Below are 71,129 nucleotides of genomic sequence, written 5' to 3'. Positions count from 1 at the left end.
GGGGGGGCCACTGACTTACCTAACCAAACACAGAAACAGCAACTTTCCTGACGGAGAGATGATCCACCTCAGCTGTCCTGAGAGATGCGCCAGCCAAGGCCTCACAGGTCCCCCAGCTGTGGGGCGGGATGGAAATGGGGAAATGAAGATTCTGTGCAGAACAGGGTTAACGCCAGTCAACCCCAAGTGCCCTAAGGACGTGCCTGGAATCAAAGGAGCTGTGGCGGTGACACCAGCTGTGGTGACGGATGCTGATTCTACTTTCTCTCCACCTCCTCTCGGGTGCCCCTCGCCCTCCTCGTGCTCCCTGCTGTCCTTGCCAGTGATGTGGACCCTCCTGCCCCTGGGCTGGCCCAGCCCCTCGCGTCCCAGGGCCAGGAGGTGACACGGGCCGGTCTGGCTTCCTCTCGGCTGTTTCCAGGCCACTCCTCCACCTGCTGGGCTGGTTACCATCCTTCCGCAGCCCTGCCCTCGGCCCCAGAGGCTGACCCGAGGTGGACGCTCACTCAGCAGGCGCCCTCGCCCGGGCGGCCAGTGCTGCACTGGTGAAGCTTTAACAAAGGCTCTCCAGACGCAGCAGGGGCCCTGCATCTGCTGAGCTCCACGCTGTACCCTCTCCCACCACAGCCGACTGACTGCAGGCCGCCGACACGACATCACTGAGTGCCTGGCCACAGAGAGACGCTCCCGTTTGGCTGTCGCCAGCAGGTCCAAGGTGGCCCAGCACACCCCCAGGGCCGCACCGTGCATCCCAGCACACACGGACACTCTGCTAGTACTCACACGGAAACCGCGTCGCTGTGACTCACAGGAAGGGCACCCAGAAGTGGACTTCCATCTTGCTTTGCCCCCCGCATCGCACGTGAGGGCAACTAGCTGGTCACGCCTGGACCTCGCCCAGGACGCTAGTTCCAAAGGGGGCTGGGGAAACGCAGCTCTTATTTCTCCAGCGTGTGCGGTAGAAGAGGCCTCACCGGACCGAGGTTGGAGTACATGGCGAGCGGCCAAGCCACGGAACCCACCAGAGTCCTCCCTCTGGCTACTCGACATCTAGACCTGTGCTTTCTTTTTTAAGTTTTTTTTTCTGTTAGTTTGTTTATTTCTTTATTTATTTATTGGCTGCGTTGGGTCTTCGTTGCTGCGCGCGGGGTCAGTAGTTGTGGCTCGCGGGCTCTAGCACGCAGGCTCAGTAGTTGTGGCGCACGGGCTTAGTTGCTCCGCGGCATGTGGGACTTAGTTGCAGCATGCAGACTCCTTAGTTGTGGCATACGAACTCCTCAGTTGTGGCATGTGGGATCCAGTTCCCCGAACAGGGATGGAACTGCATTGGGAACTCAGAGTCTTACCCACTGGACCACCAGGGAAGTACCCCCAATCAGTTAGTTTTTGTTGTTTTTTTTTTAATGTATTTATTTATTTATTTGGTTGTGCTGGGTCTTAGTTGTGGCTTGCGGGTTCCTTGACTGCAGCAGGTGGGCTCCATAGTTGTGGCACGTGGGCTCCTTAGTTGTGGCAGGCAGGCTCCTTAGTTACAGCTCACAGGCTTCTTAGTTGTGGCATGCGAACTGTTAGTTGTGGCATGCACATGGGATCTTGTTCCCTGACCAGGGATCGAACCCAGGCCCCCTGCATTGGGAGGATGGAGTCTTAACCACTGCACCACCAGGGAAGTCCCCCAATCAGTTTTATCAGTAATAAAGCTGGTATTTAGGTTAAAAAACATGCCAAGGGAGATGTGTCAAAGGCTGCAGATGGTAAACTAGACCTATTTGAAAGGAGTGGAAAAGGACAGGCAGGAGGCGGGAGTGGATGGTGTCAGTGAACTCCTTGCAGAGGAAATGATTCGTGTGGTCCAATTTGTAAAGCCACATACTTTTTTCGGGAGAAAGCAGAGGGTACAGAAGTGATTACAATTCAGGCCAGACTAACATATAAACACGAGGAAAGGAGAGCAGGCCATCTTCTCTGAATAATGGGCAGTAGGGAGCTGGACTAGGGAGGCCGAGCTGTGGTCTTGTACGAAAGCCAGGTGGGAATTAAAGCCTCACAGTCACGGAAGACTCAATGAGCTCTGTGTCCCAGGTTCCCCTGTGGGAGTTGCAAAGGGGGAGCCGTGAGCAGACATTCTTATAGTTTTTTAGTTTTAGGTTTAGCAAAGAGGTTTGAATCATCATCACTAGGGAAAAAAAAAAAACATCAGTGCAGACTCGGACTCACACGGGTAGGTAGTGAGTAGGCGTGGCCACTGGTTGGACATGTGCGGGAAAAGCCCAGAGAATGTACTGAGCAAGGGTCTAGCATGTTGGCTTCTGCTGTCGTCCACATCACAAGAGGAGACTCATGAATTAACCAGACCCACCTGAGGGTCTGAAATAAGGTTAGAAGGAGGGTCAGTGGGACGTCTAGGGGGCTCTGACTCCCACCTCTGTGAAAAGTACCTGATGGACATCCTCATACATACCCATTAAGGGGACCAGTGGCAAGTTCCCAGGAGCAGAATTGCTGGGCTTTAGGGATGGGAAGACGTCATTGGATTCAGTCGCGCCATGCTGCTCTCTGCTATGGCTGTACCCGTCTCCACTCCTACTATATCCTTGCGGCTTTTGGGGGTTTCCTTTTCTGTAACTAGCCTATTCATATCCTTCGCTCATTTCCAAAAAAATTGGAATTGCTGTTATCTTCTTGATGACCAGCAGGATATTTTAAAAATATATTCTTTTTTTAAAATTAATTAATTTATTTATTTTTGGCTGCGTTGGGTCTTCGTTGCTGCGCACGGGCTTTCTCTAGTTGTGGCGAGCGGGGGCTACTCTTCGTTGTGGTGCACGGGCTTCTCATTGCGGTGGTTTCTCCTGTTGCGGAGCACGGGCTCTAGGCGCAAGGGCTTCAGTAGTTGTGGCTCGCGGGCTTCAGTAGTTGTGACACGGAGGCTCAGTAGTTGTGGCGCACGGGCTTAGTTGCTCCACGGCACGTGGGATCTTCCCAGACCAGGGCTCAAACCCGTGTCCCCTGCATTGGCTGGCGGATTCTTAACCACTGCGCCACCAGGGAAGCCCCCCAAATTTCTTCTTAATACTTGCGTCTTCGTTCCTTTGTGGTATCCTTTTCCTAATATATACTCATACTTCCTGGGCCTGGGTTTAATATTTCTGATCCTTCATCCTCATATATATCTGAGGATGTCAGATAACACCCAGTAACTGATACTGTGGGGCACCTTGGAAAGATTGAATATGGAATTATTTCTGTCCACTGTGGGAGGAGAAGGAGACAAAGCTGTAGATGCTGTGTTACAGGATGTCCGGTATCACATGCAATAGATGTATGTTTCTTTTCAAATGTATTGAAAATTGTTTGCCAAAAAGAATTACATCGATTCACCCTGTCACCAATATAGTATACCCATTGACTACAACCTAGTCAGCACTGGCTGTTAATTTTAGTACATTTAATTTACTAGTTATAAATTGGTATTCACTTGCTATTTTAATTATCATTTTATAAGTAACTTGTGGGATTGAATATTTTGCCATATGTATGTACTACTTTTCTTTCCTCTGCTAACAAATTTTCTATTTGTTTACTTTCCTAATTTTTGTCTATGTGTAATCTTGCTTTGTGATGGAAATCTTCAAACGCTAAATTTTTGTGACTAAAAAAAAAAAATACTGGGTCTTCCAATCCATGAACGTGATACATTTCTCCATTACTATAGGTCTTAAGTTCTCTTATTAATAGGTTTTAATTTTCACTGTAAATGTTTTACACGTATTTTATTAAATGCATCACTAAGTATTTCATGTTTTGGGATACTATTATAAATTATAGTGATTTTTAAATCTCACGTTTCTGTCTTTGTAGATTGCTTAGGATTTTCTACATACACAAACATTTCATCTCTGAATAAAGATAATTCTATTTTTTCCAATCCATATAACTTATATTTTTCTTTCTTGTCTAGTGCACTGCCTAGGATTTCCAGGACAATACTTAATAAAAGTGGTGAACATCCATGCCTTATTCTCAAATTCAGGGGTGGGGAATTATATTTTCCTCCATTATCATTTTAGCTGTAGGATTTTTGTAGATTGCCTCTATCAGATTAAGAAAGTTTCTTTCTAGTCCTAGTTTTCTGAGAGTTTTTATCATAGTGGTTGTTGAATGTTGTCAAATGCTTTTTCTGCATCTATTGAAATGATCACATGGTTTTTCTCCTTTATTTTGTTAATATGATGAATAACTCTGATTTTTCAATGCAAAACCAATCTTTCATTCTTGGGATAAATCTCATTTGGTTGTAATGTCTTGTCCTCTTTATGTATTGCTGGATTAAACTTGCTAATATTTAAGTTTTTTGTGTGTAAGGTAATGAAGGATATTGGCTTTCTTTTCTTGCAATGTCTTCATCTGGTTTGGGTATTTTGTAATGCTGGCCTCATAAAATGATTTGAGAAGTGTTTCCCCTCCTCTACTTTCTGAAAGAGTTTGTATAGGATTGGTAATATTTCTTCTCTAAGTATTTCATAGTATCCACTAGTAAAGTCATATGGGCCTGGAGTTTTCTGTTCCATTTCTTTCATAGATTTAGGGATATTCAGGTTTTCCACTTCTTGAGTTAGTTTTGGTGATTTGCGTCATTCAAGGAATTTGTCCATCTCATCTAAATTGGAAAATTTATTCACAAACATTTTTCCTAACATTCCGTGGTTACAGTTTTTATCAGTTTTATTGGTATTTTTAAAAGCTTTCAGTTTCATGGATTTTTCTCTATCATTTATTTGCTCATTTTACATTTTATTCATGTCTGCTCTTATCGTCATTATTTCTTTCCTACTGCTTATTTAGGTTAAATTTAAAATTAAAATTTGCTCTTCTATGTCTGATTTTCTGCAATATCGTTCTGTTACTTAAGATAAGTTTCCTCTTGATTGCTACTTTACTTCTTTCGTTTCTGTGAGTTTTGTTTCATACATTTTGAAGCTTTGTTATTATGACTTCTTCATGAAATAACCCCTTTATCATTAGCAAATGTCCTCCATCCCATCATATTCCTTATCGTAAAGTCTACTCTGCCTGCTATTAATATAGCTACTCAAACTTTCTTATTACTCGAGTTTGCATGGTATGTCTTCATCCATCTTTTTACTGTTACCAGACTTATATCTTTATGTTTTAAAGTGGGTTTCTTATGCTTAGCATATGTTTTGTTTTGCCCTTTTATCCACTTTGACAATCTCTGCTTTTTAACTGAAGCATTTTTTTTAACTGAAGACCATTTACCATTAATGTAATTAGTGATATGGCTCAGTTTAAATCTACCATCCTGTACTTTATTTTCTGTTTGTCCCATGTGTTCTATGTTCCTCGTTCTATCTTTTCATGACTTCTTTTAGATTGAATAAGTTTTAGAATTCCATTTTATCCTCACTATATCTTTTTTTAGATCTAGGGTTTCTAATAGGCATTTTACCTTATTATTGACTACCTTCAAATGGTTGAAAATCATTCCACATATCATGTAAGAACATTACAACAATATACTTCCAATTACCCACTCATGTCGTTTGTACTATTGTTGTCATACATTTTATTTCTACATTGGTTATAAACCGCACACTATGCTGTTAATATTTTTGCTTAAACAGTTTGCTATCATTGAAAGAGATACTAAAATGAGAAAAATTTATGTTTACCTACATATTTTCCATTTCTGGAACTCGTCATTCATTCACATAAATCCAAAATTCCATCTGGTGTCATCCTTCCTTGAGGAGAACTGTCTTTCACATTTCTTGTAGTGCAGGTTTTCTGCTGACAATAATTCAGCTTTTATATGTCTGAAGAAAGTCTTTAATTTGCTTTCTTCTCTATTGTGGCAAAATTGACATACCATAAAATAAAGCATTTTAAAGTAAACAACTGAGTGGCCTTTAGTACATTCACATGTAAAAGGATTGCCAAGTACTGAGATGAAGAGCAGCTGGAGAAGTTAGCCTTGGATAGAAGGGCAGAGCCCTCTTCCTCCAAGGCAGGAAATAGGCAAGGATGTTTGCTGCTGTAGGTAGGTCTGAAGATGTGACATGGGACAAGATGCTGACGAAACTCTTGTCTGATGACCAGAGAGGAAAGGAGAGGGCATATCACAGAGGGTCTGCTAGCCCACGAGGAGGACTTTGGCTTTGACTCTGAGTGAGATGGGAGGCACTGAAAGGTTCAGCGCAAGAGAAGGAGGGACCTGATCTCATCACTGATCCTGAGTAGGGGTTCTGTTGGGTTGGTGATGGGACAATTTCAGGTAATTACAAGGTGCAGGGCCACTTACTCAGGTAGAAGTTTCTGAGGGACTGCCTTTGATATTCTCATAGGATGTGCATGTACTGTGACTTCAAGGTCTGTGCACCTCCTCTTGGTGTGAGGACTGATGGGGTTTCCATTCTGCTGGCCTCTCCTTTACTGCCGGTCTCCTGAGCCTAACTGCATTCTTCCAATTCTGAGTTTTATTCCCTTAAGCCTGAAACCAACCTTCTTTGTCTCTTCCCTCACCACCACTCCCTTTTGTAAATTGAAACTCCAAACTTAAACCCTCATGTGACTCTGAGTTGGACTCCACAGGTGCGAGTTTCCGTGCGTGGTTCCACCCAGCTGGGGAATGGGACACAGGAGTTGAGGCTTTGCTCTTCGCCAGCTTTCTGCTGCTCTACATAGTGGCTGCGGCTGGGAACTTCTGACTCCACATTCCCATGTATTTCTTCCTGGCCAACCTCTCGCTGCTGGATACTGCCTATATCTCCACCACGGTGCCCCAGATTCTAGTACATCTGCTGGCACCAGTGCGGGTCATGCCCCGTCATGCTTGTCTCACCCAGATATTCTTTCTCCACTTCCTGGCTCCCTGGGAGTGCTGCCTGTGCACAGCCACGGCCTATGACCACTACGCAGCCATCTGCCAGCCACTGCGCTACCTAGTCCTCATGGGCCAAAGGACCCAGACAGGACTGGCTTCAATCTCCTGCCTGCTTGCTTTGACCAGTGCCCTCACCCACACCATCCTTGCGGCTCTCCTCAAGTTCTGTGGACCCCGCCTTATCACCCACTTCTCTTGTGACCTCCCTCCACTGCTCAAACTCTCTTGCTCCACCACGTGGGCCAATGAACTTGCCCTGCTCTTCTTCGGTTTTCTGGTGGCTCTTGCACCCTGTGCCCTGGTTGTGAGCTCCTATATACATGTTGTCGCTGCGGTTTTCAGGACTCACTCTGCCGAGGGCCGAAGAAAAGCCTTTTCTACCCGTGGCGCTCACATCACCATGGTCTGTATTTTCTACATCACTTCAGTCCTCCACTGCATCCTTCCCAGCTCTTCACACTCTGGCTTGAGAGACCGGGTTCTTTCTGTGCTATATGTGGGCCTCGCTCCCATGCTCGACCCCATCGTCTACGGCACATGCGAAGCAAGGCCACACTCCTCCACAGTGCGGCTGGCACATACCTGATGCTTTGGGAGTTAATCCAACTACATAGGAGTCTCAAATTTAGTGTAGATGGTCCATCTGGTGAATCTTATTTTGTGTGCCAGGTTTTCCTCCATTCTAGCAAAGATCAAATATCTCTGTTGCATTTTTTTATTCTAAAACATTGTTTTTTGTATTGATAGAAATAAAACATTGTCACTGAATAAGTTGTGCAGTTACAGAAGTTCATGAAATGACAAAAAAAATACCCTTCACAATCTCACCACCTACAGAGAACCACTGTGAACATTTTCATGGTTTCCTTCAGGTGTATTTTTGAACAGCAAATGTATGTGCATGTGTATTTAAAGCAGGGAAACAAAACTGGAATCACTGTGTATTTACAGTTCTGGATGCTTAGAGATTTTGTATTTTTTTCAACTACAATATATGCTTATTATAAAATCATTTAGGTAGACATTTCTCCAAAGAAGACATGCAGATGGCCAACAGGCACATGAAAAGATGCTCAATATCGCTAATTACTAGAGAAATGCAAATCAAAACGACAATGAGGTATCACCTCACAGCGGTCAGAATGTCCATCATTAAAAAGTCTACAAATAATAGGGACTTCCCCAGGGGCGCAGTGGTTGAGAATCCGTCTGCCAATGCAGGGGACACAGGTTCAATCACTGGTCCGGAAAGATCCCACGTGCCACAGAGCAACCAAGCCCGTGAACCACAACTACTGAGCCCGCATGCCACAACTACTGAAGCCTGTGTGCCAAGAGCCCATGCTCTGCAACAAGAGAAGCCACCGCAATGAGAAGCGCGCGCAGTGCAACGAAGAGTAGCCCCCGACAGCCGCAACTAGAGAAAGCCCACGCACAGCAATGGAGACCCAATGCAGCAAAAAAAAAAAAATGTCTACAAATAATAAATGCTGGAGAGGGTGTGGAGAAAAAGGAAGCCTCCTACACTGTTGGTGGGCATGTAAATTGGTGCAGCCACTATGGAGAACAGTATGGAGGTTCCTTAAAAAACTAAACATCGAACTACCATATGATCCAGCAATCCCACTCCTGGGCATATGTCCAGGCAAAACTATGATTCAATAAGATACACGCACCCCTATGTTCAGAGCAGCGCTGTTCACAGTAGCCAAGACATGGAAACAACCTAAATGCCCACTGACAGATAAACAGATAAAGAAGATGTGGGAATAGATACGATGGAATATTACTCAGCCATAAAAAACTGAAACAATGCCATTTGCAGCAACATGGATGGACCTACAGATTAGCATACTAAGTGAAGTAACACAGAGAAAGACAAATATCATATGATATCACTTATATGTGGAGTCTTTAAAAAAATGATATAAATGAACTTATTTAGAAAACAGAAATGGACTCACAGCCATAAAAAACAAACTTACGGTTACCAAAGAGGATAGCAGAGGGAGAGGGGGAGAGATAAATTAGGGGTTTGGGATTAACATATACACACTACTATACATAAAATAGATAAACAACAAGGACCTACTCTATAGCACAGGGAACTATATTCAATATCTTGTAATAAAGTATAGTGGAAAAGAATGTGAAAAAGAATATATATATAAAACAATATGTGTGTGTGTGTGTAATGGAATCACTTTGCTATACACCTGAAACTAACACAACACTGTAAACGAACTATACTTCAATTTTATAAATGGTTAAAAAAATTTTAATGAAATAAATAAAATCATTTATGCTTTACATAAAGGTGCATTATTAGAAAGTTAAAATTTCTCATAGGGGGCTTCCCTGGTGACACAGTGGTTGAGAGTCCGCCTGCCAATGCAGGGGACACGGGTTCGAGTCCTGGTATGGGAAGATCCCACATGCCGCGGAACAACTAAGCCCGTGTGCCACAACTGCTGAGCCTGCGCTCTAGAGCCCACGAGCCACAAGTACTGAGCCCACGCACCTAGAGCCCATGCTCTGCAACAAGAGAAGCCACCGCAATAAGCCCATGCACTGCAACGAAGAGTGGTCCCTGCTTGCGCAAAGTGCAGCAACAAAGACCAAAGGCAGCCAAAAATAAATAAATAAATAAATAAATAAAATTTTTTTCTCATAATGTCTCTGCACTAACCCCTATGAGCAGTTTTATGTGTATTCGTCCAGATTTTTTCCTAGGATATGCTAACCTGCATTTACAATGTTTTTTTACATAAATAAGATCACATCAAGTACCAATTCGGCTGTTTATAATTCTTATTCCATGAATGCCATGTTCTTGTCATTTGTACAATTCCCTATTGGATTGTTTGTCTTTTATGTACTGATTTCTAAGAGTTTTTTGGGTTTTTTTCACATTTTAAAGATATTTTCTTTAGTTTGCTATTTGTGTCACTGATTTTTTCCTAACTCGTTTGTCTTTTCATCTTATTTATGGTGTTTTGTTCATAACAGAGTTTAACATTTTTGTATAATTAGACATTGATTTTATTTTATTTTTTTGCCTTCTGCACTTTGTATCCTGCCTTTTTTTAAGTTTTTTTTTTCTTCTTTTTTTTAAGATGCTGGGTGTAGGAGTTTATTAATTAATTAATTTTATTTTTTTGCTGTGTTGGGTCTTCGTTTCTGTGCGAGGGCTTTCTCTAGTTGTGGCAAGCGGGGGCCACTCTTCATCGCAGTGCGCGGGCCTCTCACTATCACGGCCTCCCTTGCTGCGGAGCACAAGCTCCAGACGCACAGGCTCAGTAGTTGTGGCTCACGGGCCTAGTTGCTCCGCGGCATGTGGGATCTTCCCGGACCAGGGCTCGAACCTGTGTCCCCTGCATCGGCAGGTGGACTCTCAACCGCTGCGCCACCAGGGAAGCCCTCCTGCATTTTTTACTATCTGGTTTATAAAGAATCATCCCAATTGATTCCCAATTTGATGCTTTCACGGTGTTTTCTGCCATAAATACGTTTCACATTTCTTTGTGTTCGGACATTGATTCATATTTACTCATGCATGGCTTCTGGGTTTTGTATCATGCATAAATGTCTTCATCAATGTTTTCTCCTTTCATTTTTATGGTTTCATATTTTCTATTTAATTGTATGCTTTCATTTATTCCCATTTCAAGTTTAATTCTTTTGGAAATTAATGTTTCTGTAAAAAGTAAAATCTAGACCAGCTTTCTTCTGACTTGTGTAATCCAAGTAATTTCACCATTGCTCTTTATGTACTCTTTCAATTTCGGTTTCACTCTGACTGCTGACTTAATTTTACATTTTCTCTCCAGTCACATCTCTGGCTTGGTCCCTTAGACACAACTGCTGGCATCCTGGCTGATAAACCCTACCTTCCGTGAGAATATGGGACTTGTTTTTTATTTTGGACGTCAATTTTGCAGACACATATCTTGGCCTTTCTCCACCTATCCTTCACCCTACTACATGGTAGAGTAATGTTCCCTCATTCCCTAACCAGGTAATATGCTATAATTACAGAGACCTGCATAAATATGTCATGTGGGAATGCATAGTTCTTGCAAAATTATGAACTCCACCTGAAAACTCTCTCATCACTAAACCTCGGACTCTGTATATTTACACATGTGTGTATGCAACCCTTTTAAACAAAATATTCACAACACCATTATTTATAATAGTAAAAAACAGAAAAACTCAAATGTTCAAGTATCCCCAACTCAACAGTCCTCTAATCCATTGATGCTTTAATCTCCTCTCTCTCATCCCCTTCTTGTCCTCACGTTATTCCCTGAATTCTTGGGAAGGCAACTTAAGCTGAACCAATCAAATGTCTGTCTGTCTTTCTCTGTCTCTTTCTTCTCCCTCCCCAATCCCAACTTTCTGTACTGAATCCTTCAGGTCACTTTCTCAGAGAGGCCATCCCAGATCACTCAACCCGAATTAGCTAGAAGAACAAATTGCAAGAATAAACAAAGGTGGGGGTTAAACTTTGGTGACGATGACATTTCAACTCGGTCGAGAAATACGGATTATAAACGTTATAAATAAATAACGTTCCAGGGCTTCCCTGGTGCCGCAGTGGTTGAGAGTCCGCCCGCCGATGCAGGGGACACGGGTTCGTGCCCCGGTCCGGGAAGATCCCACATGCCGCGGAGCGGCTGGGCCCGCGAGCCATGGCCGCTGAGCCTGGGCGACCGGAGCCTGTGCTCCGCAACGGAGGAGGCCACAGCAGTGAGAGGCCCGCGTACTGCAAAAACTAAAAATAAATAAATAAATAACGTTCCAACACCTGACTAACCTTTGGGGGCAAAACAAAATTAGGTCAATGTCATTTTTTGCACCCAAATAAATTCCTAGTGGATTAAAATTTTAAAGTACTAGAAGACGTTATGAGTGACAAATTTTACAGTTTTACAGTAGTGGGTAAGGCTTTCTATTGGACATAAACTACAGAAATCATAATGAAAAGATCGGTGACTTAAATACATTTTAAAAGTTTTTAAAAACCTTCTATATAGAAAAGAAGTATGACCAAAGTTAAAATGAAGCAATGAGGAAGGAAAGCGTTTTCAAATTACAGCAAAGATTTGATATCTTTAACATATAAAGAGCACTCTCAAATCAATAAGTGAAATATGACTATTACAATTAAAAAATAGAAAAAAAGGATATGAAAAGACAGTTCTCAGAAGAGGAGTTACCAGTGGCCAGGTGTCATATGAATATTGTTACACCAGTTTAGAAATCAAAAGAAAGTGAAACAATATTGAGATATGATTTTGGTTACTATATGGGCAAAGATTTAAAAGATTGAAAATGTCCTGCTTGGTGTGCATTATGGGCTGAATTGTATCCCCCCTTAATTCGTATGTTGAAATCCTATTGTCTAATGTGACAGTATTTGGCGATAGGGACTTTAAAGAGGTAATTAAGGTTATATTTATCAGGTCATAAGTGTGGGTACCTAATCCAATAGGTCTGGTGTCCTTATAAGAAGAGGAACAAGACACCAAAGAGCTCTCTCTTTCTCTCCCTACACACACACACACACACACACACACACACACAAGGACATGTGAGGACACAGCGAGAAGGTGTCTGTCTGTAACTCAAGGAGGAGGCCTCACCAGAAACCAACCTGCTGGCACCTTGATCTTGGACTTCAAGTCTCCAGAACTATGAGAAAATAAATTTCTGCTGTTTAAGACACCTAGTCTGTGGTATTTTATTATTATTTTATTATGGCGGGCTAAGCTGCCAAATAGAGGGTAGGAAGTAAGAAAATGGACACTTTCATACACAGTTGGTTGGAGTTAAATTGATGCAAACGTTTTGGAGGGCAACTTGGTAATACATATCAAACACTTTAAAAAGAGATTACTCTTTGACCCAACAAGCCTCCTTCTAAAATCCTATTGTACATAATGTGCTACACAAAAACAAATGTACCAGGGTATTAATTTCAGCATGGTTCATAATACTGAAAAATTATAAGTAGCCTAAAGGCCTATGTACAAGAGATTGGTTAAAATAACTATGGTATACACATTCTGTGGAATATTATACAGCTATTGAAAACAATGTGGAAGGCACAGGCTTCTCCAAATCCACTATATGGCCCACTTCTGGGCCAATTTTCGGTGCCCTGTCTGGAAAGGGAAGGTCCTTCTCCTTGTCCCTTTCCTCCAGCTGCCCCTTGCAGTGCCTCCCCTCCTTTGACTCATTTGTCTCCTTTTCTACCACAATATGAGTTGATCAGCAAGGAGCTAATCCCTTAACAAGAAAAGAGGCCTATTTCTCCCTTGAAGTAATAAAGGAGGGCCAAGTCCTCAGACCACAGTAGTTAAATAAATAAAATTATGATTCCCTCAATTCATTAATAGTCAGGACTTTGCTATTGCAAGTGAAAAAAAGTAGAACAGAAACAATCAAAAATATTCCCTCAATTATAAATAAATATGATTATAATTATGAAAATAAATAAATTTATGATTAAATAAAATTATGATTCCCTCAATTCATTAATACTCAAGACTTTGCTATTGCAAGTGAAAAAAAGTAGAACAGAAACAATCAAAAATATTCCCATTACCTTAAGCCAAAGGGAGAACTTCTGGGTCTGTATAACCGAAAGGTACAGAGGTAGTTCCTGTCTTCAGGCATGGCTGGATCCAGGACTCGGTTCTCTGAGATGTGTCTTCTTCTTGCTCTAGCTTCCCCTCTGTCCATTACCAGTCTGCCCTCCTGCAGCCCCAAAAGTGTCACTGGTTGGATGGGATCACCACGGCCGGAGGAAAGCAGTGCTCCGATTGGCCAGGCCTGAGCCACATGCCCACCCCTGGAATCAGAGGTGACGTCAACTCTATCAGAACCATAGTGGCCGAGAGAAAAGGAAAGGGGAGATTTTCTAGCGTGACATGACGATACCGGTACCAAGAGAAGGGACACGGATGCTGGGTGACAAAACCCATAGATGTCCTCTACAGTGGTGCAGACTTTTCATCAAATTCAAAATCAATGTCCAATGTTTTAAAGGAACAAGACTAGGAAAGATTATTCCTTAATCTAACAGAACAGTATTTGTACTTTCCCAAAATAAAACTACTTATGTCAGAAGGAATACATACGTGATGAAAATATTTAAACAGTACGTACGTGTGAAATTTACCAGGTGGGAGTTTCTTCCGCTAATGCTAATGTCTGGAGATGAGCATTCCTGAGAGTGGAGGTGGCTCACTCTAGGTAGTTACTATGCATATCCCCACACATTCACATGGTGGCAGCACAGTGTGAGAACAGAACATACCATACAGAGAACATAGCATATACCACGCAGGGATTCTCAACTTGTTTTAATCTTTCTTAGTACCCAGCTATCTACCTTGCTCTTTCTCTAACTGCCACACGGTTTTCCACTAGGATGGGCTTACTGTAATTTACTGAATCTTTACTCAGTTGAAGCTTTTTTACTCAATGCTATAATTAACATTCTGGTTAATTCTGCCTTGTTTGCATATGCAAGAGTTTCTCTCTGAAAGATTCCCAAAGGTAGGCCAAAGGGTAAGAACAGCTTAAACTTCAATGTAAAATGCCAAATAAATGTCCCGATAGCTTTACTAACACTCCAACTGATAAAGTATAAAAGTCTCTGTTTCTAACAAATATTGGAGGTTGTTAATTAGTTAAATTATTCCTACACTAAAACCTGCCCTGTTCTCACCAAAAGGAAGACTTGAAAGGCTCAAATTGTTTCCAAGTAACTTAACAGAGTCCCAGAAAAAAAGCTCAAGAATATGTTTGGGAACACCAATATCCAGCATCCAAGGTAAAATTTCACAATGTCTGGCGTCCAATATAAAATCACCACGCACGAAAAGCAGCAGGAAAATCCAGTCCCATTAGGAGAGAAATCAATCACAAAGAGGCATCCCAAGTGGAACGGAAAAAGTAAAACTACCTTATCTGCAGACCACCTGACCATGTATGTAGAAAATATGATGTAATTCACAGAAGAGCTACTAAAACTATAAGGGAATTTAGCGAGGTTGCAGGAAACACTATACATTAGAGGGGGCTAACTCCTCCCCCAAAGACTTAACTAATTGTCCCAAAACTTTTCTTCACTCGTCTGAAACAAGGTCAGTAGACCACAAAGTTCCAGTTCCAGTGTTTCTGGGTTGTTTGATCTTCTGCAAACTAAGCTTTTTATTTTGGCAGGAATCAGACCTACTGGTACAAGGTGGTGGGCAAACTAGAATTCTGGTGGGAGGGCACACTTTCTGAGCAGCAACCATGTACTGTACACCAACAGCCTTAAAAAATCAATAGAAAAGTGAATTTTTACCTCAGCAATTCTACCCTTTGGAATCTACCTTGAGGACATAACCAGTCAGGCAAATACTTACACAGAAGAATTCCACTGACTCGTTTCTTATAATAGGGAAAACTGGAAACGTATTAAATGTTAACGCTTATAGTACCTCTTTTATGCAACCAAGCACGTGTTTTTGAAGAAATTTCAGGGGAGAAAAGCTCATATGTTAAATGAAAATAATTCAGGAAAAAACTTAACCATGAACTTGCAAAAATCACATTATCTTCTTGCTATATATAAATGAAAGTACAAAACTAAGAAAATATTCCAAAATACTGATAGTAGTTAACGCTGAATGACACGACATAATGCATTTTACTTTTCTTCCATCTCCTACACCGTCTTCAATTACCTTGTACTACTAGAATACCTGAAGCCCAGAACCTTCCCTTGAAACCAAGGACAAAGCAAGAAACCGTGGAGGCGCAGTACCTGAAAATATACTCAGACACGGAGTAGTAGTTCAGTTTTATTTTCTGCCGTAACAAACGTTTCAGCACCTCCTCCTCCAGCAACAGGGAAACAACTGGGCCAAGCGGGCGCAAGACCAATGCAAGCAAACAATTAGGGCCCCAGAATAAAGTGGCAACTAGTGTGGGAATCAACGCACCGGGGAGGGACGCCCTGCCTAGGAAGAGGCGCTAGGTTAGTCCTACGCCCCCTTTCCTGGCCCGGGCTTAGTGAAAACATGGAGCACAAAGTGCTGCATGGTCCGCAGCAACAGAGAAGGCTGGTTGAGACCGGAGGCGATGGAAATCTGGAGTCAGCCCGGGTCCTCAGCACTCACTGGGCTAAAAGGGAGAGCAAGAGAAAACCCAGTGAAATGTGGTAACTGTGCGCCTAATGCTCTGCCCGCTCAGCGCGCGGCAGGCTCGGCGCGCAGGTCTACGGCCTCAGACCCCGCCTCTGGGGGCCTCCAATTCACGCTTAGAGCCAGCCCGGCCACCTGCCACCGCCCCCCACCGGGGCCCCTCGGAGAACTGGCACGGCTAGGGTGCTGCCGCACACTGCGAGCTCCTTCCACACCGCCCCTCGGCGGCGCTGGCCATGTGGCGCCGGGGGCTGGCAGGCCCTCTCTGCCTCCACGGGCCATCGGAGGGGCACCGGGAAGGAGCCGGTGCGGCACGGCCAAGGAACCGCTCCCGACCTGGCCCGTGCCGCAGGCCTGCGTGCTCTCAGGCCGCTCTCACTTGTCTCGGCCCCTCCAGGTCTGCTCCGCCCCCTTCTGGCCCCTCAGGCCGTCTCCCCCCGCGCCCCCACCTCTCCCCGCCCCCGCTGACCCCGCCCCCACGAGGCCAGCGCCTCCAACGGTCTTGCTCCCCCTTCCCCCACCCCTCCACATCCCCGGGCTGACCCCCTTCTCCCCCTTCCACTGGCTCCCGAAGGCGCATCCCTCGGCCTCTCCTCAAACAGAATATAACTGGAGCGTTGGCTTCCGGATCCTCTGCCCACGGGCCCGACAAACCCACCCAGCCCCGAGGCGGTGTGTGCACCAGTCCCCGGCGCGGCGTGTCCACCTGGTCCGTAGGCGGCGTCTCCACCTGGTCCCGGCGCGGCGCGTCCACCTGGTCCCTGCGCGGCGTCTCCACCTGGTCCCGGCGCGGCGTGTCCACCTGGTCCCTGCGCGGCGTCTCCACCTGGTCCCGGCGCGGCGCGTCCACCTGGGTGCGGTGCGGGTTGGCCACCAGGCCGTGGGACGGCGTGGCCACGGAGACGCCATATTCGGCGTCTGCCCGCCCCGGGGAAACCATCTCCTCTCGGCCCAGGAGCAGGCGGCAGCTGCAAGGCCTGTGGACCTCCAACGTCTTGTGCGACACCTCTGGCTCCATCTGGCTCGCCCTGGCCTTCACCACCTCTCGCCACGCCGCCGCCATCGCCTCGGGCTGCGGCCTCCATGCTGCCACAGGCTTCGCTTGTGCCCTCCACGCCCAGCACGAGCTTCTGAGGGAACGAGGCCCCCACAGGAAGCTCCGCCCCTCGGCAGCTGACGTCACTGGGGCTCCCAGGGCGCCTGCGCAAACAGGCCCCGCCGCCATTCCCGGGATGTCACGCTTGCGAGGCCTCTGGGCACGTGACTGCTTCCCAGCAAACCGGCAAACCGCAGGCGAGCCCCGTGCACCTCAAAGTCTGAGCTGGGGCCAGCTAAGCCACCCTCACGTGTGACCAGCCTGCTGAACGCAGGTCCCTGTCATCGAGTTCTGGAAGGGAGTCGGGCACCTCTGGGCCAGGCCCCGCCAGCCCTCTGGTCTCCCACACGTAGCTCGAGCCTGCATGTGTGTGCGTGGGCACGAGTGCGTGTGTCGGGGCCCGGCCCTGGGGGGATGATGCCAGGGATGCGTAGTGGGTGGTGCCTGCCCGCCTGGGGAGGGAAGCGGGGGGCTGCTGCTGGGTCCGCTGGGGACGGCGTGGGGCCGGGCCGACAGGGGCTCCAAGGCTCCGGGGACACAGACTGCAGCGACTCCAGGCTGCAGGCTTGGCCCGGGCCGGCCAGGTGCATGGGGGAGACCGGCTGGACGCAAGGGCTGCGGCAGCGGGGGCGGCGGGCGGAGGGCCCCACCCCAGGGACACCCCCAGTCTCCTGGCCGTTTGGTGGCACAGACCTCATGGGCTTTCCCTCCCCCAGGAACAAAGTCTTGCGGCTCTCCGGGGGCCTGGAGTTTCCGGGGGCCCTCAACTGGGAGGTGACCCTGTGTCTGCTGGCCTGCTGGGTGCTGGTCTACTTCTGTGTCTGGAAGGGGGTCAAGTCAACAGGAAAGGTACAGCCAGGGTGACGCCAGGGCTGGGGGCAGCACTGCCTGGGGGGGTGTGGGTGTCTGCCAGCGACCACTGCTGCCACGGGAGGAGACTGCACCAGGGCCAGAGCCCGAGGAGGGGCAGGGACTTCAGTCCGGGCCACTTGATCCCTACCCCCTGGCTGGAGAGTCCTCCCAACCCTGCGCCTCCAGGCCCGGCAACCTTCTCTGCCGAGTGGAGGTGGAGTGGCCCCGGCAGCGGCTGCCCCTTCCCTGGGGTGGGGGGCATCCCTGGCTCGCCTTCCTTCCCTTCCAGTTCCTCTTGGTTCTGGCTCTGAGTCAGCTTTTGACCTTCTCGGTCTGTCTCTCTCACCTGCCTGTCTGCCCTCGGGGACCCAGCGGGGAGCCTGGACACATCCCTCGCTCAGGGACTCCCTGTCAGTTTGTGGGGACAACTGTGTGAACAGACACACAATAAGACAGCGTGCCGGCGGGAGGGAGGGAGACACAAGAGGGAAGAGATATGGGAACATATGTATATGTATAACTGGTTCACTTTGTTATACAGCAGAAACTAACACACCATTGTAAAGCAATTATACTACAGTAAGATGTAAAAAAAAAAAAAAAAGCAAGGGGAAAGGGAAAGGGGAAGGGGAAGGGGAAGGGGAAGGGGAAGGGGAAGGGGAAGGGACGAAGCCAGAGAGGATACAGGCTGGATCACGTAGGACTTTTCAGGCCACCGTAAGGCTTTGTTTTCAACTTTGACAGGGAGCCCCTTGGAGGGTTTGGAACCGAGTAGAACAGAAACAATCAAAAATATCCACATTGGCTTAAGCCAAAGGGAGAATATATGGTTCTGTGTAACTGAAATGTACAGAGGTAGTTTCTGTCTTCGAGCATGGCTGGATCCAGGATTTGGTTTTGAACTCTAACAGGGAGCCGAGTAGAACAGAAACAATCAAAAATATTCCCATTGGCTTAAGCGAAAGGCAGAATTTCTGGGTCTGTATAACCGAAAGGTACAGAGGTAGTTCCTGTCTTCGGGCATGGCTGGATCCAGGACTCGGTTCTCTGAGATGTGTCTTCTTGCTCTAGCTTCCCCTCTGTCCATTGCCAGCCTGCCTCCCCTGCAGCCCCAAAAGTGTCACTGGTTGGATGGGATCACCGCGGCCGGAGGAAAGCAGTGCTCCGATTGGCCAGGCCTGAGCCACATGCCCACCCCTGGAATCAGAGGTGACGTCAACTCTATCAGAACCATAGTGGCCGAGAGAAAAGGAAAGGGGAGAATTTCTAGCGTGACATGACGATACCAGTACCAAGAGAAGGGACACGGATGCTGGGTGACAAAACCCATAGATGTCCTCTAAGGGGTGCAGACTTTTCATCAAAATGAAAATCCATTTCTAATGGTTTTTTTAAAAAACCAAGACTAGGAAAGATGCTTCTCATAATAGAGCATGTGCCCTGTTACTGGCCCTCCCATCAGCTCCCATCCCCTGACTCTGGGCTTCCACATCCACTTCAGGGGGATGTCCTCTGCCTAATCCTCCCACACAGACCTTTGCTGAATTAACGTTTGTTAAGTAAGTGGTTTTAAAGGGAAAAGAATGGAGCAGACTATTGTTTTCCACAGGAAAATCATTTCAAAACTAATAATTCCTTATGAAAATATTTAAACAACATGGAAGTTTAAAATCTAAATAGTGAAAGGTTTCCTCCCTAAAGCCCAGTGATGACATTGAAAGCAGGGTGGCTCATTCCAGGTGGTGACTCTGCCTTTCCCCACATGGTCATATGGTCGGAATGTATTCAAAAACAGGAATATGCCATACCCAGAATTCTGCAATTTGCTTTCATCTCTTTCCATATTAGTTCCCAGCTATCTACTGTGCTCTGACTGCCGTATGGTACTCCACCAGGACGGACTTGCTGTGATTTACTGAACGTTTCCCCTGTTGATGTACATTCTACCGATTTTTCACAATGACAAACACTGTAATTAACACTGTGGTCAGTGCTGCCTTGTTCACATACACAAGAGTTTTTCTGTGATAGTTTCCCAAAGCTGGGTCAAAGGATATGCATATCTTAATATTTCAGAGGAAATGCCAATCAAGTGTCCAGACAGATTTTACCACCACTCTGAGAGTGCATGAGCCTTTGTTTCTAACTATAGCCTTCTCAAACACAGAAGATTTCAGTTAATTAAATTAATCCAAAGATGTGGCACATATATACAATGGAATATTGTGCAGCCATGAAAAGAAACGAAACTCAGTTATTTGTAGTGAGGTGGACGGACCTAGACTCTGTGATACAGAGTGAAGCAAGTCAGAAAGAGAAAAACAAACACGGTATGCTAACACATATATATGGAATCTAAGAAAAAAAAAGGTCATGAAGAACTTAGGGGTAAGACAGGAATAAAGACACAGACCTACTAGAGAATGGACTTGAGGATATGGGGAGGGGGAAGGATAAGCTGTGACAAAGTGAGAGAGTGGCATGCACGTATATACACTACCAAACGAAAAACAGATACCTAGTGGGAAGCAGCCGCATAGCACAGGGAGATCAGTTCCGTGCTTTGTGACCACCTAGAGGGGAGGGATAGGGAGGGAGGGAGACGCAAGAGGGAAGAGATATGGGAACATATGTATATGTATAACTGATTCACTTTGTTATAAAGCAGAAACTAACACAACATTGTAAAGCAAATAAACTCCAAAAAAGATGTTAAAAAAATTAATCCTACACTGAGATCTGCTCTGGTCCCAAAAACCAAATCTTAAAAAATTAAGACACAGGGGCTTCCCTGGTGGCACAATGGTTGAGAGTCCGCCTGCCGAGGCAAGGGACACGGGTTCAGGCCCCGGTCCGGGAGGATCCCACATGCCGCAGAGCGGCTAGCCCTGTGAGCCATGGCCGCTGAGCCTGCGCGTCTGGAGCCTGTTCTCCACAACGGGAGAGGCCACAACAGTGAGAGGCCCGCGTAACGCAAAAAAACAAACAAAGAAAGAAACAAAAAACTAAGACTCAAGAGGTTCAAACTGTTTACAAGTCACTTAATAGGATCCCAGAAGAAAGCTTAAGAATAAGTTCAGGAATAGAAACGCATCCAGCACCCAAGGGAAATCTTATAATGCCTAGCATCCAATCTAAACTTACCGGGCATGCAAAGAGGCAGGAACATCCAAACCGTTATGACAGATATCAGTTAAAATGCATCGATTGGAAAGGAAGAAGTAAATGTGCCTTTATTTACAGACAAAATGACTGTATATGTAGAAAGGCCCATGGGATTTATAAAAAGACCTATTACTATCAACTAGTGAGTTTAGCAAGGTTGCAGAACACAAGCTGTTTTAGAGGGAGCTTATCACCTCACCCCAAACACTTAACCAACTGCCCCAGCACTTTTCTTTGCAGACCTGAAACAAGGTCGGTAAGGCACAAACTCTTACTTAGTATTCTGGCGTTATACGTTAATATAAACATGTAACTATAGAACTAAGAAAATATTCCAATATTAACACTGAACGGGAGGACACAATTTTCTTTTTGTTCCACTTCTGACATTGTCTTCAATTAGGTGTGCTACCGGAATAGCTGAATCCCAGACCTCCCCTCCAACCTGAGCACAAATGCAAGAATATTAGGAGGTGCAGAAGCTAAAACTAAACTCAGACACAGAACAGCAGCTCAGCTGTATTTTCTGCAGTTAACATTTAATCACCAAACAGAATACGTGGACCCTGAGCGCCCAAGGGCCAGTACAGGCAAAAGACGAGGCCGCAACAAGAGGTGACCACGGAAGAAAGCAATGCCCTACGGAAGGCCGCCAAGGACACGACACATAAGTTAGGGTTAGCGCCCTGGGGCCTGCTGACGCTAAACGTAAAAGCGGGTAAAATTGTATCGCAAGATGTGAACCACCGAAGAAAGCTGGTCCACACAGAAGATGATGGAACTTCGGAGTTGGCCAAAGTCTTCAGCAGTGAATCGGCTAAGAGGGAGGGAAAAATAAAATTCAAGTTTGGGGAGGCACACGTCCCTCCCTGTCCCCCCACACCGACAATCCCAGAGCAGCACACTTCTTCTTTAGGCTTAACCCTCCCTTACAGCTCCACCTGGCCTGAGCCTGGCTCTGGCCACCTGCCACCAGCCGCTCCCCAGACCCCTGTAGAACCCACATGACCAGGACGCGGCCCTCCACATTGAGCTCCCTCTGAATGGGCTCTGGGTCTGGAAAGTATACACTCAGCAACTGGTGGGCGACCTCCGCGTCCATGGGCGATGGGAAATGCACAGTAAGGGTGCTGGAGGAGATATGGTTAAGGCACCACCCACACTAGTGATTTCGCCTGTGCCTCAGGCTTCCTCCTCACTGAGACTCGCCTTCACCCCCCCACCCCGCGGCTTCCCCGCCAGAGCACCCCTTAGGCCGTCCACAACCTCCCACCCTATACACTGAGGCCACCCTGGACATCACCACCCCTACCCTCTGGTTTCCCTCAGGTTGGTTTGCCCCACCACCGCCCGTCAGCCCAGACCACCCTTGGCCCATACCCTCCAGCCGCCCAGAGTTCCCTCCTTCTACACTTCAGGCCCCACCGCCTGCAGCCCCTCCCCACAAACCACCTCCAGCCCAGCCCCTGGACGCCCGGCCCACTGGGGCTCCTGCAAAAGGATACCACTGCAGCGCCTGCGGACCCGCATCTCCGGCCCCGGGTCCCGCGTCTCTACGTGGCCCTGCTGCGTGGGCTGCCCACTGGATCTGCACAAGGCCACCGGCTGCGCCACCTGCCTCTCCTGCGACGCCAGGGTTGCCAGAGTCTCCAGGGTCGCCAGGATCGACCGGGTCACCGGGGTCACCCTGGCCACCACATGCTGCTCCCACTGCAACGGCCGCGGCACCTGCGCCTTCGTCTGCTGCCCTCATGGCTCCTTCACCATCTGCCTCAGACTCCATCTACAACCGCTTCCACCCTCCCTACGAGCGGGGGAAGAAAAAAACGGTCCCTCACAAAACCAACCGTCTAACGGCCCCTCACGTGGGGATTCCCAGAGCGCCTGCGCAAACACACCCCTGGTAACGGCTCCTGACTCGTGATTGGCTCCCACCGACAGAGCCTGCAGGCTCTCCAGCCAATGGTCGCCCCCTTACGAAGCTCCACACCGCAGAGCGCTGTGTAACCCCAATGAGCCTGCGCAAACAGACACCCACATCTTCCGGTCCCTCTAACCGGCCTACCTCGCTCGGGCCCAGGCTCCCCGTAAGCGCCTTAGCCATGAGGCCTCCAGGTAAGGCTCCTCCACTTAGTGTGGCTGGAGCTCCCCAGTGCGCATGTGCAAACAGAGCCCCGCCCCCACCTCCTAAGGCCTCCGGGCACGTAAGTTTCCCTGCCAAGCCTGCAAACCCCAGGCGAGCCCCGTGCACTTCGAAGTCTGTGTCAGAGGCAGCCTGGCCAACTTCACGTGTGACCAGCCTGCTGAGCGCAGGTCCCTGTCATCGAGTTCTGCAAGGGAGTCGGGCACCTCTGGGCCAGGCCCGGCCAGCCCTCTGGTCTCCCACACGTAGCTCGAGTCTGCATGTGTGTTCGTGTGCACGCATGCGTGTGTCGGGGCCCGGCCCTGCGGGGATGAGGCCAGGGATGCAGAGCGGGCGGTGCCTGCCCGCCTGGGGAGGGAAGCAGGGGGCTGCTGCTGGACCCCCTGGGGACGGTGTGGGGCCGGGCCGCTAGGGGCTCCAAGGCTCCGGGGACACAGACTGCAGCGACTACAGGCTGCAGGCTTGGCCCTGGCTTGCCAGGTGCATGGGGGAGACCGGCTGGCCGGAAGGGCTGTGGCGGCAGGGCGTGGGGTGGGGGTAGGGACGGGGGGCCCCACCCCAGGACCACCCCCAGTCTCCTGGCCATTTGGTGGCACAGACCTCATGGGCTTTCTCTCCCCCAGGAACAAAGTCTTGAGGCTCTTCGGGAGCCTGGAGGTTCCGGGGACCCTCAGCTTGGAGGTGACCCTGTGTCTGCTGGGTGCTGGTCTACTCTGTCTCTGGAAGGGGGTCAAGTCAACAGAAAAGGTACAGCCGGGGTGACGGCAGGCCTGGGAGCAGCACTGCCTCAGGGGGTGTGGGTGTCTGCCAGCGACCACTGCTGCCACGGGAGGAGACTGCACCAGGGCCAGAGCCCGAGGAGGGGCAGGGACTTCAGTCCGGACCACTTGATCCCCATCCCCTGGCTGGAGGGTCCTCTCCACCCTGCGCCTCCAGGCCCGGCATCCTTCCCTCCCGAGTGGAGGTGGAGTGGTCCCGGCAGCTGCTTCCCCTTCCCTGGGGTGGGGGGCATCCCTGGCCCGCCTTCCCTGGCTCGCCTTTCCTCCCTCGGTGTCCCTCGCCCTGCCCAGGCTCTCCCGGCCCTTACCATGCACACCAGCAGGGTGAAGAAAGACCAGCACCATTTCATCCAGGGGCAAGGTCGGTACCCGATCATGCAGGCCACGTCATCCATGAACCGGTCGGCTCCTGGGGTCACGTGAGGCCGGAGGGCCAGAGCTAGAGAGGCACCACCCCTGACCGTGCCGCACCCCCAGCTTGCCTGTCGGCCCAGACCTACCGTACACCCAGGCGATGACCACGCACTCCCAGAAGGCCAAGAGCACCGGGGTGCCACTGGCTGAGAAGTAGTCAAACAACTGGAAGACATACATCCCACCCTGGGGATGGATCCAGGTCAGGGAAGGTGGCAGCCGGCAGCCTGAGGCCAGGGGCATCCCTCACCCTGCCCCCACTCACATCGGTCACCACGGAGAGATCAATGACAAAGCAGAGGGCGCAGCAGAGGGCCACGGAGATCTCTCTTTGGAAACGGAAGTAGTAGGAGGCCGGGAGGAGGTCCAGCAGGCCGGTGATGAAGACTTCCACACCTACAAACTGTGGCCGGGCAACTCAGGCCGTGCCCCTGCCCACCCACCTGCCATCTCCCGTCGCCCAGTGTGGCCTCTGCTCGCCAGCCCCCCTGCCCCCATCTCCCAGCCCCCTCTCTTGCGTCCCCCCTCTCAAACCTGGCTGTCAAGGCCAAGCAGCAGCAGCATGAAGAAGAACAGAGCAGCCCAGAGCGGGGCCACAGGCATCAGCGTGACGGCCCGGGGATAGGCGATGAAAGCCAGGCCAGGCCCTGAGGGGGAAGGGGCAGGGTGTGGACACCTGGAGCCCCCCACCCACGACCTGTCCCCCTCCACCCTGCACCACGGTACCAGAGGAGTGGACGATGCCAGGGCACCCTGTGGCCAAGGGCCTTTCCACTTCTGTCAAGACACTGCCGGGCCGCTCGGGCCCTCGTGTGTGTGTGTGTGTGTGTGTGTGCGCGTGTGCGTGCGTGTGTGTGCGTGTGTGTCTGCACGCGCGCGCGCCATACCAGGGGCTGGAAGGTCCCCGCAAGCCCTTGGTAGACCTGTACTCATGAGTGGCGTGTCTGGCTCAGCCTTCTGTACCTGGGTTCCGGCAGCTACCGTGGTCGCAGATCACCACGGACCCAGAAAAGGCCGACCTTTCCCTCTACAACACTCAGGCAAGTGTGAGGACATACCCCGAGGCCCCTGGATACAGATGGCTGGGGGCTCGGGGCTCCACGTGGCCTGGCCTGAGGTGGCTGCACAGCTGTGCCTCGCAGCTGCTCAGCCAGGCCTCCTGGCCCAGAGTGATGTGACAAATTGAGTTTGAACTGTTCTCGTTTCTCAGAACGTCATTCTGTGTGCGTTCGCGTACACGGTCCGTTACGACAGCAGCTGCCGCTGCTCCGGAGCCCGGGCTGGGGCTTGGGGCATCTTTACCTGATTCCGCCACCTTGGAGATGTGCACGCCCTGCTCTGTGGCCATGAAGCCCAGGATGGAGAAGACCACGAAGCCAGCAAAGAAGCTGGTCCCGCTGTTGATGAGTGCGAGGATGATGGCATCCCTGGGGGCAGAGGGGACCGTGTGGGCTGGTGAGACTGCCTGCTGCCCACGGGCAGGCAGGGCAGGGGTGGCAGGGCTGTAGTGCCTACTTGTAGCAGTTGTTGTTGAAGCGATTGTAGCTGCTCAGGGCCGTGAGGGCCCCCAGGCCAATGGCGTAAGAAAAGAAAATCTGGGTCCCGGCATCTATCCATACCTGGAGATGAGCGAGGGGAGAGCAGGTGTGAGGAGCCACGGCGAGCACAGGTCAGCTGCAGAGGGAGGGAGAGGCAGGGCCCTCCCCTGGCAGGGAGCGAGGCCGCAGCCCGCACGCAGGTCCCACGCCTCCCGTGCCGACTCCAGGTCCTGGTCTGCAGAGAGGCGGGGGTCCTTGGTGCCGGGGATTAGAACTCACCTAGCCAGAGACAGAGGCAAGATCAAGACGGCAGCAAAGGCCTCTGCCTCCCACGCAAGCAGCGCCAAGCGGCTGCTCTGCAGACCCTGCTGGAACGCTCCCGCCCTCCAGACACCTGGCCGTGTCCTGCGTGTCCCGCAACCACCGGCAGGCTGTCTTATTGTGTGTCTGTTCACACAGTTGTGCCCACAACCTGACAGGGAGCCCCTGAGGGAGGGATGGGTCCACGCTCCCCGCTGGGTCCCCGAGGGCAGACAGGCAGGTGAGAGAGACAGACCGAGAAGGTCAAAAGCTGACGCAGAGCCAGAACCGAGAGGAACTGGAAGGGAGGGAAGGCGAGCCAGGGAAGGCAAGCCAGGGATGCCCCCCACCCCAGGGAAGGGGCAGCCGCTGCCGGGGCCACTCCACCTCCACTCGGCAGAGAAGGCTGCCGGGCCTGGAGGCGCAGGGTGGGGAGGACTCTCCCGCCAGGGGGTGGGGATCAAGTGGTCCGGACTGAAGTCCCTGCCCCTCCTCAGGCTCTGGCCCTGGTGCAGTCTCCTCCCGTGGCAGCAGTGGTCGCTGGCAGACACCCACACCCCCCCAGGCAGTGCTGCCCCCAGCCCTGGCGTCACCCTGGCTGTACCTTTCCTGTTGACTTGACCCCCTTCCAGACACAGAAGTAGACCAGCACCCAGCAGACACAGGGTCACCTCCCAGCTGAGGGTCCCCGGAACCTCCAGGCCCCCGAAGAGCCTCAAGACTTTGTTCCTAGGGGAGGGAAAGCGCATGAGGGCTGTGCCAACAAAGGGCCAGGAGACTGAGGGGGGTCCTACCCCCACCCCACCCCCCGCCGCCACAGCCCTTCCGGCCAGCCGGTCTCCCCCATGCACCTGGCAAGCCAGGGCCAAGCCTGCAGCCTGTAGTCGCTGCAGTCTGTGTCCCCGGAGCCTTGGAGCCCCTAGCGGCCCGGCCCCACGCCGTCCCCAGGGGGTCCAGCAGCAGCCCCCTGCTTCCCTCCCCAGGCGGGCAGGCACCGCCCGCTCTGCATCCCTGGCCTCATCCCCGCAGGGCCGGGCCCCGACACACGCATGCGTGCACACGAACACACATGCAGACTCGAGCTACGTGTGGGAGACCAGAGGGCTGGCCGGGCCTGGCCCAGAGGTGCCCGACTCCCTTACAGAACTCGATGACAGGGACCTGCGCTCAGCAGGCTGGTCACACGTGAAGTTGGCCAGGCTGCCTCTGACACAGACTTCGAAGTGCACGGGGCTCGCCTGGGGTTTGCAGGCTTGGCAGGGAAACTTACGTGCCCGGAGGCCTTAGGAGGTGGGGGCGGGGCTCTGTTTGCACATGCGCACTGGGGAGCTCCAGCCACACTAAGTGGAGGAGCCTTACCTGGAGGCCTCATGGCTAAGGCGCTTACGGGGAGCCTGGGCCCGAGCGAGGTAGGCCGGTTAGAGGGACCGGAAGATGTGGGTGTCTGTTTGCGCAGGCTCATTGGGGTTACACAGCGCTCTGCGGTGTGGAGCTTCGTAAGGGGGCGACCATTGGCTGGAGAGCCTGCAGGCTCTGTCGGTGGGAGCCAATCACGAGTCAGGAGCCGTTACCAGGGGTGTGTTTGCGCAGGCGCTCTGGGAATCCCCACGTGAGGGGCCGTTAGACGGTTGGTTTTGTGAGGGACCGTTTTTTTCTTCCCCCGCTCGTAGGGAGGGTGGAAGCGGTTGTAGATGGAGTCTGAGGCAGATGGTGAAGGAGCCATGAGGGCAGCAGACGAAGGCGCAGGTGCCGCGGCCGTTGCAGTGGGAGCAGCATGTGGTGGCCAGGGTGACCCCGGTGACCCGGTCGATCCTGGCGACCCTGGAGACTCTGGCAACCCTGGCGTCGCAGGAGAGGCAGGTGGCGCAGCCGGTGGCCTTGTGCAGATCCAGTGGGCAGCCCACGCAGCAGGGCCACGTAGAGACGCGGGACCCGGGGCCGGAGATGCGGGTCCGCAGGCGCTGCAGTGGTATCCTTTTGCAGGAGCCCCAGTGGGCCGGGCGTCCAGGGGCTGGGCTGGAGGTGGTTTGTGGGGAGGGGCTGCAGGCGGTGGGGCCTGAAGTGTAGAAGGAGGGAACTCTGGGCGGCTGGAGGGTATGGGCCAAGGGTGGTCTGGGCTGACGGGCGGTGGTGGGGCAAACCAACCTGAGGGAAACCAGAGGGTAGGGGTGGTGATGTCCAGGGTGGCCTCAGTGTATAGGGTGGGAGGTTGTGGACGGCCTAAGGGGTGCTCTGGCGGGGAAGCCGCGGGGTGGGGGGGTGAAGGCGAGTCTCAGTGAGGAGGAAGCCTGAGGCACAGGCGAAATCACTAGTGTGGGTGGTGCCTTAACCATATCTCCTCCAGCACCCTTACTGTGCATTTCCCATCGCCCATGGACGCGGAGGTCGCCCACCAGTTGCTGAGTGTATACTTTCCAGACCCAGAGCCCATTCAGAGGGAGCTCAATGTGGAGGGCCGCGTCCTGGTCATGTGGGTTCTACAGGGGTCTGGGGAGCGGCTGGTGGCAGGTGGCCAGAGCCAGGCTCAGGCCATGTGGAGCTGTAAGGGAGGGTTAAGCCTAAAGAAGAAGTGTGCTGCTCTGGGATTGTCGGTGTGGGGGGACAGGGAGGGACGTGTGCCTCCCCAAACTTGAATTTTATTTTTCCCTCCCTCTTAGCCGATTCACTGCTGAAGACTTTGGCCAACTCCGAAGTTCCATCATCTTCTGTGTGGACCAGCTTTCTTCGGTGGTTCACATCTTGCGATACAATTTTACCCGCTTTTACGTTTAGCGTCAGCAGGCCCCAGGGCGCTAACCCTAACTTATGTGTCGTGTCCTTGGCGGCCTTCCGTAGGGCATTGCTTTCTTCCGTGGTCACCTCTTGTTGCGGCCTCGTCTTTTGCCTGTACTGGCCCTTGGGCGCTCAGGGTCCACGTATTCTGTTTGGTGATTAAATGTTAACTGCAGAAAATACAGCTGAGCTGCTGTTCTGTGTCTGAGTTTAGTTTTAGCTTCTGCACCTCCTAATATTCTTGCATTTGTGCTCAGGTTGGAGGGGAGGTCTGGGATTCAGCTATTCCGGTAGCACACCTAATTGAAGACAATGTCAGAAGTGGAACAAAAAGAAAATTGTGTCCTCCCGTTCAGTGTTAATATTGGAATATTTTCTTAGTTCTATAGTTACATGTTTATATTAACGTATAACGCCAGAATACTAAGTAAGAGTTTGTGCCTTACCGACCTTGTTTCAGGTCTGCAAAGAAAAGTGCTGGGGCAGTTGGTTAAGTGTTTGGGGTGAGGTGATAAGCTCCCTCTAAAACAGCTTGTGTTCTGCAACCTTGCTAAACTCACTAGTTGATAGTAATAGGTCTTTTTATAAATCCCATGGGCCTTTCTACATATACAGTCATTTTGTCTGTAAATAAAGGCACATTTACTTCTTCCTTTCCAATCGATGCATTTTAACTGATTTCTGTCATAACGGTTTGGATGTTCGTGCCTCTTTGCATGCCCGGTAAGTTTAGATTGGATGCTAGGCATTATAAGATTTCCCTTGGGTGCTGGATGCGTTTCTATTCCTGAACTTATTCTTAAGGTTTCTTCTGGGATCCTATTAAGTGACTTGGAAACAGTATGAACCTCTTGAGTCTTAGTTTTTTTTTTTTTTTTTTTTTTTTGCGGTACGCGGGCCTCTCACTGTTGTGGCCTCTCCCGTTGTGGAGCACACGCTCCGGACACGCAGGCTTAGCGGCCATGGCTCACGGGGCCAGCCGCTGCGCGGCATGCGGGATCCTCCCGGACCGGGGCCCGAACCCGTGTCCCCTGTCTCGGCAGGCGGACTCTCAACCACTGTGCCACCAGGGAAGCCCCTGAGTCTTAGTTTTATAAGATTTGCTTTTTGGGACCAGAGGAGGTCTCACTGTAGGATTAATTTTTTTTTAATCTTTTTTGAAGTATAATTGCTTTACAATTTTGTGTTAGTTTCTGCTTTATAATCAAGTGAATCAGTTATACATATACATATGTTCCCATATCTCTTCCCTCTTGCGTCTCCCTCCCTCCCACGCTCCCTATCCCACCCCTCTAGGTGGTCACAAAGCACGGAACTGATCTCCCTGTGCTATGCGGCTGCTTCCCACTAGGTATCTGTTTTTCGTTTGGTAGTGTATATATGTGCATGCCACTCTCTCACTTTGTCACAGCTTATCCTTCCCCCTCCCCATATCCTCCAGTCCATTCTCTAGTAGGTCTGTGTCTTTATTCCTGTCTTACCCCTATGTTCTTCATGACCTTTTTTTTTCTTAGATTCCATATATATGTGTTAGCATACCGTGTTTGTTTTTCTCTTTCTGACTTACTTCACTCTGTATCACAGAGTCTAGGTCCGTCCACCTCACTACAAATAACTCAGTTTCGTTTCTTTTCATGGCTGCACAATATTCCATTGTATATATGTGCCACATCTTTGGATTAATTTAATTAACTGAAATCTTCTGTGTTTGAGAAGGCTATAGTTAGAAACAAGGGCTCATACACTCTCAGAGTGGTGGTAAAATCTGTCTGGACACTTGATTGGCATTTCCTCTGAAATATTAAGATATGCATATCCTTTGACCCAGCTTTGGGAAACTATCACAGAAAAACTCTTGTGTATGTGAACAAGGCAGCACTGACCACAGTGTTAATTACAGTGTTTGTCATTGTGAAAAATCGGTAGAATGTACATCAACAGGGGAAACGTTCAGTAAATCACAGCAAGTCCGTCCTGGTGGAGTACCATACGGCAGTCAGAGCACAGTAGATAGCTGGGAACTAATATGGAAAGAGATGAAAGCAAATTGCAGAATTCTGGGTATGGCATATTCCTGTTTTTGAATACATTCCGACCATATGACCATGTGGGGAAAGGCAGAGTCACCACCTGGAATGAGCCACCCTGCTTTCAATGTCATCACTGGGCTTTAGGGAGGAAACCTTTCACTATTTAGATTTTAAACTTCCATGTTGTTTAAATATTTTCATAAGGAATTATTAGTTTTGAAATGATTTTCCTGTGGAAAACAATAGTCTGCTCCATTCTTTTCCCTTTAAAACCACTTACTTAACAAACGTTAATTCAGCAAAGGTCTGTGTGGGAGGATTAGGCAGAGGACATCCCCCTGAAGTGGATGTGGAAGCCCAGAGTCAGGGGATGGGAGCTGATGGGAGGGCCAGTAACAGGGCACATGCTCTATTATGAGAAGCATCTTTCCTAGTCTTGGTTTTTTAAAAAAACCATTAGAAATGGATTTTCATTTTGATGAAAAGTCTGCACCCCTTAGAGGACATCTATGGGTTTTGTCACCCAGCATCCGTGTCCCTTCTCTTGGTACTGGTATCGTCATGTCACGCTAGAAATTCTCCCCTTTCCTTTTCTCTCGGCCACTATGGTTCTGATAGAGTTGACGTCACCTCTGATTCCAGGGGTGGGCATGTGGCTCAGGCCTGGCCAATCGGAGCACTGCTTTCCTCCGGCCGCGGTGATCCCATCCAACCAGTGACACTTTTGGGGCTGCAGGGGAGGCAGGCTGGCAATGGACAGAGGGGAAGCTAGAGCAAGAAGACACATCTCAGAGAACCGAGTCCTGGATCCAGCCATGCCCGAAGACAGGAACTACCTCTGTACCTTTCGGTTATACAGACCCAGAAATTCTGCCTTTCGCTTAAGCCAATGGGAATATTTTTGATTGTTTCTGTTCTACTCGGCTCCCTGTTAGAGTTCAAAACCAAATCCTGGATCCAGCCATGCTCGAAGACAGAAACTACCTCTGTACATTTCAGTTACACAGAACCATATATTCTCCCTTTGGCTTAAGCCAATGTGGATATTTTTGATTGTTTCTGTTCTACTCGGTTCCAAACCCTCCAAGGGGCTCCCTGTCAAAGTTGAAAACAAAGCCTTACGGTGGCCTGAAAAGTCCTACGTGATCCAGCCTGTATCCTCTCTGGCTTCGTCCCTTCCCCTTCCCCTTCCCCTTCCCCTTCCCCTTCCCCTTCCCCTTTCCCTTTCCCCTTGCTTTTTTTTTTTTTTTTACATCTTACTGTAGTATAATTGCTTTACAATGGTGTGTTAGTTTCTGCTGTATAACAAAGTGAACCAGTTATACATATACATATGTTCCCATATCTCTTCCCTCTTGTGTCTCCCTCCCTCCCGCCGGCACGCTGTCTTATTGTGTGTCTGTTCACACAGTTGTCCCCACAAACTGACAGGGAGTCCCTGAGCGAGGGATGTGTCCAGGCTCCCCGCTGGGTCCCCGAGGGCAGACAGGCAGGTGAGAGAGACAGACCGAGAAGGTCAAAAGCTGACTCAGAGCCAGAACCAAGAGGAACTGGAAGGGAAGGAAGGCGAGCCAGGGATGCCCCCCACCCCAGGGAAGGGGCAGCCGCTGCCGGGGCCACTCCACCTCCACTCGGCAGAGAAGGTTGCCGGGCCTGGAGGCGCAGGGTTGGGAGGACTCTCCAGCCAGGGGGTAGGGATCAAGTGGCCCGGACTGAAGTCCCTGCCCCTCCTCGGGCTCTGGCCCTGGTGCAGTCTCCTCCCGTGGCAGCAGTGGTCGCTGGCAGACACCCACACCCCCCCAGGCAGTGCTGCCCCCAGCCCTGGCGTCACCCTGGCTGTACCTTTCCTGTTGACTTGACCCCCTTCCAGACACAGAAGTAGACCAGCACCCAGCAGGCCAGCAGACACAGGGTCACCTCCCAGTTGAGGGCCCCCGGAAACTCCAGGCCCCCGGAGAGCCGCAAGACTTTGTTCCTGGGGGAGGGAAAGCCCATGAGGTCTGTGCCACCAAACGGCCAGGAGACTGGGGGTGTCCCTGGGGTGGGGCCCTCCGCCCGCCGCCCCCGCTGCCGCAGCCCTTGCGTCCAGCCGGTCTCCCCCATGCACCTGGCCGGCCCGGGCCAAGCCTGCAGCCTGGAGTCGCTGCAGTCTGTGTCCCCGGAGCCTTGGAGCCCCTGTCGGCCCGGCCCCACGCCGTCCCCAGCGGACCCAGCAGCAGCCCCCCGCTTCCCTCCCCAGGCGGGCAGGCACCACCCACTACGCATCCCTGGCATCATCCCCCCAGGGCCGGGCCCCGACACACGCACTCGTGCCCACGCACACACATGCAGGCTCGAGCTACGTGTGGGAGACCAGAGGGCTGGCGGGGCCTGGCCCAGAGGTGCCCGACTCCCTTCCAGAACTCGATGACAGGGACCTGCGTTCAGCAGGCTGGTCACACGTGAGGGTGGCTTAGCTGGCCCCAGCTCAGACTTTGAGGTGCACGGGGCTCGCCTGCGGTTTGCCGGTTTGCTGGGAAGCAGTCACGTGCCCAGAGGCCTCGCAAGCGTGACATCCCGGGAATGGCGGCGGGGCCTGTTTGCGCAGGCGCCCTGGGAGCCCCAGTGACGTCAGCTGCCGAGGGGCGGAGCTTCCTGTGGGGGCCTCGTTCCCTCAGAAGCTCGTGCTGGGCGTGGAGGGCACAAGCGAAGCCTGTGGCAGCATGGAGGCCGCAGCCCGAGGCGATGGCGGCGGCGTGGCGAGAGGTGGTGAAGGCCAGGGCGAGCCAGATGGAGCCAGAGGTGTCGCACAAGACGTTGGAGGTCCACAGGCCTTGCAGCTGCCGCCTGCTCCTGGGCCGAGAGGAGATGGTTTCCCCGGGGCGGGCAGACGCCGAATATGGCGTCTCCGTGGCCACGCCGTCCCACGGCCTGGTGGCCAACCCGCACCGCACCCAGGTGGACGCGCCGCGCCGGGACCAGGTGGAGACGCCGCGCAGGGACCAGGTGGACACGCCGCGCCGGGACCAGGTGGAGACGCCGCGCAGGGACCAGGTGGACGCGCCGCGCCGGGACCAGGTGGAGACGCCGCCTACGGACCAGGTGGACACGCCGCGCCGGGGACTGGTGCACACACCGCCTCGGGGCTGGGTGGGTTTGTCGGGCCCGTGGGCAGAGGATCCGGAAGCCAACGCTCCAGTTATATTCTGTTTGAGGAGAGGCCGAGGGATGCGCCTTCGGGAGCCAGTGGAAGGGGGAGAAGGGGGTCAGCCCGGGGATGTGGAGGGGTGGGGGAAGGGGGAGCAAGACCGTTGGAGGCGCTGGCCTCGTGGGGGCGGGGTCAGCGGGGGCGGGGAGAGGTGGGGGCGCGGGGGGAGACGGCCTGAGGGGCCAGAAGGGGGCGGAGCAGACCTGGAGGGGCCGAGACAAGTGAGAGCGGCCTGAGAGCACGCAGGCCTGCGGCACGGGCCAGGTCGGGAGCGGTTCCTTGGCCGTGCCGCACCGGCTCCTTCCCGGTGCCCCTCCGATGGCCCGTGGAGGCAGAGAGGGCCTGCCAGCCCCCGGCGCCACATGGCCAGCGCCGCCGAGGGGCGGTGTGGAAGGAGCTCGCAGTGTGCGGCAGCACCCTAGCCGTGCCAGTTCTCCGAGGGGCCCCGGTGGGGGGCGGTGGCAGGTGGCCGGGCTGGCTCTAAGCGTGAATTGGAGGCCCCCAGAGGCGGGGTCTGAGGCCGTAGACCTGCGCGCCGAGCCTGCCGCGCGCTGAGCGGGCAGAGCATTAGGCGCACAGTTACCACATTTCACTGGGTTTTCTCTTGCTCTCCCTTTTAGCCCAGTGAGTGCTGAGGACCCGGGCTGACTCCAGATTTCCATCGCCTCCGGTCTCAACCAGCCTTCTCTGTTGCTGCGGACCATGCAGCACTTTGTGCTCCATGTTTTCACTAAGCCCGGGCCAGGAAAGGGGGCGTAGGACTAACCTAGCGCCTCTTCCTAGGCAGGGCGTCCCTCCCCGGTGCGTTGATTCCCACACTAGTTGCCACTTTATTCTGGGGCCCTAATTGTTTGCTTGCATTGGTCTTGCGCCCGCTTGGCCCAGTTGTTTCCCTGTTGCTGGAGGAGGAGGTGCTGAAACGTTTGTTACGGCAGAAAATAAAACTGAACTACTACTCCGTGTCTGAGTATATTTTCAGGTACTGCGCCTCCACGGTTTCTTGCTTTGTCCTTGGTTTCAAGGGAAGGTTCTGGGCTTCAGGTATTCTAGTAGTACAAGGTAATTGAAGACGGTGTAGGAGATGGAAGAAAAGTAAAATGCATTATGTCGTGTCATTCAGCGTTAACTACTATCAGTATTTTGGAATATTTTCTTAGTTTTGTACTTTCATTTATATATAGCAAGAAGATAATGTGATTTTTGCAAGTTCATGGTTAAGTTTTTTCCTGAATTATTTTCATTTAACATATGAGCTTTTCTCCCCTGAAATTTCTTCAAAAACACGTGCTTGGTTGCATAAAAGAGGTACTATAAGCGTTAACATTTAATACGTTTCCAGTTTTCCCTATTATAAGAAACGAGTCAGTGGAATTCTTCTGTGTAAGTATTTGCCTGACTGGTTATGTCCTCAAGGTAGATTCCAAAGGGTAGAATTGCTGAGGTAAAAATTCACTTTTCTATTGATTTTTTAAGGCTGTTGGTGTACAGTACATGGTTGCTGCTCAGAAAGTGTGCCCTCCCACCAGAATTCTAGTTTGCCCACCACCTTGTACCAGTAGGTCTGATTCCTGCCAAAATAAAAAGCTTAGTTTGCAGAAGATCAAACAACCCAGAAACACTGGAACTGGAACTTTGTGGTCTACTGACCTTGTTTCAGACGAGTGAAGAAAAGTTTTGGGACAATTAGTTAAGTCTTTGGGGGAGGAGTTAGCCCCCTCTAATGTATAGTGTTTCCTGCAACCTCGCTAAATTCCCTTATAGTTTTAGTAGCTCTTCTGTGAATTACATCATATTTTCTACATACATGGTCAGGTGGTCTGCAGATAAGGTAGTTTTACTTTTTCCGTTCCACTTGGGATGCCTCTTTGTGATTGATTTCTCTCCTAATGGGACTGGATTTTCCTGCTGCTTTTCGTGCGTGGTGATTTTATATTGGACGCCAGACATTGTGAAATTTTACCTTGGATGCTGGATATTGGTGTTCCCAAACATATTCTTGAGCTTTTTTTCTGGGACTCTGTTAAGTTACTTGGAAACAATTTGAGCCTTTCAAGTCTTCCTTTTGGTGAGAACAGGGCAGGTTTTAGTGTAGGAATAATTTAACTAATTAACAACCTCCAATATTTGTTAGAAACAGAGACTTTTATACTTTATCAGTTGGAGTGTTAGTAAAGCTATCGGGACATTTATTTGGCATTTTACATTGAAGTTTAAGCTGTTCTTACCCTTTGGCCTACCTTTGGGAATCTTTCAGAGAGAAACTCTTGCATATGCAAACAAGGCAGAATTAACCAGAATGTTAATTATAGCATTGAGTAAAAAAGCTTCAACTGAGTAAAGATTCAGTAAATTACAGTAAGCCCATCCTAGTGGAAAACCGTGTGGCAGTTAGAGAAAGAGCAAGGTAGATAGCTGGGTACTAAGAAAGATTAAAACAAGTTGAGAATCCCTGCGTGGTATATGCTATGTTCTCTGTATGGTATGTTCTGTTCTCACACTGTGCTGCCACCATGTGAATGTGTGGGGATATGCATAGTAACTACCTAGAGTGAGCCACCTCCACTCTCAGGAATGCTCATCTCCAGACATTAGCATTAGCGGAAGAAACTCCCACCTGGTAAATTTCACACGTACGTACTGTTTAAATATTTTCATCACGTATGTATTCCTTCTGACATAAGTAGTTTTATTTTGGGAAAGTACAAATACTGTTCTGTTAGATTAAGGAATAATCTTTCCTAGTCTTGTTCCTTTAAAACATTGGACATTGATTTTGAATTTGATGAAAAGTCTGCACCACTGTAGAGGACATCTATGGGTTTTGTCACCCAGCATCCGTGTCCCTTCTCTTGGTACCGGTATCGTCATGTCACGCTAGAAAATCTCCCCTTTCCTTTTCTCTCGGCCACTATGGTTCTGATAGAGTTGACGTCACCTCTGATTCCAGGGGTGGGCATGTGGCTCAGGCCTGGCCAATCGGAGCACTGCTTTCCTCCGGCCGTGGTGATCCCATCCAACCAGTGACACTTTTGGGGCTGCAGGAGGGCAGACTGGTAATGGACAGAGGGGAAGCTAGAGCAAGAAGAAGACACATCTCAGAGAACCGAGTCCTGGATCCAGCCATGCCTGAAGACAGGAACTACCTCTGTACCTTTCGGTTATACAGACCCAGAAGTTCTCCCTTTGGCTTAAGGTAATGGGAATATTTTTGATTGTTTCTGTTCTACTTTTTTTCACTTGCAATAGCAAAGTCTTGAGTATTAATGAATTGAGGGAATCATAATTTTATTTAATCATAAATTTATTTATTTTCATAATTATAATCATATTTATTTATAATTGAGGGAATATTTTTGATTGTTTCTGTTCTACTTTTTTTCACTTGCAATAGCAAAGTCCTGACTATTAATGAATTGAGGGAATCATAATTTTATTTATTTAACTACTGTGGTCTGAGGACTTGGCCCTCCTTTATTACTTCAAGGGAGAAATAGGCCTCTTTTCTTGTTAAGGGATTAGCTCCTTGCTGATCAACTCATATTGTGGTAGAAAAGGAGACAAATGAGTCAAAGGAGGGGAGGCACTGCAAGGGGCAGCTGGAGGAAAGGGACAAGGAGAAGGACCTTCCCTTTCCAGACAGGGCACCGAAAATTGGCCCAGAAGTGGGCCATATAGTGGATTTGGAGAAGCCTGTGCCTTCCACATTGTTTTCAATAGCTGTATAATATTCCACAGAATGTGTATACCATAGTTATTTTAACCAATCTCTTGTACATAGGCCTTTAGGCTACTTATAATTTTTCAGTATTATGAACCATGCTGAAATTAATACCCTGGTACATTTGTTTTTGTGTAGCACATTATGTACAATAGGATTTTAGAAGGAGGCTTGTTGGGTCAAAGAGTAATCTCTTTTTAAAGTGTTTGATATGTATTACCAAGTTGCCCTCCAAAACGTTTGCATCAATTTAACTCCAACCAACTGTGTATGAAAGTGTCCATTTTCTTACTTCCTACCCTCTATTTGGCAGCTTAGCCCGCCATAATAAAATAATAATAAAATACCACAGACTAGGTGTCTTAAACAGCAGAAATTTATTTTCTCATAGTTCTGGAGACTTGAAGTCCAAGATCAAGGTGCCAGCAGGTTGGTTTCTGGTGAGGCCTCCTCCTTGAGTTACAGACAGACACCTTCTCGCTGTGTCCTCACATGTCCTTGTGTGTGTGTGTGTGTGTGTGTGTGTGTGTGTGTAGGGAGAGAAAGAGAGAGCTCTTTGGTGTCTTGTTCCTCTTCTTATAAGGACACCAGACCTATTGGATTAGGTACCCACACTTATGACCTGATAAATATAACCTTAATTACCTCTTTAAAGTCCCTATCGCCAAATACTGTCACATTAGACAATAGGATTTCAACATACGAATTAAGGGGGGATACAATTCAGCCCATAATGCACACCAAGCAGGACATTTTCAATCTTTTAAATCTTTGCCCATAGAGTAACCAAAATCATATCTCAATATTGTTTCACTTTCTTTTGATTTCTAAACTGGTGTAACAATATTCATATGACACCTGGCCACTGGTAACTCCTCTTCTGAGAACTGTCTTTTCATATCCTTTTTTTCTATTTTTTAATTGTAATAGTCATATTTCACTTATTGATTTGAGAGTGCTCTTTATATGTTAAAGATATCAAATCTTTGCTGTAATTTGAAAACGCTTTCCTTCCTCATTGCTTCATTTTAACTTTGGTCATACTTCTTTTCTATATAGAAGGTTTTTAAAAACTTTTAAAATGTATTTAAGTCACCGATCTTTTCATTATGATTTCTGTAGTTTATGTCCAATAGAAAGCCTTACCCACTACTGTAAAACTGTAAAATTTGTCACTCATAACGTCTTCTAGTACTTTAAAATTTTAATCCACTAGGAATTTATTTGGGTGCAAAAAATGACATTGACCTAATTTTGTTTTGCCCCCAAAGGTTAGTCAGGTGTTGGAACGTTATTTATTTATTTATTTTTAGTTTTTGCAGTACGCGGGCCTCTCACTGCTGTGGCCTCCTCCGTTGCGGAGCACAGGCTCCGGTCGCCCAGGCTCAGCGGCCATGGCTCGCGGGCCCAGCCGCTCCGCGGCATGTGGGATCTTCCCGGACCGGGGCACGAACCCGTGTCCCCTGCATCGGCGGGCGGACTCTCAACCACTGCGGCACCAGGGAAGCCCTGGAACGTTATTTATTTATAACGTTTATAATCCGTATTTCTCGACCGAGTTGAAATGTCATCGTCACCAAAGTTTAACCCCCACCTTTGTTTATTCTTGCAATTTGTTCTTCTAGCTAATTCGGGTTGAGTGATCTGGGATGGCCTCTCTGAGAAAGTGACCTGAAGGATTCAGTACAGAAAGTTGGGATTGGGGAGGGAGAAGAAAGAGACAGAGAAAGACAGACAGACATTTGATTGGTTCAGCTTAAGTTGCCTTCCCAAGAATTCAGGGAATAACGTGAGGACAAGAAGGGGATGAGAGAGAGGAGATTAAAGCATCAATGGATTAGAGGACTGTTGAGTTGGGGATACTTGAACATTTGAGTTTTTCTGTTTTTTACTATTATAAATAATGGTGTTGTGAATATTTTGTTTAAAAGGGTTGCATACACACATGTGTAAATATACAGAGTCCGAGGTTTAGTGATGAGAGAGTTTTCAGGTGGAGTTCATAATTTTGCAAGAACTATGCATTCCCACATGACATATTTATGCAGGTCTCTGTAATTATAGCATATTACCTGGTTAGGGAATGAGGGAACATTACTCTACCATGTAGTAGGGTGAAGGATAGGTGGAGAAAGGCCAAGATATGTGTCTGCAAAATTGACGTCCAAAATAAAAAACAAGTCCCATATTCTCACGGAAGGTAGGGTTTATCAGCCAGGATGCCAGCAGTTGTGTCTAAGGGACCAAGCCAGAGATGTGACTGGAGAGAAAATGTAAAATTAAGTCAGCAGTCAGAGTGAAACCGAAATTGAAAGAGTACATAAAGAGCAATGGTGAAATTACTTGGATTACACAAGTCAGAAGAAAGCTGGTCTAGATTTTACTTTTTACAGAAACATTAATTTCCAAAAGAATTAAACTTGAAATGGGAATAAATGAAAGCATACAATTAAATAGAAAATATGAAACCATAAAAATGAAAGGAGAAAACATTGATGAAGACATTTATGCATGATACAAAACCCAGAAGCCATGCATGAGTAAATATGAATCAATGTCCGAACACAAAGAAATGTGAAACGTATTTATGGCAGAAAACACCGTGAAAGCATCAAATTGGGAATCAATTGGGATGATTCTTTATAAACCAGATAGTAAAAAATGCAGGAGGGCTTCCCTGGTGGCGCAGCGGTTGAGAGTCCACCTGCCGATGCAGGGGACACAGGTTCGAGCCCTGGTCCGGGAAGATCCCACATGCCGCGGAGCAACTAGGCCCGTGAGCCACAACTACTGAGCCTGTGCGTCTGGAGCTTGTGCTCCGCAGCAAGGGAGGCCGTGATAGTGAGAGGCCCGCGCACTGCGATGAAGAGTGGCCCCCGCTTGCCACAACTAGAGAAAGCCCTCGCACAGAAACGAAGACCCAACACAGCAAAAAAATAAAATTAATTAATTAATAAACTCCTACACCCAGCATCTTAAAAAAAAGAAGAAAAAAAAAACTTAAAAAAAGGCAGGATACAAAGTGCAGAAGGCAAAAAAATAAAATAAAATCAATGTCTAATTATACAAAAATGTTAAACTCTGTTATGAACAAAACACCATAAATAAGATGAAAAGACAAACGAGTTAGGAAAAAATCAGTGACACAAATAGCAAACTAAAGAAAATATCTTTAAAATGTGAAAAAAACCCAAAAAACTCTTAGAAATCAGTACATAAAAGACAAACAATCCAATAGGGAATTGTACAAATGACAAGAACATGGCATTCATGGAATAAGAATTATAAACAGCCGAATTGGTACTTGATGTGATCTTATTTATGTAAAAAAACATTGTAAATGCAGGTTAGCATATCCTAGGAAAAAATCTGGACGAATACACATAAAACTGCTCATAGGGGTTAGTGCAGAGACATTATGAGAAAAAAATTTTATTTATTTATTTATTTATTTATTTTTGGCTGCCTTTGGTCTTTGTTGCTGCACTTTGCGCAAGCAGGGACCACTCTTCGTTGCAGTGCATGGGCTTATTGCGGTGGCTTCTCTTGTTGCAGAGCATGGGCTCTAGGTGCGTGGGCTCAGTACTTGTGGCTCGTGGGCTCTAGAGCGCAGGCTCAGCAGTTGTGGCACACGGGCTTAGTTGTTCCGCGGCATGTGGGATCTTCCCATACCAGGACTCGAACCCGTGTCCCCTGCATTGGCAGGCGGACTCTCAACCACTGTGTCACCAGGGAAGCCCCCTATGAGAAATTTTAACTTTCTAATAATGCACCTTTATGTAAAGCATAAATGATTTTATTTATTTCATTAAAATTTTTTTAACCATTTATAAAATTGAAGTATAGTTCGTTTACAGTGTTGTGTTAGTTTCAGGTGTATAGCAAAGTGATTCCATTACACACACACACACATATTGTTTTATATATATATTCTTTTTCACATTCTTTTCCACTATACTTTATTACAAGATATTGAATATAGTTCCCTGTGCTATAGAGTAGGTCCTTGTTGTTTATCTATTTTATGTATAGTAGTGTGTATATGTTAATCCCAAACCCCTAATTTATCTCTCCCCCTCTCCCTCTGCTATCCTCTTTGGTAACCGTAAGTTTGTTTTTTATGGCTGTGAGTCCATTTCTGTTTTCTAAATAAGTTCATTTATATCATTTTTTTAAAGACTCCACGTATAAGTGATATCATATGATATTTGTCTTTCTCTGTGTTACTTCACTTAGTATGCTAATCTGTAGGTCCATCCATGTTGCTGCAAATGGCATTGTTTCAGTTTTTTATGGCTGAGTAATATTCCATCGTATCTATTCCCACATCTTCTTTATCTGTTTATCTGTCAGTGGGCGTTTAGGTTGTTTCCATGTCTTGGCTACTGTGAACAGCGCTGCTCTGAACATAGGGGTGCGTGTATCTTATTGAATCATAGTTTTGCCTGGACATATGCCCAGGAGTGGGATTGCTGGATCATATGGTAGTTCGATTTTTAGTTTTTTAAGGAACCTCCATACTGTTCTCCATAGTGGCTGCACCAAATTCATGCCCACCAACAGTGTAGGAGGCTTCCTTTTTCTCCACACCCTCTCCGGCATTTATTATTTGTGGACTTTTTTTTTCTTTTGCTGCGTTGGGTCTCCATTGCTGTGCGCGGGCTTTCTCTAGTTGCGGCTGTCGGGGGCTACTGTTCGTTGTGGTGCGCGGGCTTCTCATTGCGGTGGCTTCTCTTGTTGCGGAGCACGAGCTCTAGGCGCACAGGCTTCAGGGGTTGTGGCGCGGGGGCTCAGGAGTTGTGGCTCGCAGGCTCTAGAGCCCAGGCTCAGTAGTTGTGGTGCGTAGGCCCACCTGCTCCACGGCCTGTGGGATCTTCCCGGACCAGGGCTCGAACCCGCGTCCCCTGCACTGGCAGGCGGATTCTTAACCACTGCGCCACCAGGGAAGTCCCCCCAGCAATGCTTTAACCAGTCCCGCCCCTGCCTTCTGGTGTCTCTGTTTGAGAGAACCACTGGCTTCAAGTACGACCTATTCATTTCCTAGTGGCTTTCAACTCTTGCCCCAGAGCAGGAATGAGAGAAGCAGTAGACACAGACACAGACAGCTTTTCAGACGCTTCGTGACTGTAGGGTCCGAACACGAAAATGAGAGAGAAAGTGATTCACTCCAGTCCTAGGGAAAGAGGCCTTCCCCGCCCCCTCCTTGCTGGTCCCCAAGGCTGAAGTCACACCTCTGTCGTGTGACTCGCACTTTCACTTCCCACATGAGGGTTTTCGTGCCTTCATGCCGTTCGATTCTAAAAACAGTGCGGGGTCCTGGAAGCAGCGCCCACCTCTGCTCCTGTGAGGACATACGCTTGCTGTGCTCCGGTCACAGAGCAGACACACGAGAGGCCTGAGGCCACCTCCACCGAGGGCTTTGAAGGCCGCAGCCAAGGTCCTATCGACTCCAGTCAGTGGACTCCAGACAATTTTGCTCACTTCCCTGCAAAAGAATTTTGTGAAACTATGACACACACACACGCACATTTTTAAGCTAGCATCGGAAATTGTTCATAAGTTTAAATAGTGGCAAAGATGTGATTTCTGGCTTACTGTGAATATTCATAATTTAAAGCTACCCCTCCCTGCCTGTGCCTTGGGAAGCCTTCACTTTCCCCTAGCAGGGTGCCTACCAGGGTTTGAACGGCAGTCATGAAGACCACGCAGCTTTTCAGAAGCCACTGATGGGCCTGGTTCCACAGGAAGCTGGCGCCGTGTGCTGGGGCATGGAACGGGCTAGTCCTTACAGAAGGTGGTGGCTTCTCGTTGCCATCGGGGCTGACTCTGGCCTCATGGAGTGGCGCTGTGTGAGCAGACTGAGCCGTCTGGAGGACTAAGGAGAGCAGCCTCTACGCACGCAAAAGTATCCTGTACCATTGAGATACTGGCAACATCGTCCCCGGGGAAAAGGCCCCAGCATGCTCTTCACTGAGAACTCCATAGATGGCATCTATTTCCGAAAACGGCATTGCAGCCCCCAGGGCATGAGATGGAATTGCCACGAACTGCCTTTGTGAGATGGGCTGAGCAGCTCAGTGATGGGAGTAGAGAACATCAGAAGGAGAGCCCCTTCCTGCTCTGCCTTTGAGCCAAACTTTGTTTTCCTGAGATTAAACCTGCTTTGGGATGAACACGGTGAGATTTTCACCAGCCCTCTCTTGTCAAATCGTAACCTGTTTGCCTGATTTCAACAGTGCTCTGGCCAACCATGATGTCTTCACTTACCTGAAGTTTGGATTTCTAGTTCAGCTGGGAAATGGAAAGAACTGTAGTCTCTGGTCTGTGCGTGCTTTCCTTTAGACGGAAGCCGGTAGGCTCAATCACCTGTGCCTTGAGGAGCTTGATAGTAACGTGTTAAAACAGCCTTGAGGATCTAAGAGCTGTATATATCAGGAGTCAATGGTAGGTCCTTCCGGGACAGGATGCTTGATCAGTAACGCCCTTGCACTTCTGCAGAGCAGGCACCGACCGCAGCAGAGAATGAACATGTGGGCAGAGGTGAGTCCTTCTTTCCCAGGGGTGTAGTCTAAATTTGCACTCTTTCCATAGCTATCAACATTTCCTGACTAGTTGGTCCCCAGATTCTGAGGTCCACCTGGGACAGGGGCAAAGGACGTCCCTCTGGGCACAAACTTGCCAGGGACTCTGGAGTCCTCGGCCTCTGAGTTCCCTTGTAGCCTGTGGCCGGCCTCCCATTGCCCAGCGGCTCAGGGCTGCAGTGAAGTCAGCATAGGTCATAAGAAAGTCCCGTCCTCTCGCTTGGGACACACAAAGGACAAGCATACCTGGCGCATCTTCAGCTAGACTCACCCTTTAGGGAGAGAGCGGCACGTCCCCGAGTCACATGGCTCACAGTACGGCTCAGGAAAGGAATCCCAACTTTCCGATCTGCAGTCCGGGTTGGGGGTCACCTGTGCTGGCCCTTGTTAAGCAGAGAGAGATTTAGGAAATACAAAAGGATCTTGGCAAGAGAACCTCAGGGGAAACAATTAGAGGTGTATGCCAACCACATTACTGACGTGAGCAGCCTCTGTGATCCTTGACCACACAGCAGCGTTAATAGACTGAGAGCCATCATTTGCTGTATACCTCCTCTGTGCCAGGGTGTATGGATGAATTTAGAGACTAATAGGGGACCAAACACAGACACGTGAAGCAGACAAGAGTCAAGCGTTAGTCTGCTTACAGTGGAAACTGAGGCCAGACTTGACTGTGAGGTGGAGCTGAGCTGGGGCCAGGCAGACCACCCGAGGCCCAACTCAACTCCACCCCTTCCCGGCTGGGTGGCTGCGGGGAAGCTAAGATGCTTCATCTCCCTCAGCTTTAGATTTGTCCTCTTCAACATGGAGCAAGTGATAGTGAGGGTGGTGAGGCTGGAGCCCAAGACGACTGCAGCACAGACGTTCTTTTTCTATCCTAGGGCAGTAGCCAGTCGGTCGGTTGGGCACAGTCCCCCCAGAAAGCCACTCCGTGGCAGTGCCCAGCTCTGGCCCTGACATCATCAGATGCGACCAGTATCAGGTGGACTTCTCCCCAGAAGGCTGCGTCCCCCTCCTCCGGCTGCCGAACCTCCAGCCCTGACCCTTCTCAGTCAGTGGGTGCAATTCCCCAAGGAGCTCTGCTCTCCTGCGCCCCTCGGCCCCCCGTCGTTTGTCGTTTCAGGAGAAATATGGACAGAGGACTTAGATCCATGTCAAGTCACGATTTGCCCAGAACGTCTAATTTTTCTGTGTTGTATCGATGTTAAGATATCTTTATTAATCATTCTGACCCAGAAGTCATACAGTTTCTCGATTCTGGGAAGGTGGCAGCAGAGGTGGTAACATCATTTTTGAATCTTCACAAAATCCTCATCTACTCTCCCAGCACCGAAGGAGAACGAGAAAGAGATACAGGAAACGATAGCAAAACCAAAAACCCAGGGTAACGTCCACAACAAAACTAGGTGACAAGGTATTCCCACAAACTCCAAAATCTGGGTTGGCTGAGACCAACCCATCCCGGCCCCAAGGTCTGTGGACGCTTCTCCCCCGAGGGAAGGAAGCAGATGGAAGGAAATCAGGGGCATGGGGTGCCTGGTGGTCCTAGAAATCCGATGCTTACCTACCTACAGGTAATTTCAACTGTGGAACTCTTTGTGGTTGCCAAAATACAAGGCAGGAAAATAAAGAGAACCCATCAATCTGTCACTAAGAAGATTAAGAGGTACAAACTACTATGTACAAAATAAATAAGCTACAAGGATATATTGTACAGTACAGGCAATAGAGCCAATATTTTATAATAACTATAGATGGATTATAACCTTTAAAAACTGTGAATCACTACGCTGTGCCCCTTGAAACTTATATAATACTGTACATCAACTATACCTCAGTAAATCAGAACAACCATGAAGAGACTGTTAAGGGAAGAACAATCAACCAGATTGCTTCATCATCACGTCCTAACCGAATACAAGCACGTGGTTCCACGAAGAGGCCTAGTGTCCCGACCCACTGCCCGTAAGGTGAGGAAGCGGGAGCGGAGTTCCCTCCCTGAGAAATGAAGGGAATTCTGAGGCTCCCCACTCAGGACTGCATGCCTGCCTCCTGGGCAGCACAATTTCTAAGAAACTTAGATACAAATATTAGCACTTAAGTTGAGAATTTGGGGGAGTGAAGAAGGGCCAATAAGTAGCATACCTCTTCCCTGCCGGAGTTCTGAACCACTTGAGAAATACAAGAAAAGTCCCAACAGATGGGGAAGCAAAGCCTCTACACTGGTAAGGGCTGGTTTGTGAATACAGCTAATTCCCTACACCCCACACAGTTAGACTCAGAACAACCCATTGGAGGGAGTGGAAAGGGAAGGAGAAAGAGACCAAATACTCCACACTGAGAACCTCTGACAAATTCCCCCTGGTGAGGAAACGTGGACCTCTGGACGCTGCTCACCAACAGTGTATTTCACTGCATCTCCATGTGGCATCTCTTTCCTCGAGGAAACCAGGGGAGACACACAGAGTCTGTGGCTGTGAGTGGTGTGGCAGCTGCGCTGACACTGCCTTAGAACATCTAGGAATTTGCAGAGGCGGCAGCCCCAGTTACTTAGGGCCCTTTTGAGGTGCCTTTCTTCCAAAGTGCTGAATTTATGTTTAAAACCTCTTACTTGCCATCCCTCCCTTCGGACCCCACGTGCCGGTAATGCTGGCACTAAGGTGGGCATGCGCATTAGCTGGAGGAAGACAGCATATCCTCAGCCCCGCGCTGCCGCCACATCAGGTCACTCATCGACGCTGGAGAGTTGCACGGTGCTTCTCTCCATTAGATGGCAGAAGAGCTTTCGTATTAGAAACTGGGGCCAAGAGGAGAAACAGGCCAGGGAGGAGGGAGAGGAAGGTGGAAAAGTGCCGTAGGCCCACCTTGGACTGTTGGCAGCCCCTCTGGGGTCATGATTAGAGGCAGAAACGACTGGAATGATTCAAGGGGAAGTGTGTGTAATTCTAAGTACCCAGAGGGCTCTTGGGGGTCCTGTTTCCGGTTGCAGAGTGTGGCAGAGTGCTGCGGGGCAGGCCTTGTCCCACTGCCGCCTGCAGGCCAGCACCGAGCTAGCCCTCCGAGGCTTTGGCCCGGGCAGGGCTATCCTCCAAAGGACGGCGGTGGAAGGGAGGTTTATTCTGAGCAAGCCTGTGGGCCGTGGAAGTGAACCAAAGGAAGGCCCAGAGTGGCTGCAGGGGGAAGACTGGCTTTATGAATGTAGGCGAGGCATCGTTGGGGTCCTGCCTTACGAGGATGCAGGGCACGGTGCAGGTTGGACATCGGGCTACACCTAGACCAGAACCGGGGAGATGAAAGTATTAGACAGAAGCCTGGGTCAGCTGAGTAGTAGCTTTCTCAAGCTTCCATAACCCTCAGTCCCCACTTCGTTCAATGAAGCTACTTTGATGACTCAGAGTTTGCAGATTAAAAATGGAATCCCCGATGGCCCTGATTAAGTCCCCTTGTAGACTCTCAGCTTTGGGGGCTGGGGGGCTTAAAAGCTCACCAATCTCGGGCTCCACTGCCCACTCTGCACTCCTCTCTAGCAAGGCCTGATGGCTTGATTCAAACCCAAGCAAACCTGTGCATTTTCTGCCTCTAAAATCAGCCTGAGGCCCATTCGCGTACTGGTGACGGCACAGTGGGCCCGCAATTTCAGCAGATCTGAGTTAAACAACATTGTCAAGATCTAGACTGTTTTTTCTTTTTCTTTTTCTTTTTCTTTTTTGGCAAGGAAAACCTGAGCAATTGAGTTTGGGCTTGGGTTCAGCTGTGTGACCTAGGGAAGGGCCTCCCCTCGGTGGGGTGGACCACAGGGACGGCCTCCTTCCCCACCTCTCCTCTAGGGCCAACGTAGCAGCTCCTCTAAGGACACTCCCTTCCTTCCAGCCATCAGACAGTGCTTCCGAGGGCTCGCTCCCCGTGGTCCGGACAGGCGGGAAAGCCACCGGCCAGGCTGCGGGAAGCTGTGCCACCGGGTCCAGGCCACTGGGCGCTGCCGCTGCTTCCCTGAAGATGGGCTTTCCTCCTCCTCGGGCTTCTCCCCGGTTTTCCGCTTCACGCGCTGATCTGTGCCTCCCAGGTAACCAAACCAGATCTCTTCTCCGGGGCCGTTCCAGGCACGCGAGAAAAGAGCAGGAAGGATGCACGAGCCGTACTCACGCGGGGCCGCTGCTCCGCGCTCCACTCGGGGCTATGCTTTGGACCGTGGCGTGTGGTAAGAAACAAATAGAAACCACTGCAACACCGAAGTAATGAAAGACTGATTAAAGTCTCAGTTATTTTAATTATGTTTTATTTACTTTTGTGTATAGGTTTTATCTGTTATCGTGTGTTTGTTGTATTATTTCATTACACTTAATGACATTACAGTGCATCCATACTGTAGAATGCGGCAGTTAAAAGACTGAAGTATGACTCCCTTTGTTATAAAGCAGGAACTAACACACCATTGTAAAGCAATTATACTCCAATAAAGATGTTAAAAAAAACAAAAGAAGATTGAAGTAAACCAGTTATGTGCTGACTGAAAACCTCTCCCGGACACATTATGCGGTGAAAACACTGAGGGCAGTCTAAGGGCAGTAAGTTTATATGTGTAATATGATCCCATTTCAGCTTTTTTGATGTGTGACTGTGGTGAACGTTTATATACATACACGTGTGAGTGTGGGAACATGTGCATATATGCGTGCAGGTGTGTGTTGATGTATGCGCGCAGGTGTGCACTGTGTGTGTCCATACACGTGTGCAAATGTGTATGTGTGCGTACATGTGATCGTGTTTATGCTTGCGTGTGTAAGGTGTGTGCATGCTTGTTTCTGTGTACACGTGTGGGAGTGTGTATGTGTGTGTATGCCCATGCGTGTGAGTGTGTGCGTGTGCGTGAAGTGTTTGCGTTTGTACGCACCGGACAAAGCAGGGAAGGAAGTGAGCCCCCCGGCTGAGAGCGATGCTCTCTGGGAGAGCAGGGGGAGAAAGTCACACTGACTTTCACTTCTCGCTTTTCAACCGTTTGGATCATGTGTCTTTGAAAGTCTTTGACTTTCATTTTTGTGTTTTCAGTGTTTTCAAGGTTTAGGGCCCAAACGAAACAAAGCAATCCCCACATGTCCGCAGCCCCGTCATGGGAAAAAAGAGTGGAAGTGATCAGCTGTGGCCAAGCCAGAGCCGAGGGTCCGAGTCCAAGGAAGAGAAACAAGAACCCGGAAAGGATGGCCTCACTCAGACCGCTGGCAGAGCAGGGCACTTAGTGTGATTTCCAGGCGGAGCTGGTGGCAGGGCTGGGAGCAGGGAAGGCGTCATCCGGGGAAGACGTCGTGACCATCGGCTCTGCAAACGGCCCTCCAGGGACCCGTGCTGCTCAGAGACTCTAGGCGCCCATTAGGTCAGTGAACACCCAAAGAATAGTCAGTGTAACATGCAAGGGGCTGGAAAACTGGAAGCACAAACTCCGTCTGGGCCAAGCAAAACCATCAGCAGAATGGGTTTTCAGGTTTCAGTGAACACACTTCGAGTCTCACACTTTGGCCCCGGTCCAAATGGTACCTAAGTGAGCTCCTGTCCTTGAGGTGACAACTCCATTTCCACGAGGCGCTGAAAATAAAGAGAACCCATCTCAGTGACCTCAACAGGTCACTCCTGTTGAGTCTCGATGTGTTAGATCTCTAGACTCTTTAGCAAGCTTCTCCTCTCCTCTGCTGTGAGAAAGGGATGCACAGGAAGGAATCGAAGCCTAGGCATAAGGCCTCCTACTTGTATCTTTGGTCCTACCGGGGAAGAGAGAAGCAAACGTGTCCCCCAAAGTCTGGGAAGGTGCCGACTATGTCCTAGTTCTGTCCTGCTTCCTCCCACCCTGGACGATCATGACCTCAGCATCCCCAATACGTCAAAGGTTCCCTGCTTTCACTTAACCATTAACTCAAGCATACGTGTTGGGTGCCTACTCAATGTCTGACTCTGCCCTAACTGCAGAGGATGCAGCAACGAGCAACAGGCTTTTAGTCAACAGATCTTCACCAGTAACACTAATATGTCCCAGCCACTGTTGGAGAGCCTAAATAAGAAATCATTCTTGCCATCATGGAGCCCACAGGCTTTTGGGGTAGCCAGAGAGAGAATCCGCCTGACTCAGCCCAGGGCTCAGAAGAGGTGTCTAGAGCGGGGTGACACGTAAGCCGGGGTCTCCCTGCGACTCAGCGGAGCTGAAACGGGGGAGGCTGCAGGAATCCTGGGAGTTTGGTGGGAGGGGCGGTGGCGAGGGAGGGACAACATAGCCAACGCACAGAGTCAAAGTGTCTTTAAGACCAACTCGCCGGACCCTCCATCCCACGGGAATTCCCCACGGCGTCAATGACCCCGCCGGCCCGGCCTCTGTTCCAACCTAAGTAACATCACGCTCAGCACCCAACCCCTACCCTGAGGCCGCTCTTCAAAACGTAGTCAGAAGGAGGACTTTCGTTAGGGTCTGTTAAAGACAACTTCACTCATCTCGGCTCGTTTCTGTAATAACTCAACAGGTGAACTAAAGTGACGTCACCATCAGAGTGAGCACTCCGCCGCTCTCGCTGAACAGAAGGCAGAATTCAAAAGGCTCACAGAATGGGGACAATGGCCATCTGTGGAGAGGGCTCCAGGGTCTCCCACGACTTAGAGAATTGCTAGAAAGCTGCCTTTTCCGGCCCAGGAGCTCGACAGAGGAGAACGCAGGATGGCCCCACTGCAGCAGCAGCACACCTTGAGCTCTGAATTCATTGTCTTGGGCTTTGGGGACCTGGCTGAGTTACAAATCTCCCTGTTTGGACTGTTTCTAATCATGCATCTTGTCACCCTAGCAGGGCACACGACTCTTGCGCTCATCACCCTCTTTGACTCCGCGTATTTCCTCCTTCGCAACCTGTCCACCATTGAAATCGGCTATACATGGGTCATCGTCCCCAGCATGCTGGCCAGTTTCCTGTCCGGGAGCCAGCGGATGCCCTTCCTGGGCTGAGCCCTGCAAATGCATCTCTTCAGCGCCCTGGGCAGGGCAGAGTGTTTCCTCGTGGCTGCGATGGCCTACGACCGCTTTGTGGCCATCTGCAAGCCCCTGCATTACACACTCATCATAGCCAGGACCCTGTGTCTGCAGGTGCTGGCTCTGGCGTGAGTCAGCGGACTTGCGCTCTCCTTCACCCTCCCCACACTGATATCCCTCTTCCCCTTTGGTCAGTCTCATGAGATCAGTCATTTCTTCTGTGACATCCCCGCTGTGCTACTCCTGGCCTGCGCGCACGCACGCGGGCCAGTGAGGTCGCGGTCTTCCTCGTCTGCCTGCTCATCCTGTTGGTTCCCTTCCTGCTGACCCTGCTCTCCTGCGGGTTCATTATCGCTGCCGTCCTCAGAATCCACGTGGCTGAGGGCAGGAGCAAGGCCTTCTCTGCCTGTGCTGGGCACCTGCTGGTCTCCCTTCTGCACTACGGCTGCACAATATTCATCTACATTCGCCCCAAGTCATGCTATGCCCCAGAACAGGACAAAACTGTGTCCTTAATCTACACCAGTGTCACTCCCGTGCTCCACCCTATGATCTATAGTCTAAGGAACAAGGAAGTCGAGGGGGCCCTCAAGAGACTCCTGGAGAGCCACGACCAGACGAGGCCAGCAGTCCAATGCAAGGGGAGCGGGAAGAGGGGGTCCACGTGCCAGAGCCCAGTCGGTCATGTCCGTGCAGCCCTCGCAGCCCCACGCCTCCTCCTGAGGGCTGCGCTGTGGTTCTGTGGGCGCCTGGACCTTACCGCCCCCTTTCCCGCCGTCACACGTGGAACAAACCCTGACGCTTTCCGAGATGGAGCAGCTCTGGGGGGTCAGTGAACGTTTCACGGCCCCTTCACGGACGATGACACCCAGACTCTGGAGCACCGTCAGACACTTCTCCGGCCAAAGAGCTAGAAGTACAAGGAGCGAGCTCCCAAGTCCAAATGAGGTAAAGGCAAGGGGGCAAAGGCAGAGCCAGCCCAGGGGCTGTAACCCACTCCACCCTCCTCCTGCGCGCCCTCCTCTCCGCCGCGTTTCCCGACCTACCCCGCTTCCAGCCTCTGGGCCAGCTGGCCCCTCCTCATGTTGCCATGGGTTCGAGGGCCGCTCACTCCTGGCGGCCTTGGGGAGGGCCCGTGCGCTCACTCATTACCTAGGGCTGAAGGGCTTTGCTCTCTCCCTGACTGGCCGAGAGGCTCCTTGCAGGCAAGAACTGTGATTAACCTGCCGCCCCGGCACCAGACACATAACAGGTGTTCAATCAGCACTAATTGGACGCTGACACCCCCCCCCCCCCGCCCTCCCGTGAGTTCTGGCATAGGAACAGCTTCAGACTCTGGCTGCTAATGGAAGGGAAGCCTTCAATATCCTGCTGAGCCTCCGAGATTCAGGGACTCAGGTCCGGCATTACGATCTCAAGGAAGTGTTTGCTGACCCCACGTCCACCCCACAGGCTGGGCAAGGTGCCCTGGATCCCTGCATCCTAGCACTTAGCAGCAAATAATTCTTGAATGAGTGAATGAGCACCTTGTGGGTACCAGGCACTGCCCGTGGCACTGGGGATACGACAAAGCATAAGGCACAAAAGAGCTCACAAATGAGGCTGGCGAGTTGAGCACCTTATTTAAAAGACTAAAATAAAACCAATTATTTAGAAAATATACAATGGTTACGAGCTCTTCTTTCATAGGCAGGAGTCATTCACCCAGCACCAAGCCTAGAACACCCACATGCTGTTTAAAAGGGTCAGGAAGGAAAGGGTCTGGGTCCTTGATGACCCTTCATTGGAAAACTCAACCACAACCATCATCACCTCCCTCTAGCCTTCGTGTTCGGTCAACAATACACTTCCTCATAGTTTAAACCCCCAAAACCTTCCTCACCAAACCCCAACCTTGCCTACTCTCCTCAATTCATGTCTCCTACCACCTCCCTCATCATTCCTAGACGATGACCCCACCTCCTGCCACAGAGGGGCCCTCAGAGCCACCAGAGGGGCGCTCCTCAATGGGAGTGGCAGATCTTGGAGGGCAGGAACCACGTGGGTAATTTTCCCTCGTGTCCAGCCCTACTTGCTCTCTGGCCTGCGCCCTCAGGCCTAGGAAAGGGCAGAGCCTGGAGGGGCAGGAGGCGGTGCTATCATCTGGGTTCATTGCAGGGAACCCAGACGGCGACTCCAGGTTGATCAAAGTGAAGGTGGGGTGATCGCTAGCTTCAGCGTATGTGGAGAGAGAACTGACGTGAAAGTCAGAGAGACAGCGACCAGAACACCAGTAGCCGCTTGTTGCCGACCACATCCCGTTGCAACCCTACGCGGGCCCTGTGCTTCAGGGCCATGTGATACCCTTACGAGAGGGGTGCACGGGCACCCCTTTATTTGGACAAGCTTCGAGGGGTGCCTCTTCTTTTATCTCTTCAAGAGATATTATTTTCACTACTCTCACCCCTAAAGCCTTCCTTATTTTCAAAATAAACTAGTGAAACGTTGACAAGTGTTGAAGCCGGGTGAAAGGTAGGCGGATTCTTAAAAACACTACCCTCTCTCCTTGTGCGTACATGTGAAATGTCCGCAAGAAAGACGCTAGAAAAGTCAAGGTACTGACCGGTCTCCCACCCTCGCCATTTATCTAAACTTCGCTCTTCCTTTAAGGCACAGCTCAGATGCCTCTGAGTCCCCGACCCCTTTTTAATGACCGCCTCGGTCGAGTTCGCACTTAAGGCAAGGGAATGCTGCTGACAGGAGAGCAGCCTCGGGTTCCCATCCACCACGGCCTTGCCGTGTGTGCACAGCACCGACCCACGTGTTCCTGTGCACGTGTGCACCCACACAAACGTGCACACACACAAGGCCCTGGGTGGGCAGGGGTGCAGAGACAGGGGGTTCCATCACTCCCAGGCAGTGGGGTGGGAGTCTGGCGGCACAGGGGGCCCCAGGGAGGAGGGAGACCCTCTCCTGGGTGCCGTGGGACAGGACGTGGGTCTGTGTGGTTGGGGCGTGATCCTGGGTGACATGACGATAACCCACTGACCTGCCCAGGGAGGAGGGGTTCCCAGAGAGCAGGCGCACAGCAATCTGTCAGGTAAGAGATGACGCCCCCTTGGCTAAGAAACAGAGATCTATGTCTATACCCTATGTACTCACGCACACATGCACTCAAGCTCACACAACTGCTACTGGTGGCAACTGGCTCAGGAACTGAAGGTTCCCTTGCTGGCTGGCTCTCTAAGCTTCTAGAGAAGGGACGGGGAGAGGGGTCTAGCCCAGCTGAAATATTCGCCTTGGTTCTGCTGCCCCCCCCTCGCCTGCCCCCTCTGCTCTCCAGTCCCCCTGTTCCCCGAGCTGCCACTGCTGCCCCTGGGGTGAGGGGCCACCCAGGGGTGTGCTGGGCAGAGCCTGGAGAGAGGCAGGCAGGGCCTGGTGGGGTCAGGTGAGACGTGACGGTAGCGGGCACTGGAGGGCGGGCGGCAGGGCTTGGGAAGCAGCGTGTGCACCAGCTTGGTTAAGGGGGGTGGGGGAGGCATCTATTTTTGGTGGGTTGTGATATTTTTGGCATTTTATTAAAAATGGAAAAAGTTATTTTAGTTATAAGCACTCTGGTGCTTCCTCCCCTCCCCCCCCCCCAGGCAGACCCCATAGGTGTCAGGGAAAGGCAAGCCCCCTGGGGGAGTGGGGGGCTAGAGCGGGGGCTGCTATGGCTACGAGAGGGTGAGCTGGTGATGTGAGCCGGGGCACCTGTCACATGACGCTCTCCACCACCACCACCTTGCTGCTCTCAGACACTGGGGTCAGGGTGGTCAGGCCCCTGACATCCGAGTCCTGAGCTCTGTACTCCAAGTGGTGGAGGCCCCAGACGGGCTGCGTCAGGTGCTGCCAGCGCTGCGGGAGAGAGGGACACCTTGAGTCCCTGGGGAGGGGCACCTGCTTGTCCCTGGCCTCTCTCCGCTTCCCGCCACCTGCCACCAACTTGGGGCCCAGGGCCGCGCCCCTCCTCACCAGGCCCCGCTCCCTACGCTAGGGAAATAGGGGTTCAGTGGAGGGCCGAGTGGCTGCTAGAACAGAGGCTAGGGACAGGCCTCTCCTCCGCCGCCACCACCTGAGCGAGGCCCTGGAGGGCCAACTCTCCTCCCGTACACCCCCCTCCGAGCTGGCCCAGAGGCTCCGGCACAGCGGTCTGTCCCTCCCGGCAGGTGGGAGAAGGGGCAGGGCGCTCTGGAGGTCACATCTCCACCCAACGTCCCCCCTCTCAAACCTGGCTGTCAAGGCCAAGCAGCAGCAGCATGAAGAAGAACAGAGCAGCCCAGAACGGGGCCACAGGCATCAGCGTGACGGCCCGGGGATAGGCGATGAAAGCCAGGCCAGGCCCTGAGGGGGAAGGGGCAGGGTGTGGACACCTGGAGCCCCCCACCCACGTCCTGTCCCCCTCCACCCTGCACCACGGTACCAGAGGAGTGGACGATGCCAGGGCACCCTGTGGCCAAGGGCCTTTCCACTTCTGTCAAGACACTGCCGGGCCACTCGGGCCCTCGTGTGTGTGTGTGTGTGTGTGCGCGTGTGCGTGCGTGTGTGTGCGTGTGTGTCTGCACGCGCGCGCGCCATACCAGGGGCTGGAAGGTCCCCGCAAGCCCTTGGTAGACCTGTACTCATGAGTGGCGTGTCTGGCTCAGCCTTCTGTACCTGGGTTCCGGCAGCTACCGTGGTCGCAGATCACCACGGACCCAGAAAAGGCCGACCTTTCCCTCTACAACACTCAGGCAAGTGTGAGGACATACCCCGAGGCCCCTGGATACAGATGGCTGGGGGCTCGGGGCTCCACGTGGCCTGGCCTGAGGTGGCTGCACAGCTGTGCCTCGCAGCTGCTCAGCCAGGCCTCCTGGCCCAGAGTGATGTGACAAATTGAGTTTGAACTGTTCTCGTTTCTCAGAACGTCATTCTGTGTGCGTTCGCGTACACGGTCCGTTACGACAGCAGCTGCCGCTGCTCCGGAGCCCGGGCTGGGGCTTGGGGCGTCTTTACCTGATTCCGCCACCTTGGAGATGTGCACGCCCTGCTCTGTGGCCATGAAGCCCAGGATGGAGAAGACCACGAAGCCAGCAAAGAAGCTGGTCCCGCTGTTGATGAGTGCGAGGATGATGGCATCCCTGGGGGCAGAGGGGACCGTGTGGGCTGGTGAGACTGCCTGCTGCCCACGGGCAGGCAGGGCAGGGGTGGCAGGGCTGTAGTGCCTACTTGTAGCAGTTGTTGTTGAAGCGATTGTAGCTGCCCAGGGCCGTGAGGGCCCCCAGGCCAATGGCGTAAGAAAAGAAAATCTGGGTCCCGGCATCTATCCATACCTGGAGATGAGCGAGGGGAGAGCAGGTGTGAGGAGCGCTGCTAGGCCGGCCTGCTCCCGCACAGTGTCCCCCACCCGACCTCCGCCTCACCTGAGGGGACGCCAGCTTCGACCAGTCAGGCTTGAGATAGTAGATGATGCCGTCCACGGCTCCAGGCAGCAGCACTCCACGCACGAGCAGCACAACGAGGACCACGTAGGGGAATGTAGCGGTGAAATACACGACCTGGGGGGCGGGGGTGCTCAGAGGGGTCCTGTGGCACCCACCTCCCCCGCCTGCGCAGGGCTGCCAGGAAGGCCACCGTCCCTGCCCGCCCCCCCGCCCCCGCTGGCCGGTGTGCTCAGTGGTGAGGAGGGAGGCCACCCAGTGGCACCCCCTTCTACTCATCAGAGCCACGACTCCTCCCAAAGGAAGCTGGGTGCTTGGCTGGGGCACCAGCAGCCCCATGGCGAGCATAGGTCAGCTACAGAGGGAGGGAGAGGCAGGGCCCTCCCCTGGCAGGGAGCGAGGCCGCAGCCCGCACGCAGGTCCCACACCTCCCGTGCCGACTCCAGGTCCTGGTCTGCAGAGAGGCAGGGGTCCTTGGTGCCGGGGATTAGAACTCAGCTAGCCAGAGACAGAGGCAAGATCAAGACGGCAGCAAACGCCTCTGCCTCCCACGCAAGCAGCGCCAAGCGGCTGCTCTGCGGACCCTGCTGGAACGCTCCCGCCCTCCAGAGACCTGGCCGTGTCCTGCGTGTCCCGCAACCACCGGCAGGCTGTCTTATTGTGTGTCTGTTCACACAGTTGTGCCCACAACCTGACAGGGAGCCCCTGAGGGAGGGATGGGTCCACACTCCCCGCTGGGTCCCCGAGGGCAGACAGGCAGGTGAGAGAGACAGACCGAGAAGGTCAAAAGCTGACTCAGAGCCAGAAACGAGAGAAACTGGAAGGGAGGGAAGGCGAGCCAGGGAAGGCGAGCCAGGGATGCCCCCCACCCCAGGGAAGGGGCAGACGCTGCCGGGGCCACTCCACCTCCACTCGGGAGGAAAGGCTGCCGGGCCTGGAGGCGCAGGGTGGGGAGGACTCTCCCGCCAGGGGGTGGGGATCAAGTGGTCCGGACTGAAGTCCCTGCCCCTCCTCAGGCTCTGGCCCTGGTGCAGTCTCCTCCCTCCCGTGGCAGCAGTGGTCGCTGGCAGACACCCACACCCCCCCAGGCAGTGCTGCCCCCAGCCCTGGCGTCACCCTGGCTGTACCTTTCCTGTTGACTTGACCCCCTTCCAGACACAGAAGTAGACCAGCACCCAGCAGACACAGGGTCACCTCCCAGCTGAGGGTCCCCGGAACCTCCAGGCCCCCGAAGAGCCTCAAGACTTTGTTCCTAGGGGAGGGAAAGCGCATGAGGGCTGTGCCAACAAAGGGCCAGGAGACTGAGGGGGGTCCTACCCCCACCCCACCCCCCGCCGCCACAGCCCTTCCGGCCAGCCGGTCTCCCCCATGCACCTGGCAAGCCAGGGCCAAGCCTGCAGCCTGTAGTCGCTGCAGTCTGTGTCCCCGGAGCCTTGGAGCCCCTAGCGGCCCGGCCCCACGCCGTCCCCAGGGGGTCCAGCAGCAGCCCCCTGCTTCCCTCCCCAGGCGGGCAGGCACCGCCCGCTCTGCATCCCTGGCCTCATCCCCGCAGGGCCGGGCCCCGACACACGCATGCGTGCACACGAACACACATGCAGACTCGAGCTACGTGTGGGAGACCAGAGGGCTGGCCGGGCCTGGCCCAGAGGTGCCCGACTCCCTTACAGAACTCGATGACAGGGACCTGCGCTCAGCAGGCTGGTCACACGTGAAGTTGGCCAGGCTGCCTCTGACACAGACTTCGAAGTGCACGGGGCTCGCCTGGGGTTTGCAGGCTTGGCAGGGAAACTTACGTGCCCGGAGGCCTTAGGAGGTGGGGGCGGGGCTCTGTTTGCACATGCGCACTGGGGAGCTCCAGCCACACTAAGTGGAGGAGCCTTACCTGGAGGCCTCATGGCTAAGGCGCTTACGGGGAGCCTGGGCCCGAGCGAGGTAGGCCGGTTAGAGGGACCGGAAGATGTGGGTGTCTGTTTGCGCAGGCTCATTGGGGTTACACAGCGCTCTGCGGTGTGGAGCTTCGTAAGGGGGCGACCATTGGCTGGAGAGCCTGCAGGCTCTGTCGGTGGGAGCCAATCACGAGTCAGGAGCCGTTACCAGGGGTGTGTTTGCGCAGGCGCTCTGGGAATCCCCACGTGAGGGGCCGTTAGACGGTTGGTTTTGTGAGGGACCGTTTTTTTCTTCCCCCGCTCGTAGGGAGGGTGGAAGCGGTTGTAGATGGAGTCTGAGGCAGACGGTGAAGGAGCCATGAGGGCAGCAGACGAAGGCGCAGGTGCCGCGGCCGTTGCAGTGGGAGCAGCATGTGGTGGCCAGGGTGACCCCGGTGACCCGGTCGATCCTGGCGACCCTGGAGACTCTGGCAACCCTGGCGTCGCAGGAGAGGCAGGTGGCGCAGCCGGTGGCCTTGTGCAGATCCAGTGGGCAGCCCACGCAGCAGGGCCACGTAGAGACGCGGGACCCGGGGCCGGAGATGCGGGTCCGCAGGCGCTGCAGTGGTATCCTTTTGCAGGAGCCCCAGTGGGCCGGGCGTCCAGGGGCTGGGCTGGAGGTGGTTTGTGGGGAGGGGCTGCAGGCGGTGGGGCCTGAAGTGTAGAAGGAGGGAACTCTGGGCGGCTGGAGGGTATGGGCCAAGGGTGGTCTGGGCTGACGGGCGGTGGTGGGGCAAACCAACCTGAGGGAAACCAGAGGGTAGGGGTGGTGATGTCCAGGGTGGCCTCAGTGTATAGGGTGGGAGGTTGTGGACGGCCTAAGGGGTGCTCTGGCGGGGAAGCCGCGGGGTGGGGGGGTGAAGGCGAGTCTCAGTGAGGAGGAAGCCTGAGGCACAGGCGAAATCACTAGTGCGGGTGGTGCCTTAACCATATCTCCTCCAGCACCCTTACTGTGCATTTCCCATCGCCCATGGACGCGGAGGTCGCCCACCAGTTGCTGAGTGTATACTTTCCAGACCCAGAGCCCATTCAGAGGGAGCTCAATGTGGAGGGCCGCGTCCTGGTCATGTGGGTTCTACAGGGGTCTGGGGAGCGGCTGGTGGCAGGTGGCCAGAGCCAGGCTCAGGCCAGGTGGAGCTGTAAGGGAGGGTTAAGCCTAAAGAAGAAGTGTGCTGCTCTGGGATTGTCGGTGTGGGGGGACAGGGAGGGACATGTGCCTCCCCAAACTTGAATTTTATTTTTCCCTCCCTCTTAGCCGATTCACTGCTGAAGACTTTGGCCAACTCCGAAGTTCCATCATCTTCTGTGTGGACCAGCTTTCTTCGGTGGTTCACATCTTGCGATACAATTTTACCCGCTTTTACGTTTAGCGTCAGCAGGCCCCAGGGCGCTAACCCTAACTTATGTGTCGTGTCCTTGGCGGCCTTCCGTAGGGCATTGCTTTCTTCCGTGGTCACCTCTTGTTGCGGCCTCGTCTTTTGCCTGTACTGGCCCTTGGGCGCTCAGGGTCCACGTATTCTGTTTGGTGATTAAATGTTAACTGCAGAAAATACAGCTGAGCTGCTGTTCTGTGTCTGAGTTTAGTTTTAGCTTCTGCACCTCCTAATATTCTTGCATTTGTGCTCAGGTTGGAGGGGAGGTCTGGGATTCAGCTATTCCGGTAGCACACCTAATTGAAGACAATGTCAGAAGTGGAACAAAAAGAAAATTGTGTCCTGCCGTTCAGTGTTAATATTGGAATATTTTCTTAGTTCTATAGTTACATGTTTATATTAACGTATAACGCCAGAATACTAAGTAAGAGTTTGTGCCTTACCGACCTTGTTTCAGGTCTGCAAAGAAAAGTGCTGGGGCAGTTGGTTAAGTGTTTGGGGTGAGGTGATAAGCTCCCTCTAAAACAGCTTGTGTTCTGCAACCTTGCTAAACTCACTAGTTGATAGTAATAGGTCTTTTTATAAATCCCATGGGCCTTTCTACATATACAGTCATTTTGTCTGTAAATAAAGGCACATTTACTTCTTCCTTTCCAATCGATGCATTTTAACTGATATCTGTCATAACGGTTTGGATGTTCCTGCCTCTTTGCATGCCCGGTAAGTTTAGATTGGATGCTAGGCATTATAAGATTTCCCTTGGGTGCTGGATGCGTTTCTATTCCTGAACTTATTCTTAAGCTTTCTTCTGGGATCCTATTAAGTGACTTGTAAACAGTTTGAACCTCTTGAGTCTTAGTTTTTTGTTTCTTTCTTTGTTTGTTTTTTTGCGTTACGCGGGCCTCTCACTGTTGTGGCCTCTCCCGTTGTGGAGAACAGGCTCCAGACGCGCAGGCTCAGCGGCCATGGCTCACAGGGCTAGCCGCTCTGCGGCATGTGGGATCCTCCCGGACCGGGGCCTGAACCCGTGTCCCTTGCCTCGGCAGGCGGACTCTCAACCATTGTGCCACCAGGGAAGCCCCTGTGTCTTAATTTTTTAAGATTTGGTTTTTGGGACCAGAGCAGATCTCAGTGTAGGATTAATTTTTTTAACATCTTTTTTGGAGTTTATTTGCTTTACAATGTTGTGTTAGTTTCTGCTTTATAACAAAGTGAATCAGTTATACATATACATATGTTCCCATATCTCTTCCCTCTTGCGTCTCCCTCCCTCCCTATCCCTCCCCTCTAGGTGGTCACAAAGCACGGAACTGATCTCCCTGTGCTATGCGGCTGCTTCCCACTAGGTATCTGTTTTTCGTTTGGTAGTGTATATACGTGCATGCCACTCTCTCACTTTGTCACAGCTTATCCTTCCCCCTCCCCATATCCTCAAGTCCATTCTCTAGTAGGTCTGTGTCTTTATTCCTGTCTTACCCCTAAGTTCTTCATGACCTTTTTTTTTCTTAGATTCCATATATATGTGTTAGCATACCGTGTTTGTTTTTCTCTTTCTGACTTGCTTCACTCTGTATCACAGAGTCTAGGTCCGTCCACCTCACTACAAATAACTGAGTTTCGTTTCTTTTCATGGCTGCACAATATTCCATTGTATATATGTGCCACATCTTTGGATTAATTTAATTAACTGAAATCTTCTGTGTTTGAGAAGGCTATAGTTAGAAACAAAGGCTCATGCACTCTCAGAGTGGTGGTAAAATCTGTCTGGACACTTGATTGGCATTTCCTCTGAAATATTAAGATATGCATATCCTTTGACCCAGCTTTGGGAAACTATCACAGAAAAACTCTTGTGTATGTGAACAAGGCAGCACTGACCACAGTGTTAATTACAGTGTTTGTCATTGTGAAAAATCGGTAGAATGTACATCAACAGGGGAAACGTTCAGTAAATCACAGCAAGTCCGTCCTGGTGGAGTACCATACGGCAGTCAGAGCACAGTAGATAGCTGGGAACTAATATGGAAAGAGATGAAAGCAAATTGCAGAATTCTGGGTATGGCATATTCCTGTTTTTGAATACATTCCGACCATATGACCATGTGGGGAAAGGCAGAGTCACCACCTGGAATGAGCCACCCTGCTTTCAATGTCATCACTGGGCTTTAGGGAGGAAACCTTTCACTATTTAGATTTTAAACTTCCATGTTGTTTAAATATTTTCATAAGGAATTATTAGTTTTGAAATGATTTTCCTGTGGAAAACAATAGTCTGCTCCATTCTTTTCCCTTTAAAACCACTTACTTAACAAACGTTAATTCAGCAAAGGTCTGTGTGGGAGGATTAGGCAGAGGACATCCCCCTGAAGTGGATGTGGAAGCCCAGAGTCAGGGGATGGGAGCTGATGGGAGGGCCAGTAACAGGGCACATGCTCTATTATGAGAAGCATCTTTCCTAGTCTTGGTTTTTTAAAAAAACCATTAGAAATGGATTTTCAATTTGATGAAAAGTCTGCACCCCTTAGAGGACATCTATGGGTTTTGTCACCCAGCATCCGTGTCCCTTCTCTTGGTACTGGTATCGTCATGTCACGCTAGAAATTCTCCCCTTTCCTTTTCTCTCGGCCACTATGGTTCTGATAGAGTTGACGTCACCTCTGATTCCAGGGGTGGGCATGTGGCTCAGGCCTGGCCAATCGGAGCACTGCTTTCCTCCGGCCGCGGTGATCCCATCCAACCAGTGACACTTTTGGGGCTGCAGGGGAGGCAGGCTGGCAATGGACAGAGGGGAAGCTAGAGCAAGAAGACACATCTCAGAGAACCGAGTCCTGGATCCAGCCATGCCCGAAGACAGGAACTACCTCTGTACCTTTCGGTTATACAGACCCAGAAATTCTGCCTTTCGCTTAAGCCAATGGGAATATTTTTGATTGTTTCTGTTCTACTCGGCTCCCTGTTAGAGTTCAAAACCAAATCCTGGATCCAGCCATGCTCGAAGACAGAAACTACCTCTGTACATTTCAGTTACACAGAACCATATATTCTCCCTTTGGCTTAAGCCAATGTGGATATTTTTGATTGTTTCTGTTCTACTCGGTTCCAAACCCTCCAAGGGGCTCCCTGTCAAAGTTGAAAACAAAGCCTTACGGTGGCCTGAAAAGTCCTACGTGATCCAGCCTGTATCCTCTCTGGCTTCGTCCCTTCCCCTTCCCCTTCCCCTTCCCCTTCCCCTTCCCCTTCCCCTTTCCCTTTCCCCTTGCTTTTTTTTTTTTTTTTACATCTTACTGTAGTATAATTGCTTTACAATGGTGTGTTAGTTTCTGCTGTATAACAAAGTGAACCAGTTATACATATACATATGTTCCCATATCTCTTCCCTCTTGTGTCTCCCTCCCTCCCGCCGGCACGCTGTCTTATTGTGTGTCTGTTCACACAGTTGTCCCCACAAACTGACAGGGAGTCCCTGAGCGAGGGATGTGTCCAGGCTCCCCGCTGGGTCCCCGAGGGCAGACAGGCAGGTGAGAGAGACAGACCGAGAAGGTCAAAAGCTGACTCAGAGCCAGAACCAAGAGGAACTGGAAGGGAAGGAAGGCGAGCCAGGGATGCCCCCCACCCCAGGGAAGGGGCAGCCGCTGCCGGGGCCACTCCACCTCCACTCGGCAGAGAAGGTTGCCGGGCCTGGAGGCGCAGGGTTGGGAGGACTCTCCAGCCAGGGGGTAGGGATCAAGTGGCCCGGACTGAAGTCCCTGCCCCTCCTCGGGCTCTGGCCCTGGTGCAGTCTCCTCCCGTGGCAGCAGTGGTCGCTGGCAGACACCCACACCCCCCCAGGCAGTGCTGCCCCCAGCCCTGGCGTCACCCTGGCTGTACCTTTCCTGTTGACTTGACCCCCTTCCAGACACAGAAGTAGACCAGCACCCAGCAGGCCAGCAGACACAGGGTCACCTCCCAGTTGAGGGCCCCCGGAAACTCCAGGCCCCCGGAGAGCCGCAAGACTTTGTTCCTGGGGGAGGGAAAGCCCATGAGGTCTGTGCCACCAAACGGCCAGGAGACTGGGGGTGTCCCTGGGGTGGGGCCCTCCGCCCGCCGCCCCCGCTGCCGCAGCCCTTGCGTCCAGCCGGTCTCCCCCATGCACCTGGCCGGCCCGGGCCAAGCCTGCAGCCTGGAGTCGCTGCAGTCTGTGTCCCCGGAGCCTTGGAGCCCCTGTCGGCCCGGCCCCACGCCGTCCCCAGCGGACCCAGCAGCAGCCCCCCGCTTCCCTCCCCAGGCGGGCAGGCACCACCCACTACGCATCCCTGGCATCATCCCCCCAGGGCCGGGCCCCGACACACGCACTCGTGCCCACGCACACACATGCAGGCTCGAGCTACGTGTGGGAGACCAGAGGGCTGGCGGGGCCTGGCCCAGAGGTGCCCGACTCCCTTCCAGAACTCGATGACAGGGACCTGCGTTCAGCAGGCTGGTCACACGTGAGGGTGGCTTAGCTGGCCCCAGCTCAGACTTTGAGGTGCACGGGGCTCGCCTGCGGTTTGCCGGTTTGCTGGGAAGCAGTCACGTGCCCAGAGGCCTCGCAAGCGTGACATCCCGGGAATGGCGGCGGGGCCTGTTTGCGCAGGCGCCCTGGGAGCCCCAGTGACGTCAGCTGCCGAGGGGCGGAGCTTCCTGTGGGGGCCTCGTTCCCTCAGAAGCTCGTGCTGGGCGTGGAGGGCACAAGCGAAGCCTGTGGCAGCATGGAGGCCGCAGCCCGAGGCGATGGCGGCGGCGTGGCGAGAGGTGGTGAAGGCCAGGGCGAGCCAGATGGAGCCAGAGGTGTCGCACAAGACGTTGGAGGTCCACAGGCCTTGCAGCTGCCGCCTGCTCCTGGGCCGAGAGGAGATGGTTTCCCCGGGGCGGGCAGACGCCGAATATGGCGTCTCCGTGGCCACGCCGTCCCACGGCCTGGTGGCCAACCCGCACCGCACCCAGGTGGACGCGCCGCGCCGGGACCAGGTGGAGACGCCGCGCAGGGACCAGGTGGACACGCCGCGCCGGGACCAGGTGGAGACGCCGCGCAGGGACCAGGTGGACGCGCCGCGCCGGGACCAGGTGGAGACGCCGCCTACGGACCAGGTGGACACGCCGCGCCGGGGACTGGTGCACACACCGCCTCGGGGCTGGGTGGGTTTGTCGGGCCCGTGGGCAGAGGATCCGGAAGCCAACGCTCCAGTTATATTCTGTTTGAGGAGAGGCCGAGGGATGCGCCTTCGGGAGCCAGTGGAAGGGGGAGAAGGGGGTCAGCCCGGGGATGTGGAGGGGTGGGGGAAGGGGGAGCAAGACCGTTGGAGGCGCTGGCCTCGTGGGGGCGGGGTCAGCGGGGGCGGGGAGAGGTGGGGGCGCGGGGGGAGACGGCCTGAGGGGCCAGAAGGGGGCGGAGCAGACCTGGAGGGGCCGAGACAAGTGAGAGCGGCCTGAGAGCACGCAGGCCTGCGGCACGGGCCAGGTCGGGAGCGGTTCCTTGGCCGTGCCGCACCGGCTCCTTCCCGGTGCCCCTCCGATGGCCCGTGGAGGCAGAGAGGGCCTGCCAGCCCCCGGCGCCACATGGCCAGCGCCGCCGAGGGGCGGTGTGGAAGGAGCTCGCAGTGTGCGGCAGCACCCTAGCCGTGCCAGTTCTCCGAGGGGCCCCGGTGGGGGGCGGTGGCAGGTGGCCGGGCTGGCTCTAAGCGTGAATTGGAGGCCCCCAGAGGCGGGGTCTGAGGCCGTAGACCTGCGCGCCGAGCCTGCCGCGCGCTGAGCGGGCAGAGCATTAGGCGCACAGTTACCACATTTCACTGGGTTTTCTCTTGCTCTCCCTTTTAGCCCAGTGAGTGCTGAGGACCCGGGCTGACTCCAGATTTCCATCGCCTCCGGTCTCAACCAGCCTTCTCTGTTGCTGCGGACCATGCAGCACTTTGTGCTCCATGTTTTCACTAAGCCCGGGCCAGGAAAGGGGGCGTAGGACTAACCTAGCGCCTCTTCCTAGGCAGGGCGTCCCTCCCCGGTGCGTTGATTCCCACACTAGTTGCCACTTTATTCTGGGGCCCTAATTGTTTGCTTGCATTGGTCTTGCGCCCGCTTGGCCCAGTTGTTTCCCTGTTGCTGGAGGAGGAGGTGCTGAAACGTTTGTTACGGCAGAAAATAAAACTGAACTACTACTCCGTGTCTGAGTATATTTTCAGGTACTGCGCCTCCACGGTTTCTTGCTTTGTCCTTGGTTTCAAGGGAAGGTTCTGGGCTTCAGGTATTCTAGTAGTACAAGGTAATTGAAGACGGTGTAGGAGATGGAAGAAAAGTAAAATGCATTATGTCGTGTCATTCAGCGTTAACTACTATCAGTATTTTGGAATATTTTCTTAGTTTTGTACTTTCATTTATATATAGCAAGAAGATAATGTGATTTTTGCAAGTTCATGGTTAAGTTTTTTCCTGAATTATTTTCATTTAACATATGAGCTTTTCTCCCCTGAAATTTCTTCAAAAACACGTGCTTGGTTGCATAAAAGAGGTACTATAAGCGTTAACATTTAATACGTTTCCAGTTTTCCCTATTATAAGAAACGAGTCAGTGGAATTCTTCTGTGTAAGTATTTGCCTGACTGGTTATGTCCTCAAGGTAGATTCCAAAGGGTAGAATTGCTGAGGTAAAAATTCACTTTTCTATTGATTTTTTAAGGCTGTTGGTGTACAGTACATGGTTGCTGCTCAGAAAGTGTGCCCTCCCACCAGAATTCTAGTTTGCCCACCACCTTGTACCAGTAGGTCTGATTCCTGCCAAAATAAAAAGCTTAGTTTGCAGAAGATCAAACAACCCAGAAACACTGGAACTGGAACTTTGTGGTCTACTGACCTTGTTTCAGACGAGTGAAGAAAAGTTTTGGGACAATTAGTTAAGTCTTTGGGGGAGGAGTTAGCCCCCTCTAATGTATAGTGTTTCCTGCAACCTCGCTAAATTCCCTTATAGTTTTAGTAGCTCTTCTGTGAATTACATCATATTTTCTACATACATGGTCAGGTGGTCTGCAGATAAGGTAGTTTTACTTTTTCCGTTCCACTTGGGATGCCTCTTTGTGATTGATTTCTCTCCTAATGGGACTGGATTTTCCTGCTGCTTTTCGTGCGTGGTGATTTTATATTGGACGCCAGACATTGTGAAATTTTACCTTGGATGCTGGATATTGGTGTTCCCAAACATATTCTTGAGCTTTTTTTCTGGGACTCTGTTAAGTTACTTGGAAACAATTTGAGCCTTTCAAGTCTTCCTTTTGGTGAGAACAGGGCAGGTTTTAGTGTAGGAATAATTTAACTAATTAACAACCTCCAATATTTGTTAGAAACAGAGACTTTTATACTTTATCAGTTGGAGTGTTAGTAAAGCTATCGGGACATTTATTTGGCATTTTACATTGAAGTTTAAGCTGTTCTTACCCTTTGGCCTACCTTTGGGAATCTTTCAGAGAGAAACTCTTGCATATGCAAACAAGGCAGAATTAACCAGAATGTTAATTATAGCATTGAGTAAAAAAGCTTCAACTGAGTAAAGATTCAGTAAATTACAGTAAGCCCATCCTAGTGGAAAACCGTGTGGCAGTTAGAGAAAGAGCAAGGTAGATAGCTGGGTACTAAGAAAGATTAAAACAAGTTGAGAATCCCTGCGTGGTATATGCTATGTTCTCTGTATGGTATGTTCTGTTCTCACACTGTGCTGCCACCATGTGAATGTGTGGGGATATGCATAGTAACTACCTAGAGTGAGCCACCTCCACTCTCAGGAATGCTCATCTCCAGACATTAGCATTAGCGGAAGAAACTCCCACCTGGTAAATTTCACACGTACGTACTGTTTAAATATTTTCATCACGTATGTATTCCTTCTGACATAAGTAGTTTTATTTTGGGAAAGTACAAATACTGTTCTGTTAGATTAAGGAATAATCTTTCCTAGTCTTGTTCCTTTAAAACATTGGACATTGATTTTGAATTTGATGAAAAGTCTGCACCACTGTAGAGGACATCTATGGGTTTTGTCACCCAGCATCCGTGTCCCTTCTCTTGGTACCGGTATCGTCATGTCACGCTAGAAAATCTCCCCTTTCCTTTTCTCTCGGCCACTATGGTTCTGATAGAGTTGACGTCACCTCTGATTCCAGGGGTGGGCATGTGGCTCAGGCCTGGCCAATCGGAGCACTGCTTTCCTCCGGCCGTGGTGATCCCATCCAACCAGTGACACTTTTGGGGCTGCAGGAGGGCAGACTGGTAATGGACAGAGGGGAAGCTAGAGCAAGAAGAAGACACATCTCAGAGAACCGAGTCCTGGATCCAGCCATGCCTGAAGACAGGAACTACCTCTGTACCTTTCGGTTATACAGACCCAGAAGTTCTCCCTTTGGCTTAAGGTAATGGGAATATTTTTGATTGTTTCTGTTCTACTTTTTTTCACTTGCAATAGCAAAGTCCTGACTATTAATGAATTGAGGGAATCATAATTTTATTTATTTAACTACTGTGGTCTGAGGACTTGGCCCTCCTTTATTACTTCAAGGGAGAAATAGGCCTCTTTTCTTGTTAAGGGATTAGCTCCTTGCTGATCAACTCATATTGTGGTAGAAAAGGAGACAAATGAGTCAAAGGAGGGGAGGCACTGCAAGGGGCAGCTGGAGGAAAGGGACAAGGAGAAGGACCTTCCCTTTCCAGACAGGGCACCGAAAATTGGCCCAGAAGTGGGCCATATAGTGGATTTGGAGAAGCCTGTGCCTTCCACATTGTTTTCAATAGCTGTATAATATTCCACAGAATGTGTATACCATAGTTATTTTAACCAATCTCTTGTACATAGGCCTTTAGGCTACTTATAATTTTTCAGTATTATGAACCATGCTGAAATTAATACCCTGGTACATTTGTTTTTGTGTAGCACATTATGTACAATAGGATTTTAGAAGGAGGCTTGTTGGGTCAAAGAGTAATCTCTTTTTAAAGTGTTTGATATGTATTACCAAGTTGCCCTCCAAAACGTTTGCATCAATTTAACTCCAACCAACTGTGTATGAAAGTGTCCATTTTCTTACTTCCTACCCTCTATTTGGCAGCTTAGCCCGCCATAATAAAATAATAATAAAATACCACAGACTAGGTGTCTTAAACAGCAGAAATTTATTTTCTCATAGTTCTGGAGACTTGAAGTCCAAGATCAAGGTGCCAGCAGGTTGGTTTCTGGTGAGGCCTCCTCCTTGAGTTACAGACAGACACCTTCTCGCTGTGTCCTCACATGTCCTTGTGTGTGTGTGTGTGTGTGTGTGTGTGTGTGTGTGTAGGGAGAGAAAGAGAGAGCTCTTTGGTGTCTTGTTCCTCTTCTTATAAGGACACCAGACCTATTGGATTAGGTACCCACACTTATGACCTGATAAATATAACCTTAATTACCTCTTTAAAGTCCCTATCGCCAAATACTGTCACATTAGACAATAGGATTTCAACATACGAATTAAGGGGGGATACAATTCAGCCCATAATGCACACCAAGCAGGACATTTTCAATCTTTTAAATCTTTGCCCATAGAGTAACCAAAATCATATCTCAATATTGTTTCACTTTCTTTTGATTTCTAAACTGGTGTAACAATATTCATATGACACCTGGCCACTGGTAACTCCTCTTCTGAGAACTGTCTTTTCATATCCTTTTTTTCTATTTTTTAATTGTAATAGTCATATTTCACTTATTGATTTGAGAGTGCTCTTTATATGTTAAAGATATCAAATCTTTGCTGTAATTTGAAAACGCTTTCCTTCCTCATTGCTTCATTTTAACTTTGGTCATACTTCTTTTCTATATAGAAGGTTTTTAAAAACTTTTAAAATGTATTTAAGTCACCGATCTTTTCATTATGATTTCTGTAGTTTATGTCCAATAGAAAGCCTTACCCACTACTGTAAAACTGTAAAATTTGTCACTCATAACGTCTTCTAGTACTTTAAAATTTTAATCCACTAGGAATTTATTTGGGTGCAAAAAATGACATTGACCTAATTTTGTTTTGCCCCCAAAGGTTAGTCAGGTGTTGGAACGTTATTTATTTATTTATTTTTAGTTTTTGCAGTACGCGGGCCTCTCACTGCTGTGGCCTCCTCCGTTGCGGAGCACAGGCTCCGGTCGCCCAGGCTCAGCGGCCATGGCTCGCGGGCCCAGCCGCTCCGCGGCATGTGGGATCTTCCCGGACCGGGGCACGAACCCGTGTCCCCTGCATCGGCGGGCGGACTCTCAACCACTGCGGCACCAGGGAAGCCCTGGAACGTTATTTATTTATAACGTTTATAATCCGTATTTCTCGACCGAGTTGAAATGTCATCGTCACCAAAGTTTAACCCCCACCTTTGTTTATTCTTGCAATTTGTTCTTCTAGCTAATTCGGGTTGAGTGATCTGGGATGGCCTCTCTGAGAAAGTGACCTGAAGGATTCAGTACAGAAAGTTGGGATTGGGGAGGGAGAAGAAAGAGACAGAGAAAGACAGACAGACATTTGATTGGTTCAGCTTAAGTTGCCTTCCCAAGAATTCAGGGAATAACGTGAGGACAAGAAGGGGATGAGAGAGAGGAGATTAAAGCATCAATGGATTAGAGGACTGTTGAGTTGGGGATACTTGAACATTTGAGTTTTTCTGTTTTTTACTATTATAAATAATGGTGTTGTGAATATTTTGT

The 71,129-nt window shown here is 51.0% G+C and overlaps 2 protein-coding genes and 1 pseudogene across 3 annotated transcripts; 2 read left to right on the top strand and 1 right to left on the bottom strand.

Annotated features, from left to right (window-relative positions):
• Positions 1-6,734: 6,734 nt before the first annotated feature.
• On the top strand, positions 6,735-7,490 carry LOC309978676 (olfactory receptor 3A1-like; the record flags this gene model as incomplete). Its single annotated transcript, XM_082865177.1, has 1 exon — positions 6,735-7,490. A coding segment is annotated over one exon (756 nt), but the record flags the coding sequence as incomplete, so codon positions are not given.
• A 15,140-nt stretch (positions 7,491-22,630) lies between these two features.
• Positions 22,631-64,998, bottom strand: LOC309978675 (sodium- and chloride-dependent creatine transporter 1-like; the record flags this gene model as incomplete). The annotated part of the gene is given in 12 exon segments (XM_082865176.1): positions 22,631-22,933; positions 24,454-24,554; positions 24,646-24,745; positions 24,825-24,962; positions 55,932-56,044; positions 56,696-56,820; positions 56,909-57,012; positions 57,103-57,237; positions 64,286-64,418; positions 64,829-64,859; positions 64,862-64,894; positions 64,938-64,998. Coding segments are annotated over 12 exon segments (1,377 nt in total).
• On the top strand, positions 51,377-52,518 carry LOC309978065 (olfactory receptor 10V1-like; annotated as a pseudogene). Its single transcript has one exon. The product of its transcript is annotated as an olfactory receptor 10V1-like (transcript).
• Positions 64,999-71,129: the final 6,131 nt, after the last annotated feature.

The sequence above is a fragment of the Leucopleurus acutus genome (assembly GCF_964270905.1).
Source record: "Leucopleurus acutus genome assembly, chromosome: X".
NCBI lineage: Eukaryota > Metazoa > Chordata > Mammalia > Artiodactyla > Delphinidae > Leucopleurus > Leucopleurus acutus.
This window is presented reverse-complemented; position numbering and strand designations above follow the sequence as displayed.